At 48.1% G+C, this 70,294-nt stretch overlaps 2 protein-coding genes across 3 annotated transcripts; one reads left to right on the top strand and one right to left on the bottom strand.

The window, feature by feature from the left end:
- Window positions 1-24,715: 24,715 nt before the first annotated feature.
- On the top strand, window positions 24,716-49,410 carry LOC144145011 (dehydrogenase/reductase SDR family member 7-like). The gene is made up of 8 exons (XM_077676512.1): window positions 24,716-25,146; window positions 26,682-26,831; window positions 30,816-30,922; window positions 31,037-31,232; window positions 33,046-33,092; window positions 35,356-35,478; window positions 40,491-40,657; window positions 49,023-49,410. The coding sequence occupies exons 1-8, from the start codon at window positions 25,017-25,019 to the stop codon at window positions 49,081-49,083; spliced, it is 981 nt and encodes a 326-aa protein (XP_077532638.1). The 5' UTR covers window positions 24,716-25,016; the 3' UTR covers window positions 49,084-49,410.
- A 4,051-nt stretch (window positions 49,411-53,461) lies between these two features.
- LOC144147387 (high-affinity choline transporter 1-like) lies at window positions 53,462-63,741 on the bottom strand. 2 transcript variants are annotated; one of them, XM_077679510.1, is made up of 5 exons: window positions 63,271-63,737; window positions 62,242-62,371; window positions 57,894-58,111; window positions 57,584-57,785; window positions 53,462-54,978 (listed from the first exon to the last, which is right to left on the bottom strand). In XM_077679510.1, the coding sequence occupies exons 2-5, from the start codon at window positions 62,321-62,323 to the stop codon at window positions 54,452-54,454; spliced, it is 1,029 nt and encodes a 342-aa protein (XP_077535636.1). In that variant the 5' UTR covers window positions 62,324-62,371; window positions 63,271-63,737; the 3' UTR covers window positions 53,462-54,451. The 2 variants fall into 2 exon arrangements, with proteins under 2 accessions (XP_077535636.1, XP_077535635.1); XM_077679509.1 differs by having other exon boundaries at window positions 57,584-58,111; window positions 63,271-63,741.
- Window positions 63,742-70,294: the final 6,553 nt, after the last annotated feature.

Below are 70,294 nucleotides of genomic sequence, written 5' to 3'. Positions count from 1 at the left end.
TGTAGAGCCTGGTGTACAGTCGTCAGGGGGTCACGCTGAGGCTTCGAAAACAACGCGGTTTAAATAGTCATAACCGTTCGAACCTCGTGGACTGCTGGCGCATGTCATACATTTTCCCGTTGTTTAGCGCAAGAAAAACTGCAGGTACATTTCCGGCAAAATCTGTGTATATAACCGGCAGCCCCCGCGTTCATTTAGTTAAGAACGCTCGTTGAGTTGGTTTTTACGATAGTAAGCGAAAAAAGCGGCCGCGCAAGAAAAAAATTACGCGTTCGAAATGACGCAACACAGCTCCTGCATACGAAATAAAAGCAAACACAAAAAGAACAGAACTCCCGCTGGCGCAGTTTCATGCAGGGGGCGCGCGAGCACTGCGAAGGCGGGAAATTTGAATTGCATATTCATCAAGGGAAGACTGAGACAGGTCGGCGAACAGCGTGATGGGTGGTAGCAGAGAGCGGATAACGGCGCCACCACCCATTATAGCGAATCACTGCTCTGCACTTCGACAGCTTTCACATTGAGTGGAACGGCTTTAATTTTTTGTACCTCATCTAAAAGCACGACTTTTATCACCCTAGCACTACCGCTTTGTCGCAACAAAAACTGGAAAAAGAAGATAGAAGTTGGCATGCAGTGGATCAGCACTGTGATTAACGCGCTGTCCGCCTCTGATAACCCTCGTAGCCATCGGAAAGGGGAAATGGATTATAAGGTGACGGCAATGGACCGCCACAGTATACGGCAACGCCTTGCGGGCGAACAACAGCGGAAAAACGTTGAGTTACGAGCGATTTGTTTACCATCATTATGAGGCCGAGGCGTGGCTTTTGGAACTTGGTGCTCGAGCTCTTCCGAACAAAGCAGTTGCAGCTCTTTGTTTTGTCGCCATTCCAGAAGAACACAACCGCGACAGACGCGTATTAATAGCACTAATTACAAGGACGCGGGTTCGGTTTCCGCCGCGGCGGCCGCTTTTCTGGTGGAGGCGAAATTCAAAAACGCCCGTGTGTACGAGATTTAGGGTACCCGCCGCGGTGGCTCAGTGGCTAAGGCGTTGCGCTGCTGAGCACGAGGTCGCGGGTTCGATTCCCGGCCGCGGCGGCCGCTTTTCTGATGGAGGCGAAAAGCAAAAACGCCCGTGTGTACGAGATTTCGGCGCACGTTAAAGATCCCCAGGTGGTCAAAATTAATCCGGAGCCCTCCACTACGGCGCGCCTCATCGCCTGCGTTGCGTCGGCGCGTTAAACCGTATACAATCAATCAATCAAACGAGATTTAGGGACACGTTAAAGATCCCCAGGTGGTCACAATTAATCCGGAGCCCTCCCCTACGGCGCGCCTCATCGCCTGCGTTGCGTCGGTTCATTAAACCATACAATCGATCAATAAATAGCACTAATTGTGTGCGTGTGTGTGCGTGTGTGTGCATGTACGTGTGGGTGTGTGTGTGCGCCTGAGCAACGCCGCCTGTATAAACAGTGCCTAACGCGTGAGCGAAAAATGGCCAAACAGCCACTCTCCTGTTGCTCTCTCCTACCCTTCCCCGCTCCGTAGCCTTCCAGCGTGCTTTTGTGTCCGCCAGCCAGCGCCGCTTCTCGGAAACTATGAAAAATAGTGGAAAGTTTGTTTAGCGTTCCCGAGGCGGCGCTCCTACGCCTTCTTGTTTTTCACCATGCCTGTCTGTCTTGGTCTGTCACTGATAAAACTTCCTTTGTCACGAAGCAAATCCCTTGCGCTGCCGCAGGCTGATGCCGGCTTTGCGGGCTTATCTACTCGGATCACAGGCCCTGAAATTTTCTGAGTGGGGCATCCCACCTCTATCCCCTCCGCATTTAGATATTATTTTGACCCTGCTGTTCGCACTCCGCGTCGGTACGCACTTCTAAAATTGAGGACTGTACTGTAGAAGCACCCGGACAGCGTGGCGGGATCCCAGCTGCTTATTTTTTTGTTTCCTATAATTTTCTGAAGTTTACAAGCACGTGATTTTATTGGAAAGTAATCGTAGAAGTGAGCGCCTGAACAAAAAAAGTGCACGCAATTTTTTCTTCTCTAAATACTCCAGAAAGAAAAATATCAGTAAAATAATGGCTGCCCCATCCGAAAATATCGTTTGTCTGTTAGCTATATGTCTACCCGACAATCATTATGTTCTTACACTATTTCAGTCCGCCTCCGTCTTTATCTTTGGAAAAATGCAGCAAGTATGAAGCGAGCGACACGTTGAACGAGATCCCCCAGTGCGCCACAGAACTAGCGCCCCGTCGCGGCTAAGATGTAAGCGAAACGGTCCTTGAAGCCCAACAGGCAAGCTGACAGACACACGTCGTAGAAGTGGGTGCAGCGTTCGCGACTCGCGAGCAGTGACGTAAGGCGAGATGTCCGCTGGCACGCGCCACATAGCGGATCAGTGCCTGAACTAAGCGTCCCTACCCTTCCCATTGAAAAGCGCGCGACGCGTCAGGCAATGTTAATACAGGCGGCGTTGGCCTGAGAGATAGAGAGAGTAGAGAGAGAGAGAGAGAGATAGAGAGAGTAGAGAGAGAGAGAGAGAGAGAGAGAGAGAGAGAGAGAGAGAGAGAGAGAGAAAGGGGGGGGGGGGAGGGGGGGGGGGGGGGCAAGTCGCGTAGGGACGCAATGAACGGCCGCATGGGAGCCATCGTCCTGGGAAGATATAACAGTAACGAAGGTGTGAGGCGGCCTATCGGCTAAGACCAAAAAACAAGTAGATTAGATACTGGAGTGTTGACAGCCCGCAATTAAAGAAAAGGTGCAGAGATATGTAAACAACACCACTGATTAGTGCGGAAAGTTAGGCGAGTTGGTACTGGGATAACTGAGGCATGTTTTCTGGCGTAAAAAAGACGCGAACGCCAGAGAAGAATGAGGACGGGTCAGTCGCTAGACATCAACTGAAATTGCAAAACGTTGAACTGTAAACTCGACAGACTCCCAAAAAACCATACGTCTGGACACATCACATTGCTATGCACATTTCTTTAGATAATTCAGTTCTTTTTTTTTTTTTTTTTTGAGAGTGCCGGTGAAGGGGTGCTTGCCCATCTCTCGGCATCATTGTTAATTTAGAATGCCTCGAATAATTCTCTATCTGTTTGCGCACGAAAGCTGTGCAAGACGACTGTATTTTCAAACTTTGGAATACACCTGCAGCGGCGGCAGTGACCGGCTAAAATATCCAGCTTCCGCAACTGATTGTACTGCTGCTCGGTGCTTTCGCAGTATGTCGTTTACGCACCGCCCTGATTGACCGATTTAGCATGTGCCACAAGGAAATGGTACCTTGTATACCACGCCAACCTTGCAGTCGATGAACCGATCCGCGTGCTTGTTCTGATAACCTGCTTCTTTCCTGCCCTTGTTCACGATTTCGTGACAATTTTCCCGGTGCAGAAAAACGACGGTGACACCACACTTCGCAGCCGCCTTCTTGAGGCGGTGCGACAATTGGTGCGCATAAGGGACCTCCCCAGGCCGCGTTGGGCGTGACTCAACTGTCGTGCTGGCCGCAACGCTCGGGCCTCTTTTAAGAAGCCTCCCGCAACGGAAGCCAAGGTGTCTTCCGGGAAACCAACAGCAATCAGACGTTGCACCTGTCGCTGTACATCACAGGAAATCTGGTGCGAGCAGCATTTCTTGATCGCACTCCGCAAGCAGTTCTTAGCTACACATCTTATTACAATTTTTGAATGGACCGAACCATAGTTAAATTGGCCGTAAAGACAGAATGCAAGTTTGTTTCGTTAGAAATATTGCCTTGTTTGAATAAAACTTACACCATCTTTAACACAAACTTCGCTGAAATAAGGTATATAATGAAGGGAAAAAGAGAATGGCCGTGTACCCATAGCTCATTTCCCGCACTAGAACCTATGATCTATGCGCAGCTTTGCGATTGACGGAGGCCGGTAACAGCAAACTCAAGTTAGGCAAGGCTTATAAGCTTGCACAGCGAGCTATTTGCGCTTAAATGTAATGCATATTCCTTTTATAGCAGTAATATCTGAGTGGTAAACAATAAAAGCTACGAACGCACACGTGTACTGCACGCACTATGCTGGTTACAGCTGCACAGCCATCCGGAACGCTGCCGCGGCATAAGCTACCTTGTTTTCTGTAACTCTGTTTGTCGAGCATGTTCAATGTTTCACGAAACAATTGCTATCAACCATAACAAAAATTAGCCAGGTACAAAGGTAAGCGTGTAGGACAGTATGCTCCCCGACGAAATAGTCCCAAGTCAATCCTTCGACTCCGTGAAAAGTGGTCGATATCTGACGCGATTACTTTATAAGTAAGTGATAAATAGCGCAATCTTGCGAATGTTTTAGCATTATTTTTGAAGTTTCAAGCTGTTAAATAAAGCTGCAGCAAGATGGCAAGTAATTCATCGTGCATCTTCTACATGCTTTCCTGCGGTTGTAGGCCTTTTCGTCAAATGACGTTCTGTCATGGGCCGATTTGTGATATTTCATTCGGGCAGTTCGTCACATATGAAACTCGTCATAGAGACGCTAAAAAAATTTCGTTTTTTATTAACAGGAAAGTGTTTTATTCCTGGATACACCAAGATTTCACTGACGTCATATCCGTCACGGTAGTGTAGGAGGGTTTGACGGAAATGACGCCAGTACAACGAAGCAAATGGCCTGTAAAGGGTGCACCCCTGCACACAGCGTCTTCTTGCGGGGAAGCAACCTATAGTACTAAAGAGTACGTTATACTTGGGTTGTTCGTTTTCGGGTTTTGCATTTTAACACGAAAGTGTTTTATGCCGGGATACACCAAGATTTCCCTGACGTAATATCCGTCACGGAAATGACGCCAGTACACCTTTGCCGAAGCGACCCGCCAGCAGGACAGCGCTCACCAAGCACACCGACAAGACAGCCGCCGACCCGCAAATCATGCTCAGCTGCATATTTCGCTGCACATTTCACTTTCGTGTGTTACCGATTCTTATGACAGAGAAGTCTACCACAGTTTTTTTTTTCTCTTTATTTTTATTTTTTAGAAAACACGGTATAGACTAGTGTTCAGTGAGATGAGCCGCGATCTGACGTCACTCGCATTCAGTTACACTCTGCTGGCATGTACTATTGCTGCAGAAAATATTTTGTACTGCTACTGCAGTCTTCTTAATTAATGTGGACACCTCTCATAAATAAATGCGGAATGGCTCGTGATTGCACTTCAGAAAAACGTTTATTAGCCGAAGTTGTTACTTTTGTCTTGGAACATTTCCGTTTGCCTGCTGGCTCAATGCATCGAATATTCGTTAACCATGATACGAGTGTAGGAATGTCCGTTGTACAAAAACACGTAGCATCGGCTGGGTTGGTGGTTATTAATTCGAAGTGAAAATCAAGAGTAAAATCATACGCCAAAGTGACCGCTTTTTTATACAGCGCAAACACCTGCCGGGCTAAAGTAAAGTAAGAATTCCTTCATATGGGCAACAGGGCAATCAGCTGGCTCAATTTGTGGGGAAAGGGGCATGGGGATTATTCTTCACCCCTTTCCAGGGCGTTTACTCTGTGACATCTCCACCCTTTTTTGCAACCTCACCTGCCTCGCTTTCCCCTTCTCTCTCTTGCTTCATATTTCTTCACTCTCCCCTTCACACCAACAGGCCTAAGCCAAAACGCAGGTGACGAACGAGCCATATCCCGGCTAGTGCGGCTAGCAGGAAAAAAATTAAAGCCGTTCCACTCAATGCGAAAGCTTTCGGAAGTGCGAGTGATTCGCCATAATGGGCTGTGGCGACGTTATCCGCTCACTCTTACCACCCATCACGCTCTTCGCCGCCCTGTCTCATTCCTCTCCTGATGAATCCAATGGAGGTTTGTTCAACGCATTTCAAATTTCCCGCCTTCGCAGTGCTCGCGTGACCACTGCCTGAAGCTGCACCACCGGCAGTTCTGTTCTTTTTGTGCTTGCTTTTCGTACCGCACGTGCCGGCATTGCACTGCCACTTGTTTTCGCTTCCTATCGTAAAAACCAACCCAGCGAGCGCTCCTAACTAAATGAACGAGGGCGCTGCCGGTTAATTACCGATATTTTGTCTCAAATATGACTGCAGTTCTCTTTGGGCTAAACAACGGGGAGATGTATGACAAGCGCCAGCGGTTGACGAGTTTCGAACGCTTATGACTCTACAAGCCGCTTGTGAGTACACAAAGCGAGCGACCTACTACGACAAGCCGAGCCCCTAAAGTTCTCTGCACTTAAAAAAAATACAAGGAAATATATCAGTTACCAACTCATACGGGTGAACTGCATATGATTAACCGCGATAATTTGCACCAAAATGCCGTGTGCGCTTCAAGCTGATTAGGGACCATTTCGTCCGGGTTTCCACTTGGGACCATACTGCCCGGGGCCAAAGTGTCCATGACCATATTACCCGGATCCCCAAAGGTATACAAATCCGGCCGAAGACAAAGCGAGTGCGGACAGAGCTCCTGAGCAGTATCGTGGCGTCACCTAAGAGGAGAAAGAACGCTAAACGAGGCAACAAAAACACGTTTGGCCGTTAGATGCAGCCCTAGTGACCATATTTACAATCGTTACAAGCACTTATCCTGGACACGTAATTGCTGACGTCACGGAACACGCAATTTAGTGGGGGAATTAAAATTTTGCCTTAAATTTTTTTTAAATTTCTCAGTGAAAAAAAGCATCGTTTGCTGCCGAACGAACGCTAGTGGCACTATAAAACACGAAATATCTCGAATAACACAAACGTGTATTTTGTCTTCACGGTCCTTTAAGTTTTTTTTTTTTTTTTTTTTTTTTTGAACGAGGATGGTACATCCAGCACACGTGCTCTTTCTGAAAGGACATGTTTACGTTAAGAAATTGCAAGCATCCATTCTCTGGCAACTAAAAAGTAAAGTGTAAACACAATCCGCAGAACAACAGAACACCGCTACTTCATCCTTCGTTTAGAACTGTTCATTCTGCCTTATCAGAATAGCACTAGTAGATCAGAGTGACGCGTCTAAAGCCGTAGTAGGTTAGATGCGTCACTCTTTCTATTATTATTACTATCTATCACGGACTGCACGCGTTCACTTCCTTCAGCAGAAGCAAGAGTTCTTCCGCGTACTCGTGTTATTTCACAGTTGAAGAGTACCTGTAAAACTCCCTTATCAGAGACAATAATAGTCTCCTGTAGCCCACAGCGGAGGAGCACGTGTAAAACTCCCTTATCTGAGACAATATTCGCCTGCGTCACATTCTTCCACACTTTGAGTCAGTGGATGTCAGAACACATTTTATTACCCGCTTTTACTGCTTTCTTGCAATATACGTGGAATGGGAATAATCACGAAAAAAGGCAACTCAGCTAAATTCTGCTCTTCTGACAGCCAACCGTCTGGCAGCTTGATAGCTTTGTTATGTGTCTTTGTTTCCGTGCCGGCCTGGCTGATTAATACCCGTGTCACGCGTACACAAAAAAAATGACATTAAGTGTTTGCCTTAAGTTTTAATGCCATTATACTTGCTCCTACACGCAAGAATCTAATGACATTCGCTCTAATGTCATTTTTGGTTTAATGAGTTCCGCACAACTCATTCGCCTTCATGAACGCCTTAAATCTGCCTACTGTCGAACGCGATGACCACCAAATGAGACCAACGAAACTCTCAGCACCGCAGCGTTCACGCGGAAACGTAGCTGAACTTCGAAATAGGACATTGTTTTGTGCACTCTTGGTGGCAAAGTTCTGAAAAAGGCGAAGTTAACTAAAACAGCGGCAAAAGGCAAAACATTGTCTTACTCGTCGTTTTGAATTTTCCTGTTTTGGCTACCGCTGGCAGGCGACGGCAGCTGCTGAAGCCGCTTTTAGAAACGGCTCACACTATTTTTTAGAAAACACTATTTCTCATAACGTTTTCTTTCACAAAAAACATTTTTAACCTTTGTACGACGTTTTTTTTTTTTCTACGTTAAAAACTAAAATATGAGTGTATTTCTGTTTTTAGTCGTTATCTCCATCATGCCTAACACATTTACTGCCTTCGCATTTTCGCGTGTAGTACGGCCCGCCCAAATAATGTCATTGGGTATCGTAAGGCTTTAAACACCCAAGGGGCCCCATTCTGCACTCGTGTTTGTGTTTTTCCTGGTGAGAGAGGGCAGATCACAGAGGCGCCGGCCGCAGCAATAGTACGTGGTTGGGGACGATCTCCGCGTTTGAGGAATATACATTCCTTCTGTGAAGCCAGTAGAGTGTCTATTGTCTGTTTAACGACGGTTATCACCACCATCGAGAATGCCCGCAACGGGCGGAGATTCGAGCCGTGATGTCAGACGAGTGGTCAGAAGCACGCATTTCAGAAGCTGCGTGCTGCACTGCAGAGGCTACATTGTTGTCAACAATATGCCCACTGAGCACGCCTAACTCACCGTGAATGGGTCCTGGAAAGGACATTTCCTTCTCCCCTCTCGGCAGGTGGAACTGCAAGGCCATGGCGCCTGTTGTCTACGATTGGTTGTTCTTGTGGCTAATGGGTGGTTTATTTTGTGTTGGTTAATTAATAGCACTCCTCGCTGTCGGTTTTGACGTCCGTTTGGGATGTGAGACTTTTGGAATAAAACTCACGCGTTTGGCGTTTTGTGGAGGGAGAAAGGGGTACCCCGCTGGATGCGTCCCTTCCCGACCACTTTTGTGTGACTTGTAAATAGCTCATGTGAAAGATTTGCAGAAATTCAGAGGATTGTCTACTAATGCGTAGCATTGTTATGCCTCTTTTGGCTGTGATTCTCTAGAGCGAAATATGGGCGAAAGAAGTTGGATTATTTTATTCTTTTAATAGCAGAGCTGTTTTTGCGGGCCGTAATGTGCGCGGCGTCATCTAAAATTTCCGAGTAATATAGTTACTCTCGCAGTTTACCGACCACGGGAGCACGCTTTTTACGAAAACCGCCCTGCATCGTGCAGGCTTGCGCATGGCGCTTGAAAAAAAATACAAAGAAAATAGTTCACGTGCGTCCGCGCCTCAAGGGGTGAGCACAAAACAGCTCGCGCTACAGACGCCCAGCTCGGGAAGCGCGTGCTGACGTGCACTTTGGGAAAAATGTGAAAGCCTGCGGACAAAACGAACTCGGCCTGCCAGTCATGCACGAGGAAGACGACGGTATAGATAGATATGACAATGACTACTACTATGAAAAGGATCGAACACGTAAATAAACAATTTCAAACCTAGTGCCATGCGTAGTGGCGTGTCCGATCAGTGCTTACATAGAAAGAAATCCCCCAGCTTCGCTATAGTTCAAGCCTTGCGCGACTTATATAGTGCACGCATCTCCAATTTTTTAAAGTGGCTATCGAATGGGTTCATTGCTGCAACTGAAGGAAAGCCGGCCAATAGCCGCTCCACCGCTGTAATGACGTAATTCCGGCGGTCGAAAAAGAGAAAGAGAGGAAAATCTTTTGAGCAAGTTTCCAAGTTACCTGGTGGGCATAGAGCAGTAATTTTTGTCGGAGGAGCTTTGCGACCCTGTAATCTAAGTATTGGATGTGCTGGTTGGCTACGTTCTGGAAGCATTTAAGATTTCTAAAAAGTTAAAAAAAGGGTTCCAGGGTTTCTTTGAATCGCCCAAATGAGAACATTTGCCCAAAGGAACCTACCATATGAAGTTGTTTTTATACCAACGTTACAGCAAAACGAAAACGCAGCGCTAAAAAAAAATTAAACACAAAAACATTCCTGCTTTTTTCCTCCGAACCCGTTTGAATCCTCTTGAACCGGTTCGAACCGGTTCGAACCGGAAAGGAATGGTGCTCCGGAACCGAACCCGAAACTGAACCAGAAGGGCTTGAACCCGAACCTGAACCGAACCCGAAAAAATTCCGGTTCGACACCCTGACACATATAGTAACCCCCCCCTCCGCGTGTTCTGGTAATTCCCCCTTCCTCTCCCCCCCTTCCCCCCCAAAAGAATGAAATTCTTAATAAACCCCTGTGACGCTGTTCCCGTGCCTATTTTTCCCGGCTGAAGACTTCAACATTGCGTTTCTCAACTTCCTGATGTTAATCTTCACGTTTCTCATATCTTTCCTAGTTGTCTTTGTGCTTCTTTATCTCCTTTGTTACCATTACGTTTTATTGCTTCTCTGAAGGGCTTACTGCCCCTTGGATATCAAGTCGATCCCCCGCGTAGGCATGGGCTTCGAAAGAAAAGAAACACCAACCTCGCAATTGTGTCGGCAGCTTTGTAAATGAACGGGCGTCCTACATGTGCGTAAGAAAAGCCAAATATTTAGCGCCCATCTTACGTGACGCTCGATATTCTCTGTTTGCACTCTACGATGACAACATCCGCTGATGCGTTATCTTCTTGTAGCCAGCCGCTACCTTTTCTTCCGAGATTGGCTCCAGTCAAGCTCCACAAGACCTTTGGACCACTCGTGCACAACCTTTCCTGTGCCGTTAGAAGGATAGCCGAGAAAAAATTGCCTTGCGAAGGAGGCCATTCTGAAAAAAAAAAAAAAGCTGTCAGAGACCAGGCGCCGCACCCCTAGCACCATGCCCCAACGTACGGGCAGCCAGAAAGACGCAAGCGCAAGAACAACTAAGTCAGAGCCGCCTGGCTGGAACGCTTCGTTACCGTGGATATGCCCTCCGCTGTCCAGGAAAACATCTACGTCTGCATGTGCCACGGCAAGCTCCAGCGGACGGTGCTGATCTCTGCCAGCGTCTTGTTCGTTGTGCTTCTGTTCCACGCGTTCGCCTACCGCCTCGTGAGGTCGCGACGCGATGTCGACCTCTGCTACCGGCCGGCCCACGACGTGGTCGTGCTCGGCGTCCAGGACTGGAAGAACGCGGCAATCCCGATCCTTCAGGGCGGCAGTGTCAGCCAGCTCTACGACACCTTAATATTGTTAAGGCCGACGATACCAACGATAACTCTTCTTCACCTTGTTTATCGCAGAAGGAAGACTCAAGTAAAATGGTCATCTTATGACTGTGTTGTATATTTCAACATATTCAGCGGTTTATGCATCAACTTCGAAAGAAAAAGTATTCCAATTTTTCAGTTGGAATAATTATCAACATAAAAATTTAGGTCCCACTGGCCTGTACACATATTGTGATTTGCAATTATTTAATTTATGCAATTTTACTGTTCGCACCTGTCATCCTCTCATCACCTTCACTTGTGTTGAGTCGTGCTCGACGGGCCCGCTGTCATCCAAAAAAAATTCCCCCGCATTTCCCCGAGGGGGAGAATGTGAAAGTGCGAATGCACGGTTGTCGGCCCGCTTACGGCGCTTGCTCTCGGCCCCCGCAGCCCACCGCCTCGCCGCCTTCTCTTCCATCTCTTCCATCGGGTTTGTAGTATCACGTGTACACCACGCAGTTATCAAGCCGCTATTCGCCGCGAGCTCGACATGTAGGTGGCGACAGCGTCGCGCTGCTAGTGTGGATGCTCCGCTGAGCGGCCCGTAAGAATTCACACTCTGGGCGCGCTTCGTGGCTTATTCCCGCCGTATGTGCGCACGAAAGATGCAAACAAGAGTGGTATGCTGTAGTTCGGTTCCTCAACGTTAAATGTATAGCATGAAAGCGGCAGTCAGTTTTCATTACTTCGCCAAAAAAAGCGACGACTCATTGGGAATCTCAGAATGGACAATGAACTTGTACGCTGTGGCTCGTAGCAAGCTCGATCTTTCCAGACTATGGCTTTGAGCCTTCAATAAAAGCATAAATAGAAACAAATCAGGAAGCCTCGATCGCTGAAATTCAGTTTACAACGGCAATCTCAATCGCTTTCACTGGTAGCATGACGCATTCTTGCATTTGTGGGATGCCCTAAAATGGTAACACTACTTAACTGCCCCGAAATTCTTTCTAAGAGCTTACGATATTTTTTGTGTGTTCAAAAGGCAACATAAAATTACTGAATTTTGATCAGCGCAGAAATATCAATGTAACCGCTCTAAAGGGTCTTTTAAATGAAATTTTAACGACTCTAAAGGAAGGTTTGATGAATAACGGTTTCAGATCACTTATTTACGGCTTTCGTCGCAAATGAACTTGCGAATTGAATTGTCAACGCACGCAGTACAATCAACATCTCATGTTTAGCTAGGTTTTCGCAAAGTGACAAGCCGGTTTACAGTGGGCAAACCAAGCTACTGGGACCTCACAGTGAGCACAAATTTTCTGTTACGGCGGCTCTGTTGACCATTTGCGTTCCTTTTAAAATCTAACAGGTGCCTGCAACAGCGAGATGTGTTTGCATTCTTGCGTATAAGGTCGCTTACGAACCCTAAAGATGGCAATAAATGAAGTTGTGCTGTTGCAGATGTAGTAAAACATTTCCTTTTTTATTTCTCGTTGCGAATCAGCGCAACGGGTTCCCGGTAACTACTTTGTTTTGTAAACTGAATATCGCCTTTGTCTTGGCATTTAATTCTTGAGGATTGGTTAAGAAATGAAATTCTGTGCATTTAGTTTTTTTTCGGTAAGAGGGGGGGGGGGGGGGGGGGGGGTCCTGCCAACGTTGCGAGAGCAGCGAGAAGAGAACGCATGTAACGCGAAAAGCCAAACTATGGTTATCAGTATTACTTACAATCGAAACTACACTATGCGTCGTGTTCTGTAGCGGTGAAAAAGCAGTACGTATTTTTAAAACTGATTAACCACCCTTTGGTCCGGGATTGTCCAGGAATTGTGGCTCGCCTTTTTCAAAATTGTATTGAAAGCAAGCATTGGGAAAAAAAAAAAAAAAACGAGTCATGGCACACACCCCTCACATATGTGGGCAACAACGTGCATTATATTACGCGTTTTCTCCTCTTTCTTTAAACATAGGTCCACCTTAAGAGGTTAAGACGTGACCATATTAGTCATTTGGTTATGCTGAGTGCGACACGTTTCTGGACAAGGTGATTCATGTCGGATTTGAAAATTATATATATGAACATGACACACGTAATGCCACATGACAGACGCAAACTCACAACTGCTTAATTTTACCGAAGAATCCCCCTAAATACTCTTGCGCATCCATAGAAACGTATTTTAAATAATACGTAAAATTAGCAACTCGATACCGTTGAATAATTGTTTATTCCTCCTCCTCGGTATAAACAACGACTGTCCAAAAATGGTATTTATTTTAGAAAAGGTACGGGAAGGACACGATCACACAGGCGCTTGCGGGTGTAAAATACGTGTCCGCTAATGTATGAGCGATAGCGCACGGGTCGTGTGCAGTGTAAATGTTTTTGTTTGTTTCTTCTTTCTATAAGGACCTAGCGCAATTTTACAAGGGTGTGAAATTTGCCTGCGTATGCACAGGTCTTGTCGCTTCTTACCCGTTTCGCGTACTAAACTTTTATCCTTTAAATAATCACCACGCCACCTTCAAAAAGCACCCTTCGACGTTCCCGAAACGGCCGACGACTGCACTCAACAATAGGAAAAGTGCAATGTGTGGAAGCAATGTTTATAACACGTTTCCCACTCAAGCGGTGACCAGGGCGAATATGCTTCGTGGAATTAAACCAGCGCATTAACCCGCAACGGCCGCTGATTATTGCGTTTATAGAGGAAATGCGCAAGCAGAGGTATCTATGTCATTGCTTACTGCCAAACGAGCACACATATTGGTTGTTTTGTCGTGTGCAGCACGCGTCTTGCGCCGCACGCAACGTGAAAAAGCAGACGACGCGAGAGTGCCATCCACACTAGGAGCGGTTCGTCCCGCCGCCGCCAGGGGCCGACTGTGTTCGCGCTCGGGGCGAATAACGCCGCTGAGTCGCCAACGCACGCCGCTGACGACGTAGTTTGAATGCGTTAAAGATATAAGGCGCGTCACTAACACTGATATCAGCGTCGCGTCCGTGGCTTGGTCGGTAGAGCGTCGCGCTGCGGCCGCAAAGTCCTCGGATCGAAACCTGGCGCCAGATGCTGTTTCTTTTTTAAATATAGAGGAGCACTGCGGACGCCGCCGCCGCCGCCGCCGCCGGCGGTGGATGGTTTGGGGTCGCTTATAAAGTGCATTCGCACTTAAAATTGACGAGGAAGCTAGGCTGCAAGAGAAACGGTGCTATGTAGAGCACGTTTAACTGACAAAAAGGCGTGTAAGTTGGCCCCCCAGAAAAGCTTATTGCAGGGCCAAACACTCCGATATTGACCGTCGTGAAGAGACTAGGCAATGTTCCCGCATTTCTGGGTGTCCCTGTAACGTACGGCGATACTATGTGAGCTGCAAGTGTTCCTGTCGCTACAAGCATTCCTATTCTCCGCAGAAGGGTAACTGCGTGACTGGTGGTGCCGTGTCAGACCTGAGACTACGACATCCCTGACAAGAAGGACAGAATCATCAGCCACTGGGACCTGGTGTGCGGCCGGCGCTGGCTGCACTCGTTGTCAAGTTCGTTCACATTCTCGACTCGATGTTCTTCGTTGTGGCGGTTCATGTCTGAACGCGTGAAGCGCAAACCAGCCATCATGGCTCGGCCATCATATTGCTCTCGGCGAGCCTGTGCGCAGCCTCGACCGCCTCCTTTGGCCTATTCGTCTGCTTTCGCTTCTTCGTCTCAACAACGGCCAGTGCAGCGTTCCTACTGGCATTCATTTTGCTCCGCAAAGTCACGGACAGAGAGCACAGGGCTAAGTTGGCATTCAATTGGCGAGCAGTTTAGGCCCAACCCTGACGCCTCCCGTTTTGAGCGCCCTGTCGCTGCTCCAGCCGCATTGGCACTTGTCGCAAGACTTCTTCGTTACCACCACAGTGGTAGCTTTCACCTGCTGCTACCACTTGGATGAATCTCCGTCCTGACAGCTAGTCGCATCACAACTGCGCTCAGGTGAACGCAACGTTATGCTGGCGGCCAGGGAAAAAGGCGTCAGTCCGAAGCAAACGAAAGCTAGCTTAGAGGACTGAAGGAACAACTGAAAAAAGACGAGGGCTGCTTTTATTAGAACCTCCAAGGAAAGGATTTCCATGCCGATTCAGTTCGTTTAAGATTTCTATCGGTGCTGGTGCCTTGGTTCGGGCTTGGCTTCACCTTTTATGACTTAGGCCACCGCAAGCCCACGTTGGAAGAGCACTGGGCTTTGACGGAGTTCACGGTGCAAGTTTCGCTTTTACTAGCTGCGTACCACTTCCTGCTCAATTTTGGCCATCGGGTGACATTATCCATCGGGCTGGCGACGCTGAAGTACCTCCAGCACCTGGTTGACAGCGGCAGAGTTGTCGGACCTAAATGCATGCAATGCCGGCTTCGAAAACTTAATTCTTGAGCACTTCGGCAGCGACGTTGAATATCGCCCCTGAAGTCTTCCCTGCGACAGCCAGAAGCATGGAACTCTGCATGCCTTATTCTGCCAACCGTGTGGGGGTGGTTATGGCTACCTTTCTGGACGCCCTTGAGTGTTACCCATCGGCAGCGTTCAACGTTGTCATGACGTTGCTGGCTGTCGCAAGTTTGCTAGCCGGTGCGTTCATTCCCGAGATGCTTTTTGGGAAGGAAGCACCGCCACAGCCGGGCTTGGTCGCCCCGAGTAACGCCGATTAGAACAAGCCAACTGAATCAAAGTCGAGTATTCAATCCCGTCACTATAATTTACACTCGAATGGCATGTATAATGGCACGCTGCCGCACAAACCTTCTGCGGGTACAGTTCCTGCGGTGCTGTATGACGACGATCGGTGACTCCCGAAGACTGTGAGAAGAACACGGTGCCAGACACTCTCTCCGTCAGTCAATCTGTAGTATTAGTTGTATACCAAGCCCCCTTACGTCTATTTGCATGCCTCTTGTTACTTGTACTTGTTGTTGTCAGTGTGCTTGAACGAAATATCGCAGGTGAGTAAAGTTGTTGTTGCAGTCCTTTATTAATCGAGGCCAAAATAGGGGTAGGGAAGGAGGGTAAGGGAGGAGTAGCCCAGTTAAAAAGATGATGCGTCCATGAAGACCGCACAGGGGTTCCCTTCAGACCGCGGAGGACACGCTAAGGTGAAGATCTACCATTAGGGGATTTTCACGACCGGAGTAGGCCCCAGTCAACACTAATCTTGACAGACCACTCTCTACGCCAAACAGCCCAAAGGCTCTGATAAAATTTGGATCTTCAAATGGAGGATCATCTTCTGAGGCATCGGGAGGCATAGCATTGGTGAGGATAGGCCGGTACAGTGAAAGCGCGGAGCAGCGCCAGATTAGGTGGTCAAGAGTGGCGAATACGGTATTTCCGGGAGTGGAGACAGTAAGGAGGTGGAGACCCCGTTGGGTAAATCCATTTTCTAGTGATGTTGGGTGTGAGATCTGCGTTGGCCCTAGCTTTGTTGACGAATACTTCCCCAGAGCAAGGCATCGGGGGAGCCAGAGCCAGGTAGCCAAGAGGGGTAACGGAAGAAAGACGGCACTGCCGTGCCTGGCGTGCGGGATCAAGTTGAAGGCGAGGGCAGGGGGAGGAGGGCGACGCGTTGTCAACCAGGGGAGGTGTACTATCAAGACGCTACCTTGCTGCGTCATGTGCAGCCTGGTTTTCCCCATCCGGATCCGTGTAGCCCGGCACCCATGCCATACGGGTAGTGATTACATTACGCGCCAGAATGGCGGTCATATTGTCACGAAGACAAGGACGACGCAGTTGTCTTGCAGGAGAAACAAGTTTATTGGAGCGAACTTGTGCTCCCCTAACAACTCAAAAGAATACAGAGGCGGCGAAGCAGCGGTCAACAAAGTGACTTGCGTCAGCGAGCGTCGCAGAATCGAATGCCCCGGCGTCCGCACTGCAGGCTTTTTATCTTTCGGCGCGCGTGGTTCTCGAAACGTCGATTCACATCGAGAACATAGTAGATCCAAGAAGATTATTCTGGGCTGTTCACGTTAGATCGGAATGCTCTCCCTATCACGACAGATAACACATGCGGCACAGAAAGAAAGAATGGAACACGCGCTTCCCTTGGCGCAGAGATAACAAGACCGGCGCAGCCGGGCGGTAAAAGCAAAACACAAATAAACAAACCCAATGTATGGTTCGCGGCATTACCCCCCCTCTAAGAGTGCATCGACCCGATGCTAACATAAGCGACAGTCCGAAAAAATGAAAATAAAAGTTCATCATCGTCCGTAGAAAGGTTTTAGGCGAACCACGTGGACGACCTCAGGCCGCCTGCGTCGTCGTGATGTGCCGGAGTCACCATCAGGGACCACTTCGTAGGTAAGTTGGCCAACACGTCGTAGAATCTGGTAGGGTCCGAAATAGCGTCGCAGGAGCTTCTCACTGAGTCCGCGTCGTCGGATGGGAGTCCAAACCCACACACGATCCCCTGGTTGGTACTCGGCGTCTCGGCGTCGGAGGTTGTAGCGGCCCGCATCCACCAGCTGCTGGTCCGTTATACGAACTCGAGCGAGCTGGCGGGCCTCCTCCGCACGTTGAAGATATCCGTGGACGTCGGCGTTGAGGTCGTCGTCTTCTACGTGCGGAAGCATGGCGTCGAGCATCGTAGTTGGCCTTCTACCGTAGACAAGCTCGAACGGCGTCAGCTGCGTCGTCTCCTGGATAGCCGTGTTGTACGCAAACGTGACATACGGGAGCACTTCGTCCCAAGTCTTATGTTCAACGTCAACGTACATTGACAGCATATCTGCGATTGTCTTGTTCAGACGTTCTGTCAGTCCGTTCGTTTGGGGGTGGTACGCCGTCGTTCTTCGGTGATCCGTGTTGCTGTAGCGTAATACTCCTTGCATCAGCTCCGCAGTAAATGCCGTTCCGCGGTCGGTGATTAGGACTTCCGGGGCTCCATGTCGCAGCACAACTTGGCTTATAAAGAACTTTGCCACTTCTTGTGCAGTCCCCCTCGGAAGAGCGGCGGTCTCTGCGTAGCGCGTCATGTAGTCTGTCGCTACGACAATCCACTTGTTCTGTGATCGTGGCGTAGGGAACGGGCCTAAAAGGTCCATTCCAATCTGTTGAAATGGTCTCGATGGGACGGCGATCGGTTGCAGAAGTCCGGTGGGTCTTGTCGGCGGTGTTTTTCGTCGCTGGCAGTCACGGCAGCTCCGGACGTAGTGGGTGACGTCAGAGGTAAGGCCGGGCCAGTAGTACCTCGCCTTGATTTTTCCAATAGTGCGGGCTGTGCCGAGATGTCCGGAAGACGGGTCGTCGTGGCACGCTTCCAAAATTTCGTCACGAAGGTCCGCGGGGATGACGAGAAGGTAATTCGCTCTTGTTCCGGGGCTGAAATTCTTCTTCACGAGGACGGAGTTTCTCAGGCTGAATGCTGGTAAGCTGCGTTTGAAGGTCCTAGGAACGGCAACGTTGCATCCCTCGAGGTACTTGATTATGACGCGTAAGTCGGGGTCGGCACGCTGCTGGGCGGCTAGGTCGCTCTCCGTCACGATCCCGAAGAACGCGCTGTCTTCATCAGAGTCTTCTGGTGGTGGGTCGACGGGGGCGCGGGACAGGCAGTCGGCGTCGGAGTGTTTCCTGCCGGATTTATAAACGACTGTAACGTCGAACTCCTGCAGGCGCAAGCTCCAGCGCCCAAGACGGCCAGAGGGGTCCTTCAAATTGGCGAGCCAACACAGCGCATGGTGGTCTGTTATAACCTTGAATGGCCTTCCATACACGTATGGGCGAAATTTTGAAATCGCCCATATAATAGCCAGGCACTCTTTCTCAGAGGCAGAATAGTTTTTCTCTTCCTTCGACAGACCACGGCTGGCATAGGCGATTACCCTTTCGCAGCCGCTTTGCTTTTGGACAAGGACGGCACCCAAGCCTATATCACTGGCGTCCGTGTGCATTTCCGTTTCGGCATTTTCGTCGAAATGAGCGAGCACGGGCGGGCTTTGCAGGCGTTTTTGCAGCTCGGAGAATGCTTTTTCTTGGTCGTTTTCCCAGCTGAAAGGGGTGCTGTCTTTCGTCAAGCGCGTGAGTGGCTCTGCAATGCGTGCGAAGTTTGCGACGAAGCGCCGGTAGTATGCGCACAGCCCGAGAAATCTTCGCACGCCCTTCTTGTCTTTCGGCCTAGGGAAGTTCGCGATAGCTGAAGTTTTTGCCGGGTCAGGTAGGACTCCCGCGGCGTTGACGACGTGGCCCAAGAACTTGAGTTCCTCGTATGCGAAACGGCACTTTTCAGGCTTCAGCGTCAACCCCGACGTACGAATGGCCTCGAGTACAGACTCCAATCTTGCAAGGTGTTCGTCGAAAGTCCGGGCGAATACCACTACGTCGTCGAGGTATACGAGGCAGGTGTGCCACTTAAGGCCAGCTAGCACAGTGTCCATGACTCTTTGAAACGTCGCTGGTGCTGTGCACAGCCCAAACGGCATCACCTTGAACTCGTATAGGCCGTCTGGGGTTATAAATGCAGTCTTCTCTCGGTCTCTCTCGTCCACTTCAATTTGCCAGTAGCCGGTCTTCAGGTCCATCGATGAGAAGTACTTCGCGTGGCAGAGGTGGTCGAGGGCGTCGTCGATTCGGGGGAGGGGGTACACGTCCTTTTTCGTGATTTTGTTCAGTCGCCGGTAGTCAACACAAAACCTTAATGTGCCGTCTTTTTTCTTTACGAGTACGACGGGCGCAGCCCAGGGGCTTTTCGAGGGCTGTATAATGTCGTCGCTTAGCATGTCGTCGACCTGAGTCCGGATGGCTTCCCGCTCGTGTGAAGAGACGCGGTACGGTGACTGTCGGGTGGGTCGGGCTCCATCTTCGGTTATTATTCGGTGCTTCGCTAGAGGGGTCTGACGTAGTTTTGCGCTCGACGAAAAACATTCACTATAGCGACGCAGCAAAGCCAATAACTTGTTCCGTTGTTCTTGCGGTAGCGCCGGATTCACGTCGAAAGGCTGCGGGAGCTTGAAGGTTTCTACGGGTGTGCGTTCAAAGTCGGCGACCGCGATCACGTCACTTGCTTCTTGCGCTTCTTCGAGGAATGCAATTGCCGCGCCCTTGTTTAAATGCTGGTACTCCTCGGTGAAATTCGTAACCAAAATGTGGGATTGGTGTTCCTTGAAGCGCGCAATGCCTCTTGCGACCGACACACCACGGTTGAGAAGCACCCTTTGATCGGTGTCTACGATAGCGTCGACGTCAGGAGCAGCATCTTCACAGTAGACTGCGACCATCAAGCTTGCGCGGGGTGGCAGGGTGACATGATCATCGGCAATCCTTACAGCAGCACGTCGTTCGGGGTTCGGTTCCGGCGTCATGGAGTGATTGGGGGAAAAAGTTATTGACTTGGTCTGCAGATCGATTATTGCACCGTTGTCCATCAAAAAGTCCATTCCAAGAATTACGTCGCGGGAGCAGTTAGGCAGAATGACGAACGCCGCAGGGTACGTTGTGCCGTCTATGGTGACGCGCGATGTGCACGTTCCACTTGGCGTCACGAGGTGGCCTCCTGCTGTGCGTATGTGCGGACCGTCCCATCTGGTCATAACTTTCTTCAGTTTAGACGCAAATGGTCCGCTCATTACCGAATAGTCAGCTCCCGTGTCTACGAGGGCGACTACGTCAAAGCCGTCGATGGACACCTTGACGTCAGATGCAGTCTTCCTCGAGTTCCGGGTTCGTCGGGGCGTCGTATCTCTGCTTGTACGTGTTGACGGTCGGGCACTGTGCATCGTCGTTGTCGTCGTCTTCTCAACGGACGTCTGGGTCCAATCGGGTGCGCGTCGCGGCGTATAGCTGTCGTCGTGTACGGGAGTCTCGTCAGGTCTGTGTCGGGTCGTCGGGATGAGGGCATGTTGTGAGTCACTGTCTTCCGCGAGTCGTTGCGTCGTTGGAGGGTTTTCATTTTTCCGCGATCGTGCAACTTTACCTCCAGAAGTTGCTGCTTTTAGTTTCCCCCGCGTGGGCTGGGGGACCTTCCACGTGAGAACTCAGCATTGCTACGGCGGTTCGGCGACTGGTATGGGTAGGGTGACGGCGAACGGTTGAAACGGGCTGGTCGACGGCTGGTATTGGACAGGTACTCTTCGATCTCCGATGGGCGCTGGCCAGTTCGGGGGCGGGGTGCGTCGACGGAGAACCCTCGCAAACCGAGCCTCCTGTAGGGGCAGCGACGGTAGACGTGGTCGGCCTCTCCGCAGTGGTAGCACAGCGGACGATTGTCGGACGTTCGCCACACGTCGGTCTTCCTTGGGGCAGGGGGTTGCGCCGCAGGTGGTCGGGCCGGCGAGAGGGGACGACGGTACGGAGCCTCGTGACGATAGGGTGCAGGTGGGCGAGGGCGATGTACAGCAGCCGCGTAGGTCATGGCTTGCGGCTCGCGAGGTGCTACTGGCGTCGTTGAAGTTCCCAGCGCTTGCTGCACTTCTTCTCTAATGACGTCGGTAAGAGAAGCGACTTGTGGTTGCGGCGGCGTCGGGAGCAGTTTCCGCAGCTCCTCCCTCACTATTTCGCGGATAGTGTCGCGTAGTGAGTCGGAGTTGATAGCGCTGGCACCAAGCGTCTCCGAAACCAGCGCATTGATCGGGCGGTCGTACTGCCTCGTTCGGATTTCGAGCGTCTTCTCCATCGCGGCGGCCTCAGACGCGAATTCGGACACGGTCTTGGGGGGGTTGCGAACAAGGCACGCGAAGAGCTCTTGCTTCACACCTCGCATCAGAAACCGTAGTTTCTTTTCTTCTGTCATTCCAGGGTCCGCACGGCGGAAAAGTCGCTTCATTTCCTCGACGAAGATTACGACTCCTTCGTTCGGGTGTTGCGTTCGAGTTTCCAGTAAAATCGCAGCTCGTTCTTTTCTCACCACGGTCGTGAAGGTCTTAAGGAACTCGCTTTTGAATTGCGTCCAGTCGGTCAAGGCACTCTCGTGGTTTTCAAACCAAGTTCGGGCTGCATCCTCCAAGTAAAAGAAAACATGCCGGAAGGTTTCTTCATCGTCCCACCTGTTGAAGATCCGCACGCGCTCCAGCTTCTCCAACCATTCCTCTGGATCTTCAGCGGGGGCTCCCCGGAACGATGGCGGTTCCCGGGGCTGCTGCAGCATGATTGGCGACGTTGTTTCTTGTACCATGGTGTTGGTTGCAGCGTTCCTTCTCTTTGGCCCTTCTGGCATCAAACCGAACTCGGGTGGTAAACCTTGCAGGCGGAGGCTGGCTCTTGTTGGACTGGCTTGGCGGCTTCCCGAGGCTGCAGTGGGCATGAAGGGTGCGTACCCCGCACCTCCACCAGATGTCACGAAGACAAGGACGACGCAGTTGTCTTGCAGGAGAAACAAGTTTATTGGAGCGAACTTGTGCTCCCCTAACAACTCAAAAGAATACAGAGGCGGCGAAGCAGCGGTCAACAAAGTGACTTGCGTCAGCGAGCGTCGCAGAATCGAATGCCCCGGCGTCCGCACTGCAGGCTTTTTATCTTTCGGCGCGCGTGGTTCTCGAAACGTCGATTCACATCGAGAACATAGTAGATCCAAGAAGATTATTCTGGGCTGTTCACGTTAGATCGGAATGCTCTCCCTATCACGACAGATAACACATGCGGCACAGAAAGAAAGAATGGAACACGCGCTTCCCTTGGCGCAGAGATAACAAGACCGGCGCAGCCGGGCGGTAAAAGCAAAACACAAATAAACAAACCCAATGTATGGTTCGCGGCAATATGTTGGATTCAGTGCACTGTTGGATGATCGGTGAAGGGCTTGAGCAGCTCTTGGAGGGCTTGGTGAGAGTCTGCGAGAATGCGGATGCGTGGAGGTGGCGGGTTTGCAATAGTGAAGGCCAAATGATCCAGTGCGCTAAGGATGCTCTGGAGTTCCGCTTCCAGGGGGGGGGGGGGGGGGGGGGGGAGTTAAAAGCCTGACGTGTGAGGGAGCCGTCCAGGTCGGGTCGAGCTGGGCAGCGCCAGGCCAGACCCATATGGGAAGGGGAGAGGCTAGCATCCGTAAAAATATCGACCTCGTCCGGCAATTTCGCTGCGAGGACGCGCTGAAGGGCCTTTCTTTTGCTATGTAGTGGTATTCAGCGTTCAGGATTTTGTTGATACATGGCATGCTGCTGTATTTACTTTCTATTGACGTGGATGGAAAATAAGTTAGCGTGTTTGTTTTTATTGTTGAACATTCACAGTACTGCCAGCTCAGGTAAGAGGTTAAGCTTGACTCACTTGTTCCGTGGTATGTGACATATAATTGCAGGACAACGAACGTAGGAACGAAAATGCACTCGCTTGCGGAGCAATCCTATCTTCTGCGCTGTGTCCGTATTGTTTTCGTTTGCAAATGAGCGGTTCTGGGCACCGCTAAGTATGTTCTTGTCAGCTAATATACAGTTGTTTTAGTGTCCTTTTAGAAGTATACGAGAATTCCTCGGGGCGCCTAACTCTGGCTACGTGCTATGAAGGCGACAACCTGGCGATACGTACTTCTTAGCTGCAACATTGCGTTTGTTTACATCGCTTTATTTGCTTCCGTTTCTTTGTCCTTTGGCACGAATTACTTCAACCACATTCTGTTCTGTTACAACGTGTAGTCATCTGTTTCTTCGCTTTTGTTTGTCTTCCGGCACGAATTCCGTCAGCAAGCAGACTCACACACGACACCGCTTCCCTAGAATTAGGGTTCTGTAGGGATGGTGACCTGTTCTACTCACGTGTCATCACGCTCATGTGCCACGCGGCATGCATTATTCTACAGATTTTGCTTTTCGAATTTATAGTTTTGGGAATTTTGCGAAGTGGGAACATCGCCCCTCAAAGCTGCCTATTCCTGGCCAATCCCCCCAAGTGCGTATGTGCCAGGAGTAAAGGAACAACGACAAGAACTTTTGTACTACGCTGTAATGTGTGGAGATATACACGCTATGTGCGAACGCCACCGTTTCTCGGAATAACGAATTTGTTAATTTGCTATCAAATAATCGACATCGCCACAGACTATACGGACCAATTCCAACAAACACGCCATAGCGAGAGCCTTGCCAATAAAAAGCGAACACTGCCAACCACTTCTTTAAAGGAAGTGAGATGATGGAGACATGAAATAACGGAATTCGGGGGAAAATGTGGACTCGAGCAGCGCAGGAGAGGAGAGGATCAGTTGGAGGTCAATGGGAGAGGGCTTCGCTCTCCAGTGAACCTGAGTTGGATGATGATGATGATGATCTGCCGGCAGAATAATCACATGGTCTGGGCCACCCATTGCATAGAGTTAATGGGAAGGAACAAGGAAGTTTTATACAACCTCCTTGGGAAGGAACCGCCGGCAACTTTTCTCCTGGGCTAATCTGCCGGCAGCCGGCAAAATAGTCACTGCCTTCTTTAAAAGCACGAAAATGCCTCCCTTCACAGATTCAGTGCTGATAACAAACACAAAAAGTACATGATCGAGCCTTCATTTATTCACACACGTGACGTACAACGGATCCGATCTCTAACATCTAGAACAAAAAAGAAAACCGGCGCACAAGCTGTCATATAAATAAATGGGCAAGGCCGAGTCCACCGCTTTTCACTCGTCTAAGCAAACTGGTGCAAACAGTGCAACCATGGTGCAACAGTGCAGTACCTGCACAACGTGCGACAGTTTAGAGGCAAAGAACAAATTGCAGGCGGTGAACCCAACAAATGTAGACAAGTGCGCGCACTTCTGCGTCTGTTCTCGCAGAAGCGGTTCACTTGCCCGGTAAAACCGTACCGCAACGATTCTGTTGTTTGTAACTGCCGCCGGCCAAGCAACGTGGATCGCGCAAAGACGGGAGGGACCATAGCCAACGCCAGCCGAAGCTGGGAAAAATGAGGAAACATGCCCGCTGAACTGTGATCAAATACTGTTAGCACACAGATACCGCAGGTGCGGTTATGACAGACGCCAGTGGTTTGAGTGGAAGCATTGAACCCCTGTTCGCATGCAGCGTCCGGTGTCGGGTATTGTGACGGCATCGGCGTGGCGCGTACGGTTGATTTAGAACGTTAGTTTTCCAGAGGCGGTCTTGCGTCCCACCTGTTGCTCGCGCGGCTTACGTGACCTACCTTCGTCCCTGGCTGCTATTTCCTAAACCTTTCGTTTCGAGATGTCGTGTTGCCTGTTATCGTGGCTGCTTTACTTGGGAATACCATCTCTCATCGCCTTCGCTGCGTGGCTTAAACTCGCCGACGCCGATTTGACTCTGCTGTGGAAATCCAAGTTCGGCCGTTCTATCGGTAAGTAAACACGAATAATTCTGCATGATTGCGTCATAGAAGATGACAGAGATCTCGGGGAGGGAAATCCGGTGTAAAATCAGAAAACAGAATAAGAAAAGTACTACATACCCGCCTCTGTCAAGTATTGTCCGTTTATTTTTAATCCCTTTTTCCCAGTCAAGCTTTCTCTCCAGACATGTGAACAGCTTATGCGAGAAGGTATTTCCCTGTCTTACTCCATTTCGGATCGGGAATTTATCGCTTTGCTTGTGAAGTGTTATCCTGCCCGTGCATTCCTATATATGTTTTCTAGAAGTCATGTAGGTCCCTTCTATAGTCTATTCTGCGGATTTTTCTATCACTTGATTGACGACATGGATGTGAACTATGAATGAGTACCCTTTCCTAAACCCATCCTGTTCTCTGGGTTGTTGGGAATCCAGGCTGCCACGTATGCGGCTAACTACAACTTTGATAAACAGCTTGTAAACAACTGGGAGGTTTGCAGACGACATAGTCTTGCCGAGTGAGACTGCAGAACACCTACAAAAAAATGCTTGAAGAACTACAATAAGAAAGCACGGCCGTGGGGATAAAAATAAATAGGAATAAATCTACAGTAATGAGGAATAGGCATGCGCGAAACGTCCTCTTCACTTCAGGAAACGAAACGCGAGAAGGCGTAAAAAAAAAAAAAAAAAACTACCTCGGACAGGTGGTTAGTGCTGACCCAAATTACCAGGCTGCATTTAGGTATGGGTTGGGGAGCACTCAGCAAGCACTCCCAAATAATGCAAAGTAAGCCACCTCTTTCACTTGAAAGGAAAATTTACAACCAGTGCATACCGCCAGTGATGGCATACAGAGCTGAAAATTGGTGCCTTACAAACTAGAATGCAAACTTAGGTCAGCTCAACGGGCCATGGAACGAATAATGTTAGGAGTAACACTCAAGGACAGGAAATGAGCTACCTGGATCATAGAGCAAACTATAGTAGAAGATATCATCGTTCAAACAAAGAAAAAAGGAATTGACTTGGGCTGGCCGTGTAGCGAGACGAACCGACAACCAGTGGACAATTAAGGTAACAGAGTGGATATCAAGAGTTGGGTCTAGAAGAAGGGAAGGCCATTAACCAGATAGAAAGATGAAAGAAAGAAATTCAAGGGTAACCTGTGGACTCGAGCCGCGCAGGACAGGAGTGGTTGGAGGTCAGTGGGAAGGGCTGTAGTGGACCTGAGTAGGCTGTTGATGATAATATGCTGATTTCAAAATATATACAGTCGTATGTTGCATTTGGTATTTGTCTTAATTGTCGTAAATTAATTTGTCCTGACATCAATTTTCCTGACTTGTAATAGCTAATGCGCGCACTTTACCTGTTCATTAGAAACATTTTTGGAAACCAAACTAGCTGTTGGGACCGACCTTTGGCTTTTGTCGGCAAGATTTTGTTGCCAGCTGTCGTGGCGCATTTCTGTGTATGGTGCAGACCAAAAAGTAGTGTGTGAGGAGTCGCAGCCTGATGCTAGTTTCTGTGTACAACTCGCAGGAACCTTAAAAGGGAAGGTGGTATGGATCACCGGTGCGTCAAGTGGGATTGGCGAAGGCATTGCATACGAGCTGGCAAAAGTAGGCGCCCATCTCGTTCTTTCCGGCACCAATGAGGAAAACCTGGAGCTCGTCAAGAACAATTGCCTTGGTAAGCAATTTTTAACAGACTTTCTTAGCACTTTTTTTTTATCTCTTTCCTTTTGCGTGTGTCATTTTTTACTCTGGGCTGTACCATCTCTTCTTGAAACTCGGTGTCTCTGCAAGATTTGACAGTTTTCAATGCGAAGTTGCATTGTAAAGTTGTAAGCAGCAAAAATTTGCCAGGTTGCCTCTCGCATGGCAGTGACATGCGTGATCAACTATTGTAAGAGGCTCATTGGGACCCTGGGTGTTCTGGCCAGTCTCAAGCAAAGATACTAAATGATGAACCTTTCTGTTGGGAAGTGCATTCATTCGTAATAGGCTTGCCAGATTAGTGGTGCATAACAGTTGTGTCAGTGATCAAACAGTGACATACCCCATTTTAGTTATGTGTGGTTAGTCATGTACGTAATGCATTACAAGGAACGAGTTTCTTCTACCTAGTTGCTGTTTTAGTAACGAGTAATGTATTTAGTTACTTTTATTATAAAAGGAATGGGTAACGTATTTAGATCAAGTAACAAGTAACGGTATCTCGTTACTTCTGAGTAGTAATGTGTACAACACTGTTTAAATGGCCTTATTTTTATTCTAACCTGTGGACACATTGCGTTGATGTTTGCCTTGAAAGCAGCAGCGCCGTTTTCTACATTCTGGTGGTTTGGCCCGTCATTTCATATGTGAATGATGCCACGCTCATCACGGCCTCTTGTCGTAGCATTCGATTTACGCAAGTGTTGGCGCACTGCCCGAGATACCAACAGCTGAGATTTGCATAAGTCGAGTACGGGCGCCCACACAAAGAAGGCATGTGGCTGAGGTCATATCAAAGGCCAAGGCAAACGGATAGTTTAGGAGGCACAGATGAAAAGGCATTAGTTGTTGATATTGAAGCCGGCCAATCAAATTGCAGATAATACAAACGGCAGGAAGGAACCGACGCATTCAGCACGGGCCATGATTTCTGGCCGAGGAAGCGGGGAAACGTAACCGATGAAAACTTCGAGAGGCAGCTACTGATAAAGTGCAGCAACAACTATAAAGAAAACAATGAACCATGAAACAAAACATTTGTGCGTTTGGTCGTCAAAGTAACATAAAAAGTAACTCCTTACCTTTAGGGTAACTCACGTGTTCCTTTTGGGAATCGGTAACGAGCGACGTATTTAGTAGCTGCTTTTTGAGCCAGTAAGGAGTAATGGTATTTAGTTACCGTTGTGGGTAATGTGTACATGTCTGTATGTGGTCTTGCACATGCCTGAGGACGTTGAACTCTTCAGGAGGAAAGGGTGAAAACGATAAAAAAAATGCATCTCTGATGGGAGTAAATGTAGATGAAGCTGTGTATTAGTACATAGAAACACCAAAGGAAAAGAAGAAAATATTGGCAGTGCATTGTTTCGCATGGGTCCAGTGTAGTCAAGTGCAGAAATACATTGTTCCTCATTTTCCACCCTTAGTATATTCTCATTTATACAATGCATTGTGCAGGGTGCTGCAAACGAATGTGTGATGCACCTCTCTTTTATAACCTTCGTTTTTACCAACAAATCAAGCTGAGTGGAGCACAAAAACACAAGCAATCAACACAAAATAAGCATGTGTACAAATAAATCATGGTGGCTACTAATTACAGAAGGATTGACATTTGGGCGAGTTGGTTTTGGTTGAACATCTTCGAACAACAGCGTAAAAACGCAGACATTTTCTTTCATTTACTTCCCCTAGTGTTGGTGTTTTTGCGCTGTTGTTCGAAGAGGCTACTGATTAGTTTGTCGTGGGGCCGGTTCTAGAATCCCCGCTGTGGCTGACAGGTTTGACAACACCACTTTGTGAGGTGAATGGGAATGGCCACTTGCCAGTTTGAACCTCGGACACAGAGCTTATCTGCTACGAAATTATAAGCAAGTATTATGAGTTCTAGATGTAATATACGAAAGGCCAGTAGCCTATCGAATTCTCCTGTGTGAAGGAGCTGGTGAGAAAGCACACCAATTTTGTCATCTAAAGGAATGACTAGTTTTTCAGCTCATGGTGCCTAGATACTGTAAGTAGCTAATCAAAAGTGAGTTTGGTTCTTCTTGGCTTCTAAATTAATGCAGCAAGAGCATTACTCCCTTGTACGCTGTGTGACTGTAATGTCACAGTTTTTGTTTTTGAAGACGATAGTTTTTCTTGGGCTAGTCAACCCTTTCCGGTTCGAACCTTTTACCCACTTTCCGTCTGTCCTTGTCTGAAACTATTTTGCCAGTTTCTGGCACCGCGAAGAAAAACACAAATTGTGGGAGAAAAACTCGGAGGATAGTTATTATTATTTTTTTTTTTTTGCATTCTGCAAGCAACAACTCCTTTACCAATATTTGAGCAGCGTGTGAAGCCACTTGAAGCATTTTCCTGGGTGCTTCAAGCACCTGCTGGGCCAAGATTGTTACTGCAGGTTTGGCAAAAAAAAACAGTTTCCCTTCTGCATCATTTTTTTATCGCTACAAACGGCACAATCCTTGCTGCTTCGACTTGGGAGCTTGTATATGAAATGGCTCCTCCCAGCTAGCCTTTCCTCGCACTCCATATATGCAGACGGGCCCCATTTTTTGGCTTGGGATCCTGGGTGCATGACAGTGAAGGGAAAATGAGTGAAATCAGGCACATTATCTGTGTGCACCCTCTAGTGCGCAGCATTTGGTCGTGCACTGTTCCCTCGTGTGTCAAAACAGGTGCTGTCTCCACCGCCGTCGTGGTCTTCGTCACTCGCTTCTTTTGAGTCACTGTCATCACTATCTCATGGTGGCACATAATTTTCTTCCTCACTAAAGTCACCATTGCTTTCGCTTAATGCACCACCGTAAAACGCATGTAGTGCGAAAGCAGCCATGCTTCTCAGTGAAGAGCGCGTAAGTGAGAGCGCTCTGGGATCCAAAAGGCCCATGCTGAACATTGTGGTGCACGCTACCGCAAAAAAGTAAACATCAACAAACAAAGTTTGTTTCAACAAACAACTTTCATGTTTGTGTAATGAACAAGTTTGCTTCAACAAACGAAGGCATGTGTGTGACTCCGTTACCTTTGCGACTGTTTTGTGTGTGTGATGCGCCTGAAGGGTTCACATTGTCAAGGTTTTGTGTTCCCGTTTCATTAAAACTCCGTTGATAGTGAGCGCTCGTCCTGTGCAGTTCTTTCCTTCGTCTTATGTTATTTTTCGCTTATTTTCCATTGCGTTTCACTTATCCCTCAAGAGATGGCGCATCATACATACAAACTAGTTCTCAAGAGATGGTGCATCATGTAAAGAATGCAAGCGCATCGCAGTGAAACAAACTGCAAAATATAACCTTGGACAGCCTTGTCTGGCAGTGCTTGGCCGCAGTCCGCTATGACTGCGTTGCCCAACAACGAACAACACACACACACACGCACACACTAGGCATGTTTCAGTAAACATCAATGCACGACTGGTGCTCACAGTGTTTCCTTTAATTGAAATGATGTGGGCTTGATATTTGCAACACAAATAAAAATATGTGTTGAAAACAGTATTTTGACCCAGAAATACAAAAAGAGCTACTGCAAGCCTGGACCTCGTGGCTGTGTTCCAAGTTGAACAGTAATAAAAGGTTTCAGTGGATGGCACGAGCACTGGAATGCGGGAAAATTGAATTGACTTTAGCAAACCTGCTTTGTGTTATCGTGGGAGGATCGAAAGGGAGAGAAAAACATGATAGGTGGGCAGGCAAGACAAGAGAAGCATGTACGTACGTAAATGAGGTGGCAGAAGACTATTGGCTTTGCACGACATTTGCAGCCAAGTAAGCAGATACGTGGCCAATTTTTTTCTGTTATTCCACTGTATACTATCACTGTTAAAAATAGTTCTCGTTTGGATGCCAAACCTTGCAGTTTTTAAAAGTTTAAACTTGTTGCCTAGTTATCGAAGTGTTGACTTTATACTCTGCATTTCTCTTGCGCCATTGCTGAAGCTTGTGCCTCCTTTTAGGTTTTGGCAGAGACAAAGGGACGGAAGTGCTTGTTCTCCCATTCAACATTTGTGACTTCTCGTCTCACGGTGAGCAGCTGCAGAAGGTGCTGGAACACTACGGCAAGGTTTGTATTATTCTGTGGCCCGTGTTTTAGCCTACCTGACAGCCTTGGTGTTTCAGAATAGCCGAGGGCGGGGTTCGGCTACAACGTTTACTCGGTTGTGCTCATTTTTGGCAGCTGGACATCTTAGTGAACAATGCCGGGCGTAGCCAGCGTGCCGCCTTTGAGGATATCCCGATCGAAATCGACAAGGAGATGTTTGACTGCAATGTCTTTGGTGCCGTGTCTCTCACGCGGCACGTGGTGAAGCACTTCAAGGAAGCGGGTCAACGGGGCCACATTGCGGTCACTGGCAGCACAGCGGGAAAGCTGGGTAAGCTCCCCTGCCTCTGCTGCCTTGCTTTCTGCTACTGCCGTGTCTGAAAAGGTTATGCCTGTCTCATTAACAGCTGTGCTTGCAGCAGCACTATAACAAAAGGTAGGGAGTGGAGCGGCTGCAGGGGTGGAAATCTGAGTTTTGTCCATTTCATGTCCATTTCAAGATGTCCATTTGGAGCGAGCCCTGATTATCCGAGGGCAGACGACACAAATGTGATGCAAGAAAAGAAGTAGGAGCGTTGGTTTCTGTTGTCCAGTGGAGGTACATCACGTCTTGAAAAAAAAAAAATGCAAAAAGGACACTTGTTAAATGGACATGACTCGGAATTTCACCCCAGGACCCAGCTTATGTGGAGTGTTGCTTTCGAGATTGCCAACACACTTTTGCAAATTTTCTGCTGCCCTCGTAAAAAAAAAAAAATTGAATGGCAGTCTTTTGTGGATGTTGGCAACAGTGCACTGATTTTAACTGCTCTACCAGGAGTTTATAAAAGCGTAGTGAACTATATACTAGGTTAGGGAAGTTGATGTGCTATTGCACTATATTTGGCTCGCAGCACGCGCGTGGCAGCTGGACCTGCTCTTCACACGGCGTTGGCATTGTGCAGCGAGTCACTTGGGAACTAAAAAAAAAGGATGGGGTGTGAGCTTTTTTCAGTAATCACTAACACCCCCTGTGGGTTCCACTCCCTTTGACCAACTGAATTCCCAACGCCCCAATGTGGCCGATGTCGTGCTGGGACGAGTAACTTTGTACAGCGGATCAAGAATTGCGACACATGCTTGCTTGCATGTGTCTGTTTTAAGTTTCCACAATTCTTCCTGCTATACAATCCCTCATTTCTCACTCTATTGCATTACTGATGGCCCACTGCTCAGGTGGTGGTAGCATAGGTTCACTTCAAGGAGTGAAAACACCTGACGGCCGATCAACAGTTCTGTGCGTGATTATAGGGAAAAAACCACCACACATCATCACAATTTTTGAGCCGCTGCACAATGGTGCGCTGAAATTAACTATACGGGTGCATTAGAGTGTTGCGCATTTGGGAAGTCACAGGGAGTAGAACTTATAGGGCTGCTGATGATGGTTATCAAGAGAGTTGGACCTCCTCTCTCTCCAGTTGTCGCCTTTCTCACTTTGCTATGCTACAGTTGTCCAGGGAGCAGCTCCAGCCACTGCTTGCGTGCAAGTAAAATTGAGTGCCATAGCACATCATGTAGATGTTAAGCAGGGTGCATGCTTGGGTACAGCGTACAAAAAGAAATTATAAGCTTTTGTGGGAGGATTTTTGTTTCGTTCTCATAATTGGCAAGGCCAAATACAGTAAAACCTCGTTAGAAGAGGCACTGTTACAAGGGACACATAGTTATAAGAGACATTTGAATGGAGGCGGTTTGTTTGGTTTTTCTGTTTGCCATGTTGGCAACGTTGCGTGCAAGAGACCTTGGTTACAAGAGACGTATTTCTTGGGTCCCTTGAGTGTCTCTTGTAACGAGGTTTTACTGTATAGTGGATGCAAAGAAAAGTAACTGGGTGCGCAAAACTATAGCTGATGCAAATAAAAATTGTCTGGTTGTTTTGTTGGGTGTACTCCCAACAGTGTACTGACAGCATGCTGTTTTGCAATATGTCTTTTTATAGTTGCTGGAGATATCATTCGCTGTACATCTTGTTGCGTCTTATATGCTTGCAAATTTGACACGTTATGACATAGAAATACTAATTTCGGTGTTTTCTTTGCTTTTAAGTGGTTTGCCTAAAAGGGAAAAGTTGTGTGCTGCAAAACTCATCATTTTTTTTCTAGGTGCCCCTTTCTCTGCTACTTACACTGGTGCCAAGCACGCACTGCAGGTGAGTGATGAGGGGTAACTTCGACATTATTCCTTACTTTGCTCCAATGCCGTAATATCCTAGAACCGCGTTGATATGTTTTTTAAGCAACTTCGTAAAAACGTTACAGCTGATAACGCTTGCAGCAGTACCCAGTACTGATACATGAAGTAACTGTGACGCAAAATGCATTTAAGGGCTCGCTTTGAGGGCATTCGGGTCGAAATCAGCTAACTAAATCTCGTAACCACTAACATGGGCATACATGTAATGGTGAACAAGTCCTTTTTCCGAGGGGTTTTTGCTGTGAACTGGCGACCCCATCCGAAATTTTTTTCAAGTGGCGCTTAAGCAAGGCTTTGTATTCCTTTCGGTGAAACTCCTCCCTCCGGATAGCCGATAACGCCCTACAACCCTTCCACGAACCATGTTAAAATTCTACCTGTGCATAGTTGGTATAGGTGGAATGTGTGACAATAACATTTCTTTTTTTTTCATTCACTGACTCTGTCTAGGCCTTCCTCCCTTCCTTCATGGCCAAAACCTTGCCCACTGACAAAAATTTTGCAATTACTTGTCTCGCCCATCTACTTGTCGCCTTCAATGTCCTGATCAGTGCTGGCACTGAGTGCAATGTTCTCTGCAGTTTCAAGGCCACAATGTCATTATTGTAAATAATGTTCAAACGTTCCGCCAAATAGCCAGGTGCTTCTGTCCTGATTGATTGATTCTGCAACAGTAAATAAGAGCACGAAAGACTGACATGCACTTAGCACAAGCTGTGGCTGGGTTTGTGGGTTTATTTGCAACTTTGGCCGAACAGTACGCTCGCTGACATGGATATGTGGTTTTGTGTCTTTTCCCTGGAGTGCCACTTGATGCCGAAGCGTGGTTTGCCCCACACTAATCATGTGACGTGTATTCACAGTAAGATCTGAGCCAAAGCATCCTCAAGCTCTTGCACTTCTGCAGCCTTCTTCAGCAGGCTTCTTCAGCATGGCACTGTGTACGTGCTCACACTTACTCTGAACATTGAAAAGCCACATTTGCCAAAGCAGCACGGCCCAGTGCGAGTACAAACAGTGCGCTGTCACAGTTATTTAACGTCGCAAGTAGGGATCTAATACGCGGGCCCTTATGGGAAGAAGAAGGAAGTAACTTCATTTCCGCAAGCAACCCCTATCCCGGAGCTCCCGAAGCAGTTGGCAGGGCCATTTCGTGCGTTCAGCCAGCCTTCGCTGTACTTCTACGCTGGAGTCACTCAGCCTCCGTTCCCATGAAGTGGGCGTAGGGTTGGATAAGGGGGAATATTGGGGGTCTATGTACACATCTGGGAAAAATGATTAATGCTGGGTTAGTCCCCACAGTTCGAGCACTCGGGTGTTCCCTCTAATTGCTGAATCAGTGTGTGAGGTGTACAGTGGGCAGTGTGTGAAACAATAACCATAACAATACTTTTAACCCAGGAGGGCTGGGGTGTACCGGAAAGGCCAAAGGCCCATGCCGAGGGGCCCAGAGCACACTGGCCTGCTGGGCATGGAAACGAGGGGAGGAGGGAGGGGAGAAAGGCATTGTGCTGCTGAGCACGAGGTTGTGGGTTCTATTCCCGGCTGCGGCAGCCGCTTTTCTAATGGAGGTGAAAAGCAAAAGTGCCCGTGTGTACGAGATTTCGCCGCACATTAAGGATCCCGAGGTGGTCAAAATTCATCCGTAGCCCTCCACTACAGCGCGCCTCATCTCCTTCGTTTCATCGCATTAAACCCTACCACCAATCATCATCATCAACAACAACAAAAAAACAGCTTCATTGCAAAGTTATTATTTTTTCCAAGTTTCTTTCTGCTCCGTACCGTGTTCTCCCTCTCCTTCCCGTTTTTTTTTTTTTTTTTTCCCCCCAGAAATAAGAGGGTGCTTTCAAAAAAGCTAAAGCCTGCATATGCCACTTCCCTGTACTGTTAATACTGCTTACTTTGACCTAGCAAGACCACTAAAATATGATCTAATTGAATTAAAAATGAAATAAATGGAGTAAAAATTGCACAGTATTATGTATTAAGGGACCTCTAATCTTGGTTGAAACAAGTGGTAAGATTGAGTGAACCGAGGTAGAATTTGTAAGAGTTGACCGTATATACGTGCATGAATGCATGCGTGCCTAGATGGAGTTGTCAGTAGAAAAATTAAAGTACTTCTCCCAAGAGCTGTACTGATACTGAAGGCAGTGTGAGCTTGGATATGTTTCTAGATATGTTTGTATATGCCTGTGCGTTGTGTGTGCTTTCAGGGCTATTTCGAGTGCTTGCGGCTGGAAGGGGTGCTTCTCGGAGGTCTGGATGTGACCATCACCTGCCCTGGACCTGTTTTCTCGCGCATCCGTGAGCGTGCCTTCACGGCAACACCGGGCCAGGTGAGAAGATTTTCCTAGCACTCGTAAAGCTCTTAAAACCGCCATAAAGCGTAAGTGCTAAGTCAGTGCATTTCTTTGGTTCACATTGTGCACATGTGCATATCCAGAATGTTCACGCAATCTTTTTCTCTGCCCTGTGTTGCTTCCTTGACATTCTGTTGGCACAGTTTTAATTATGTGCCTTGTCAATTAACTGTCGTCTCTATGCCGATGCTGTTATGCAGTGTGGGTGAATGGAGGTAGTTGACTGAGCATGTCAGAAAGAGGCATTTAAGGTTTGCGGAATAAATCAGTGAAGACGCAACATAAAGCATTCAGCAGTTGTTATCACTTGTTTTTGGATACTAAGAAGGCCAGCAGTTCTCAAGTTTGCCAATAAAGTAAATGCTAATACTGCTTAGCGGGGCACACCTGGTGGGGTAACTACAGTTAAACTACAACTATTTATGAAATCAAGTGTTGGACGGAAGCCCATCTGGTCGGGGAAATGCATGACACAAATTAAAAATTGACACCGACCACGAGTGTTTATAAACACCTGTTTTATGAACACTGATTTATAAACACTCGTTTTATAAACACTCATTTACACTCATTTCATTTTATAAACACTTGTCAGTTTTTAACCCTTTGAGGGTCAAATTTTTTTCGCCAAATGCGACCCCCCAGGGTCGATTTTTTTTGTTGCTGATTTAAATTCTTCGGGTGAATTTATTTAGAGAAAAAATTATCGCAATTTTTTTAGGGTGACCATAAAGTGACAAAAAAATCGTTTGTGTTGTTACATATATATGGTTTATTCATGAGTAACACAAGAAAAATTCTAAATAAAAACGAGAGAGTAGCAAGCCGGCACCTTTTGAGGGAATCAAAATCAGATAGACATCAGTTTCGCGGGTGCAAAAAGCGGGAAGCGCCCGGAGGACGATACCGAAACCAGCCGCTGCGTGCACGGCCGGATGCGGGAGCGATAGACGGCGCACCGCTCATAAAATACAAAAATAAGGGGGAGAAAGAGCCTCATCAGTTTTGCAGGCAACCTTGGTCTGTGGCAGGCGCAAGAAGCGAGAGGCGCCAGGGCGCCCGGTGGGCGATACCCAGTGCGCCCCCTTGTTAGCGGATACGCATGCGATAGCCAGCGCGCCGCTGAAGTCAATCATAAAAAAATAAAAAGAAGAGGCATCGGTGCAAGAAAAAAATTTGACGTATTTCTGAAGTGTGGTAGCACATGCCAAGCAAGAGAAGTTGGCGAAAAAGGCGCGCTTTTTAAAGATACAAGCAATGCCATACATGTACATCATTGACCATTTTGAAAGTGTTTGCTGATGCCGTACATGTATGGCCATGACCCTCAAAGGGTTAATTTGTGTCATACAACTATTTATGCTTTAGTCTAGGCTTTCATGGTCTAAACCAGTGTTTCTCAAATGAGAGTTTGCGAGAGCCTTTCAGGGGTTGCAAACTCTCATTTGAGAGTTTGCGACCCTCCCTGAAACTCTCCAACCCCACGGCTCTCTCGTTCCTCGTTTTTGCCAAACTTTGCTGACAATGCAAGAAGGTGGCTTCGCTGCATGACTTGAATGTTCACTTATTCCATGTGGCACAAATTTTAACATTGGATTTTTGCACGACCACCATCTATGCTGAAAAACGAGACACGCAAAAGGCAGCGTATAGGTGTTTGGATAACTTTTAGCTGCAAGAGCAAATTCTTCCACAATATGTCTCTCTTCAGCATAAAAGTAAAACACAAAAGGCAAGCATTTGATAAGTATGTTGATGACTTGGGCTGAAAGTGGAAATTTTGGCATTGCGACAGGGATGAACATAAATCACTGATTATTGGCATGCTGTCTACATAATTTTTGAAGTTGACAGAATGAATGGCTAGGGGGCTATCTGCATGCATGGTATGGCTCCTTGGGGTGTCATTTGTGATCAGTTGGGTGTTAATGGAAGCGCAGCTCACAGCTGTAGGCACAGAAACGTCAAGGGGGCCCAGAATAATTTCATTCCTTCTGGGTTGTTGCTGGGTAGTTTCAGTTTCATTTTATTAGGGATTCCAAAAAGGTAGTACAGTGATAATATTATACAGAAGAGGATCCCAAGGTTCAAAACAGTAGCGATTTTGTGAAACAGATTAAAGCTCTGAAATGCTTTGTATGTAGAAAGTGTTTGTTGCTATTGGCCTCGAGGACATACCGTGGCGCCACCTACAAGTGACGTCACTTGCAGGACGCCGAATCGTGTTGTCGCCTGCTACAACACATTTCCCATGCGTATGCGGAAGCGTGTTTTTTGTTGTGGCCAGCGTCTCGCCTGCTCCTTGTGGATTTGATGCAAACTACCAAAAAAGTTGTCTGTAAACCAAATAATTCAGGCAAGCAATCAGCGACTCGCTTGTTCCCGGCGACACCGTGACGTTTAGGTAGTTGCTACCATCGCGACCCACAGCTCTTACATACGCAGCCAGCTAACGCCAAGGACGATGCAACTGATGCCGAAAAAAGTACGCTGTAAATTCATTATGAAATACTTGTGTACTTGTGACGGGACATGTGTGTGCAAGCAAAGACCTTGTAACAGCGACGGAAACGTGTCGCTCACTTATGATCTCACCGCGCGAACTGCTCGTATTGCCTGGTAAATGAATGACTACGTGAGAACGGTGATCAGATTGCTTCGCCGCACATGCTTGAAAGTATTGTTATGGTCTGCAGTTTGGCTTAATCAGTGCCTATTTCCCCTACGATGTTTTTATAGTCATGCCCAGATTTGATTAACGATCACTGCCGTAGCCTGTACTCTGCACGGCTGATGTTTACTTTTCACGACTTGTCCGCAATGTATGAACGGTATGAACGCGAGTTTTTAACGCCTTCGAGCGGGTTCGGACAAGGCTATATTTGGTTTTCATTAGGTGCTCGGCGTGGTAATTTATAATTGCAGCGTGTTTTGTATGTTTACAGTAAGCCGGCATTTCTCAAGCATCAGCTTCGAAACTCACGACTGCTCACAGAAGGCGAGGCTGCGTACGAGGCGAAACACGTCATTAATGATTTTGGGTAATGGAGATATTTAGAATAGGAGAGCCAAGCGTTGGGTGCCCCCAAGAAGTTAGAGAAAACCAAACGCAACACGCGCGTGCGCGACGGGAGGGCCTTCGCCAACAGCTCGCAGCCGGCTTAGGATGCACGTAATCGGATGTTGGGAACTTTAGGCTTGGCGTCGCAGCAGATATTTTATCGCCGTTAGAGTTGCGAGTGACAGTCCCTAACAGAACGTTTCACCGCGCTGGGAACTCTGTAGGTGCGGTGATTTCCATTGAAGCGATCGATGATCAAGATACCTGCACGGCCTCGGCCGATTCTTGGGTGCAAGCATAGCCATCCTTCGGCCGCTCGCCGCACCGTGCGTGAACGGGCCGGCGCTGCCGGGACCGACCTCCGCGGCCGGTTGGCGTAAATCGCGGCAGATATTTGAGCATCGCTTTGAAAACCACAGCTGATGACACTACCTATCAGAATTTTTCATCACACTAACATCCACTTTCACCAATCTGGAACTTCTTTTCCATGACTTGTGTGATTTTAAAAAGCGGCGACAAGTTGTTGCTGCCCGCGACCTTCGTCGGTTCGAGCCGCACCGTCGGCTGTGTGGGCAGGCACGGCGGGTGCGTGTGCTTCTGCGAGCAGTTAACGCTTCACGATTTCCTGCTTTATACATTTGTTGCAAACAAGGGAAATCTAGAAACTTCACTCGGCGATCGTCGTAGTCCACATTGTTGATCGGGGAAACAAGCCGCTGCTTACACTTTGGTCGCATGCATAATACACCACCACGCTCATGGTGTTTACAGATAATCTACCACAGCTGATACGGTTATACAGTCACCATTAGGTCAAACTGCGCTTGACGCACTGAGAATTAACTTCAAACGAAGGAAATTAACACAAAAATACTTTTAGAACGCGCTTCCCAAGCGAAGTGTCACGCACTGCAGCAAGATAGGAACGGTGATCCTACAAGTGACGTCAAAACAATCGCAGCGCAGGCCTCTCCAGTGGTGGGCCTCGCGGCCAATAATAATTGCTTTGTCGGAGCAGTGAATACTTGCAAAGCTGGCAGAGGAAGGTGTAAGTGCCAATTCTAGTCTCCCACTTGTCACTGGTACCTGACAAGCGCTGCTGTCTTTGTACTCAAGATTCCCACTTCTTTGTTTCCAAGTTTATGCGCCATCTTGACGGCTCATTCACACGTGCTCTCATCACATTTGATTTTTTTTTGTTCCTCAAGAAGGCAGCACAACTGGCTAGCTATGCACAGCTTTTCTGTTTAGTTATTTCAGTGCAAACAGCAAGTGTTGGGGCCTCTCAAAATGCATGTTTTCTGAAAAAGATTTATAGGGTTTTGTTGAAAGTGAAAGAAGCAAGTGCGAGTTGAAGCGGGGAGGGTGCAAAAACCTGGATTCATGGGTGGACACTGGGAACAGGGGAACTGTTTACAGTGCTGATTATTGTCATGCTGTCTACATAATTTTGGAGGTTGACAGAATGAACGGCAATGAGGCTGTCTTGCATGCATGGTATGGCTTTTTGGGGTGTCATTTGTGATCAGTTTGGTGTTGATGGAAATGCAACTGATAGCTGTAGGGATGGAAACGTCAAGCGGGCACAGAATGTCTTTATTCGTTCTGGAATGTTGCTGGGCATTGCTGGACACCGGCATGAGCTGACCTTTGAAGCCAGGCCTGGTCAGAGCTCTCTTCGAAAGCGCATCAAAAGAATGTAATGGATTAGGCAGGTGTAGTGGGGCTGTGGTTGCAGCCCCTTACCACATAAAAGAGGGTCCCGGGGTTTCTCTTTGTGTAGTTGTGGGTAGGTGAGTTAAAAGGAGTTCAGGAAAACCGTCTTTGGATCTCGTGCGCTGTCACATTTAAAGCTGCATTTGGACTAACAGCAGTGCCGCAAAAATTCTTTTTTTGCTCTCTCTCTCTCTCTGACTACCTGTAGCTGCACAACGTGAGAGACACGCCCAACTTGAAGCTCATGGCCACTGAGCGCTGTGCGTACCTCTCTGCGGTTGCCATTGCCAATAAGTTGGACGAGGCGTGGATGTCACTGAACCCCATCTTGCTCATCATGTACTTTGCCCAGTACACCCCCAGCGTATTTAGAAAGTAAGTTCTTCCTCTTCACCCAACTCGATTCCTAGTGTGACCGCACTGGACACGAGGCGAGAACATTAGCTACACAACCTGTTTACGTGTTGTGGCGAAGGGTTTTTATGGTTCGTACTCTCTGAACAAAGGAGAAGCGTGCAGCGATGAAGGAGAAGGTGTGACAAAGCAACTGAGACACTATGTTTTTGTTGGAAAGTAAGAAGTACCATGCATGTATTGTCGTCCTTGTTTTTGTTATAAGTGCAAGAACTAACATTCCTGGAATTGCAGTTCACTTTATGCGGGCTAATGAGCTGTTGATTCTCAATCTCTGGCACCAAGGTGCAAAAAAACGGTGGTGTTATGGGACAGGAACAACGCTATCTGTGATACGTTACAACAGGGGTCAGAAACCTTTTGAGGTGGAGGGCCGATCTGCATGAAGCTGACACAGCAAGGGCCGGACGCAAATCGGGGTGAAGAGAAAGGGAGGGGGGGGGGGGGAGTGAGGGGAGTTTTTCTTGGATGGGCGCAAAGTAAGGAAGTGAAGACAATATCTGGCAAAGCGTGAAGACGGCGGCAATGCCGACTGGAAGTGATCTTGCTTTGTTCCTTTTTAAACCCATCTGAGGTTAAAAGTGCTATATCAGCCTTCAAATAGAAAGTGATGAGGGGAGGGGGTTTCTGACGTTTCGAGGGCCACATAATACTTCCCCATGGGCCGCATGTGGCCCACGGGCCGCAGGTTTCCAACGCCTGCATTACAAGGACAATTTCAGCTGTAATTGTAGAGTCCTCTGTTTTCAGGCCAGCCATAATAATGAGCAGTGCAATCCATTTACAAACTACATAAAAAATGGCACTCAAGGCCACTAGGTGGGCCATGTTGCTCGTAAGCAGTAAAGTGGATGAGTGCAAAAAAACGGAAGGAATTGTGCAGTTCAGGTTTTTCATGACTTTGTGATGAAACACAATAGGGACTATTGTGAGCAAGTTAAACATGACAGCCAAACTGATTTGTGGCAGAAGTGTAAAGTTCAGCCACATGAAAACGCACAAGCGTCTTAGATACTCCTAACATAGGTTCCACTGTCTTGTAGATTGTCTCATAGTTAAAAATGTTGCATTGCTGACCAGAGGTTGAAATCGAAGGTTTGACCAAATTTTGTCTGGTCGGATAGTAGATTGATAGTTATAAATGTAGTTCTCTGAATTGGCATGTTTATGAAAGAGTGTCTATTTGCTTTCTGTGGCAACACCAGGGAACGTTCAACCTGTTACAGCCTTCTCGAAGAGGAAAGTGTGTTTTTAAGTTTTCTTTTTTGGGGAGGGGGGGGAGAATGTTTGGCTGGAGATGCGCTATCCCAGCTACTCGCGGTCACCACCGGGCAGAAAGCATGCCTTTGAGGGTGCCACTTTTCTTTTAGCAAAAATAAAGGCTACGGTAACAAAATAAGCCACTGTTAAAAACTTAAAAATGTGGCTTTCTGTTGTAAAAGGCTGACTGTTCCCTAGTGTTGGTGCAGAGTGTGAACAGGCACTCTTTTATAAGCACGCTAAGTCAGAGAAGGAGCTGCATTAACATAGTGCACGGCATGGAGATGTGCTCGAATGCATGAGCTCAGCGGTTACAGCTTTAGCATGAACGGAATAATGGAACACGTTGTTCTGCAGTGTTATTCTCCTGCTTGTAGAGTATTGTTTGCCCAATTTTAAAGAAAACCGAGAGCGGTCTTTTTTGTTTTTATTTATAAATTTACGCATTTTGGAAAAACCACAGCAGTTAGTCTTTTTTCTTCTATATTTTGAGATTTCTTTGATAAGCCATATTTAACAGAAGTATTTAGAAGTGCCTGGGCAGTAGTACAACATAGATCTCTGACATGTTGGTCACTAGTGCAGATACAAAGATAGGGCTACAAAGGGAGCAACAATCTAGCACCTGGTCCAATTTTACGATTTCTAAAAAAAAAAAAAAAGTTTTGTGTACTGCAGAATACAAGGTTTGCTTTGTGCTCACTGTTATTTTATTCTGGTGTATTGTTTGGCTTAAGAAAAATTTTAATCGTTACTCTTGCACGATGGCATGTGGAAAGCCACAAAGCCAAAACAAAAAAAAAATACGGCAGGCGCCGGAAACAGAACGTCATTCATAACACGTTTACCTTCTTTTTTTCTTGCAAAGTATGCATGGAGTTCACTTTTGGGCTATTGCCTGTCTTGTGCATAACTCGTAATAATATAAAGAAAAATGCAAAAACCGCGTGTTTACACATGTTCGATTTGTCATGGAATCAGCCTTTAGCATAAAGTAGCTTCAGTGTGGTTGTGGCATTCACAAAGTAAAGTTTTGTTCTTAAGTGAATGTACATAATACAGCTTTGGAACTCCTTAACAAATGATAGTTCAGCATGGTACGTTATGCTGAGGAGTCCGATATTGTCGTCTTGGATGCAGGACCTCGTAACTTCCAAATTGTCCTGTGACAGTGGTCTTTCCCGTCACTGACGACCATATTTCTGGCCTAACAACCGACCCCGCCACCGTCGCCGCCCCTGGGCACATTCCCGCTTCTCCCTCTGCAGCGGGCTTTACGCGGAAGAACGACCCCAATCTTTCTCCTACATAGGCAGCCAAGCTTCGAGAACTTTTGTAGTCTTACAATGACATCTTTGACTTTGATGGCTGCCCTTTGGGCTAGACTTCTACTGTGACGCACCACATAAACACTGGCACGCCAGTCCCATTCGTAGGCGTCCGTACTGGGTTCTACAGACGGAATGTGGGATAATAGAGAGTGAGGTGAACAAGATGCCCGACAGGAACATTGTCGAACTGTCTTGTATCCCATGCATCCCCCGTCGTGTTATTCCGAAAGAAAGACGGGTCGTGGCGGTTCTGCGTAGACTGCCGCCATCTAAATAACAACGAAAGAGGATGCTTACCTACTTCCTCGCATCGACGGCGCCCTCGACTGCTTCCACAGTGCCAGATATTTCTCCTCCATTGACCCCCTACTGGCAAATTCCTGTGGACCCCAAGGACAGGGAGAAGACCACGTTTATAACTCATGATGGGCTGTTCCAGTTCAAAGTCATGCCTTCTGGGCTTTGCAATGCCCCCACAACATTTGAAAGGGCGATGGACTCACTCCTGAATGGTCTTGAGTGGTTGATTTGTTTGTGTTATCTCGATGACGTCATTGAGTTTTCGCCCACCTTTGACACGCACATTTGTCAACTTTCAGCTGTTTTTGGAGTTTTTCGGCATGCTAAGCTTTAGCTTAATTCCGCCAAGTATCAGTTTGGTCCGCGGTTGTGCAGCCTGACCCTGGAAATATTTGCGTTAAGAACTTCCCAGTCCCAAACACACAGCTTTGTAGGTTTTGCTCCTGCCTTTGTTGCTTCGTTCATAACTTTGCCAACATCGCCCGTCCCCTCACAGACCTTCCCAAAGTGACGCCATGTTTGCCTGGGGCTCCGAACAAGCTCACGCATTTTTGACGCTCATCACGCATCTGACAAATGCCTCAATTCTGGCTCAGTTTGGTCCGCCTGCTCCTACTGGAGTCTGCACTGATGCGAGTGGCCATGGTATAGGCATTGTTTTGGCCTAACAACAATGCGTCCACAGCGAAGTGATTGCGTATGCCAGTCACCTGGTGACCCAAGCATAGCGCAAGTACTCCATTGTGGAGCAACCGTTTTGGCTGTTACCAAGTTTAGACCCTACCTATATGAATGTCTGTTCACCCTTCTTACTGACCGCCACGCTGTATGCTGGCTGTCGTGGTTGAAAGACCCCATGGGTCGACTTGGCCGCTGGGTACTACATCTTGAGGAGTTCTCTTTTACCGTCATCTATCGGTCTGGTCGCCTGCAGTCTGTTGTTTGCCTGTTTGTTTGTCTGTCTGTTTGTCGCGTTACCTCGTCGACCCCCAGGAATGTGCAAACGATGACCCTGACCAGTGCGTGCTTGCCGTCTCAGACCTTACCAACATACAACACGAACAGCGCTGGGACGCTTCTTTGCATTTGATAATTGACAGCATTCTTTCTGGACCAGGGAACCCACCCACGCGTGGTTTCCTGCTTTGAAATGGCGATTTGTACCACCTCAATTTCCATCCCGATAGGCTTGGAAAAGTTGTAGTTGTTTTGGGACATCTTCACTCGGATATACCACACCAACTTCATGACTCACCACTGGCTGGTCATCTCGGCGTGGCCTGCACCTACGGCCGCATTGACCGACGTTTCTACTGGCTCCACCTTTGCAGATTTGTCCAATGCTACGTTGATTACTAGAGGATATCTATAATGGGTCTACAGCTACCATCATCCTCCATAAGGAGAGCAGTAAAATACCTATAAGGAAGGGTGTCAGACAAGGAGACACAATCTCTCCAATGTTATTCACAGCATGCTTACAAGAAGTATTCAGAACGTTGGATTGGGAACAGGTGGGAGTAAGGGTTAATGGAAAATACCTCAGTAACCTCAGATTTGCTGATGACGTTGCCTTGCTAAGTAACTCGGGGGACGAATTGCAAAGCATGCTTTCCGCACTGGACGAACAGAGTAGAACCGTGGGCCTGAAAATTAATATGCAGAAAACTAAAGTAATGATCAATAACCTCGGGACAGCACAGCAGTTTGAGATAGATGGCGAGGCAGTGGAAGTGGTAAGCGAATATATATACTTAGGCCAAGTTGTGACCCCAGATCCCAACCATGAGGCAGAGATAATTAGAAGGATCAGAATGGGGTGGGGTGCATATGGCAGACATTATCAGATAATGAATAGCAGCCTACCATTGTCGTTGAAGAAGAAAGTGTATGACAGCTGCATCTTACCGGTACTCACCTACGGGGCAGAAACTTGGAGGCTCACTAAGAGGGTTCAACTTAAATTGAGAACGACTCAGCGGGCAATGGAGCGGAAAATGATAGATGTAACATTAAGGGACAAGAAGAGAGCGGAGTGGGTGAGGGAGCAAACTGGTGTTAAAGACATATTAGTAGAAATTAAGAAGAAGAAATGGACTTGGGCAGGGCATGTAATGCGAAGGCAAGATAACCGCTGGTCATTAAGGGTAACAGAGTGGATCCCTAGAGAAGGCAAGCGCTGCAGGGGGCGGCAGAAAGTTAGATGGGCAGATGAGATCAAGAAGTTTGCGGGGATAAATTGGTCACAGTTGGCACAGGACCGAGGTAATTGGAGAATAATGGGAGAGGCCTTTGCCCTGCAGTGGGCGTAGACAGGCTGGTGATGATGATGATGATGACGTTGATTCCTGTGACTGCTTCCAATGTAGAAAAATTCCTGCCGTGCTCCAAGCAGGCCCCTTACAATCAATAGATGTTCCTGCTGACCCGTTCTTTGAACCAGGTTGGATCTCCTGGGTCCTTTTCCCTTGTCCATATCCGGAAATAAGTGGATTGCCGTCGCGACTGACTATGCGACTCGCTACGCCATCACTCGTGCACTTCTAACCAGCTGCGCCACGGACGTCGCTGACCTCTTGTTGAAAGACATGCATTTCCTAGTCAGTACAGCCAGCCGTCACCTGAGCTTGCTTATGGGGGTTATATCACAGCATAAACGTACCTAAAGCATACAAAACCACCCAAACTTAAATAAATAACAGCAAAAACGAACCTGAAATGGTTGAAAACCACGTTGTTGAAAACCACGGTTGAAATGGTTGAAAACCACGATTCTACAGAAATAGCCAAAACCGACCTAAAAGGGAAAACCTGCAAAAACGTACAAGAAGCAGTAGCTGAATCTGACTAAAAGGCAACGAAAATACTCGAAATCCCGTTTATAAGGCATAAAGATGTCATAAATAGATTATATGCGTGATAACAAATGTTAATATCCAGATATGACAAACCCTTGAAAACGAAAAAAAAAAAGTGCTAACGGGATTTGAGCCCGCATTAGGCTGTTCGCTTCGCAGGAACGGAACTACTACACTACGAGACCAAGCGGTTCTGAGCGATTAAATTGAGGGCCACAAGTACGTGGACATAGCTTCAAACATGCCCCTAGATGGCGCCATGTGTCGCTTGGCTGGGCTAACTAGGAAAATCATATAGGTACGCCATACTACATCATGGTGCTCCCTGCCAGCTCAACTGACTGCGGTCACTGCTTCTTGACTAAGGCCGTTGAGGACATCCTTCACTCCTGCTCCATTCAACACCAACTGACTACGGCCTACCACCCACAAACCAATGGCCTTACCGAGCAATTCAACAAAACGCCCACTGATATGCTTTCCATGTGTGTTTCCGCCGATTATCGCGATTGGGACGTTACTCTGCCATACTTCACCTCTCGCCATGACACTGCTGGTTACCCTCCATTTTATCTTCTATTCGGCCGACAGCCCCCCTTGCCTTTGGACGCTATTCTACCTGCCACAAGTATACCGATGTCCGAGTATGCTTGTGACCCCCTAGCTCAAGCCGATCTGGCCTGCCGACTTTCTCGTGCCAAGCTCTCCGCTTCACAGGTGGCGCAGAAGAATCGCTATGACCAGAGCCATCGCATGGAGATCTTTTCGCCGGGTTCCTTAGTCCTCGTCTGGTTTCCTTTCTGTCATGTTGGCCTGTCTGAAAAGCTTCTGCCGCGGTGCGCCAGCCCATACCGCATAGTCCGCCGAGTTGCCCCTGTCACGTTTGAAGTTGCTCCACTTGACCCCTCTACCTCGGCTTCTACCCCGCACAATGACCTTGTCGATGTCAACTGTACGAAGCTCTACAAGTAAAGTACCCACTAGCTCCCAGCAGTGACCAAGTCGCTCGCCAGTAAGCACCAGAACAGCGCCTCTCCAGCCTGGGGGGTCATGTCACAGGGCAACTTGGAAGTTACGGGGGGTTGCATCCGAGACGACACCAGACGAGAAAGTGCGTAGAAAAACTGGCACGAATGACAGCTGGAAAAACAGGAAGAGGACGACGATTCCTGCTCCAGCTTGCGAGCAACGCAATTTGGACTCTCTCTCTCTCTCTCTCTGTTTGTGCGTCGCTACCACCAATGTAAATGTACTGTAATAATACTGTATATCTACAGTTGAACATTATCCTACCATGTAACAAAATTTTCATTATAATCAGAGTAAAAAAAAGGGGAGAGTTTTATTAAAATCTGAACTAACTTTTCTTGCGAATCTCGCTAAGCAGTTGTGGAACCTTGGTTAGGTGGCTGTTGTAGTACCCCACAGTAACGTATTGCCGTGAACCATGTACGGGTTTGTTTATTTATTGTTTGTTTTTAATGCCCGGCCGTGCCCGGCTCTGTTATCTGTGTCCCATGCGACGCGCGTGTTCCATTCTTTATTTTTATGCCGCACGGGCTATCTCATTCAGATAAGCAGAGTGTTTCGCCCTAACGCCGCTAGCCCAGAATAATCTTCTGTGATCTACAATGTTCTGGATGCGAATCGACGGTTCCAGAAACTCTCGCGCCGAAAGATAAAAGCCTGCACAGCAGACGCCGCGGCATTCGATTCTGCGACGCTCGCCGACGCACGTACGTCACTTTGTTGACCGCTGCTTCGCCGCCTCTGTATTCTTTTCAGTTGTTAGGGGAGCACAAGTTCACTCCAATAAACTTGTTTCTTTTCTAAACAACTGCGTCGTCCTTGGCTTCGTGGCAATATTGTTATCTGGCTTGTGATCTGAACAAAGTGAAATACAGCTGTAGCACCTAGTGTCACGTGACACGGTTGCATGGAACTTCTGAGCTCTGTGCTAGTACTCTGTTGGATTCAGTTGAGGGGGGAGAGGGAGGGAGGGATATAAACAAATGCTATACACATATAAATTGCAGTTAAGAAATCATGCGCAGAGGTGTGAAAAATATCATTTGTGGCCCTTGAACATGTTAAAAATTCTTTAGCACCTCATACACACAAAGCACTGGCTGTTATAAATGTTACTGAGCACCTGCATGTATGGAGAAAGTTTAAGAATGAGAGCTAGCCTGCGCTTGTAACTGAGCGGGAGTAGAGGTGGAGTGGCAGTGTGGAGTTGCGTGCTAAGCGCTGAAACAGAATGCAGAGGTGGCAGATCATGTGATGGCAAAATTCCGCTGCAGGACTGCCGGTCCAATTTACTGCCAGTCAACTGTTTTCAGTGGACCGTTGTATTAACTGGGATGCATGTTAGCTGGCATTCTGTAATCGAAGCTTTTAATACACTGGTTCTACAAAGAGTTTTCCGCTACCATGCTGATTCTTTGTAATAACTGGATTTTGAATATCCAGATTTTTACTGCATCAGGCAGAAAGCCTGGTATTGAAGCAGTCGTGTTAATGTACAAGCTCAAATGAAGACAAATCATTGCTTTGCTTCCCTTTTTTTCTTTACAGTTACATTGTAAAGCTGCTGTTTACGAAAGAAAGAGTGATGAAAATGAGGGAGGGCAACTGAAGGTGTTCAGCCCGAAGTGTGATGGAGCCGTAGTCTGAGCAGCTGTGATTTTCTTCGTCATTGTTTATGGCGCCACAATCCCCACCGATGCCAACGATGTGTATCCAAGTTCCAGGTGCCTTCTAGTTGTGATGGGCTTCACTGAGTGGTCACTTGCTTCGCTGAGTGGTCACTTGCACTTGCACTTGGACAGTGGTCACTTGCACTGTTTGCGTATCCAATGCAGTGGAGTTAGGGTTGTGGTACAACAGGTGTGGCCCTGGTGGCCCCCCTTTTTTTAAGCAGGCAGCTAAAACAGGTAGAAATTTAAAAGTTGTCTTTCTGGAATAATAAAAAAAAAAAACTTTATCCCTGGCTTTCGTGTCCTTGCTTCAAAACTAGACTTAGGGATATCTGAGATTGAGCTTTAAGCCAACAGGTGGGAAGGGGCATGGGTCACCTAGTGGTCACAGCAGTGCATTGCTGAGGCATTTTAAGTATTGCTGAGAAAGTGTGGCAAGCGTTTATTTAATACTTATTCTCACTCAAGGGAGAGCCACAGGCCCCCTTCCACTAGTTGTGCAGTTGCTGCACTCTTTTTCAAGCTTCAAGTGCTGTTGGGACCCTTCCGTATGTCAAAAATTGCAGCATAATATGAAAGTAATGGTTGGTTGTGCTATGCAGAGAAAAAGATACCAAGGGAAATACAGGGAAGCAGAATTACTTTTCCATGTTGTTATTGTGTTCCTGTGCTGGTAATGCATCCGCTTTTTTTCTTGCATGCTGAGAACAAAATCTAATTAATGCATGAGCAATTGATGGGGAATCTCGGCAAAATCTTCGCGTTACTCCACAAAGCCGCATCGATCTGTCCCCAGAGTTATCAAAAGAACACAAAATGACTGTGGAGAGAGCTGCCGTCGAGAAAGGAAAGAGTTGCCTTGGTGAAGGTGCCGACATTGCCAGGATGACGCCAAGTCGAAGGGCAGTGCGCTGCCAGCCTCTGCACTGCTTGACAAGTGCCGCCACTGCAACCACCGCTTGCACCCATTGTAGGATGGTGCGTGGCCGGTGCAGGGTAAGCTGGAGTAATGGCATGCATATCGCGCCGAGCGTCAAGTTCGCGCGTGAAAGGGATGAGATAAAATGGACCTTCGAAGTATCTTTGTGTGGCGGTGTAACAGGCCATTTAAAGCTCTGCATTATCAATTTTCCAGCCAGCAGTATGCAGATCACTAAGGAAGTAAAGCGTTTATCAGTTGCCCTGTTCTAGCAGCATGCACTACCTTTAGTTTTGTGAGTAGAGCCCAATTATAAGCATTAAGTGTATCTCTCCCGCCATGGTGCCATGTTTCTGCTAAAAGAATGGTCTAGCAGAAAAATGCAAAAAACAGCAGCAGTACATCAACTGTCCTTGGCATTAGCTGTGCCTTCTAAGGATTCAAGTGCCCTTTAGAAGCGGAACAAATAGGACACAAGCACTCGTGCTATTATTGTGTATTCTCTTCTTTTTGTCTTTTCTTTGTGCTTATGTGCAGCAGCCTTCCCTATTACCTATATTAACTTTAGAAACTTTTGTTTTGCCCTTATATTGACAATGGGATTTTGTATAAGTGTACCAGTTGCACACACATGTGCAGCTTAGAACTCCCGTGAAGCGAAGCCAGCAAACTTTCGTAACATCAATATATAGATCGCAAATGCGCTAGTGTGGAGTTGTCTTGACTCCATAGACTTTACTGAGCTGAATGCACCCTCCAAACACTCCACTACCAAAAATACACTCTCTGCTAACAAGACGGGCTACTTTGTTCAGTGTGCAAAATCTTTTCGGGTCTCAGTTTTCACGTCGCGATCGGATAATGATGGCCAATCGGTGGTTTGACAAGCTGTGCAGTCAGTCAGTCAAGTCAATCCAGAATTGTGCGAGCCATAGGAAACGTCTCGGGAAATCGGCAAGGAGGATGCAGAGGGAAGAACAGCACTTTCGGATTGATTTTTCTACTAAATAAATTGGCATAGATGCACCGAGAGTAGTTCAAATGTGGCCTAGGAACTCACAATCTCACAATATTTACAGATCACTTCATTGTCCCTTTAATGTGCGCTACATCGTGCCAGTGTAACCATTGCCTTCAACAGGTACCTTGTATGTTGGTGTTGAACACCCACGATGGGTGGCATAATACTTTCTCACCCCATTCTGGGACCAAGGAAGAGGCATAAGGTGCTAGTTTGGCACGTGTCTAAATTCCTCCTCCGTATCGCACCTCCCCCCACCTATGGATTGCCAACATTTAATCTTCCCCTCCCTGCTGCAGGCAGTCCTAGCCCAAAGACTATGAGAAATGAAGTACAATACAAGTTTCGGGGCTTCGCCATCATTTGTTCCATTCCTACCCCTTTCTTTGTTTGTTTGTTTTTTTTCGCAATAGAAACATCGACGAAGGTGACAAGCCTAAATACATGACATTTTTCAGCTAGTGCCGGCTGCTATGTGCTTCTGTGAGCTTCATTCCATGTTCTCATATTAACTGTTCCAGAGTACGGCCAATGCTTTTGTCCTGTTAAAATTAAGACATCACACTTACTTGCGTAATCGAGGCACTTTTATTTTACCCAGAAAGGTAAGCCAGAATTTGCGAGGCATACGCATTTGTTGTGATAAGACTTAGCGCAGCTTTATTGTTATATAGTTTAAACACCTACGTTTTATTAGAGGACGTAACAGTGGGGAGGATAGTGTGCGAAGCCATACAACCATTTTCAGTGAAAGCTCGTTAATCCGGATCTCTAGGGAGTAAAGAAAATGTTCAATTTATCGGAATGTCAAATTATCAAATGAACGACAAAAACAACTCATTTAAGTTATTTCATGCGTACCTTTATTTTGCGAAGAAGTCGTGCTAGTTTGTCTTTTGGTGGATACTGAGAGGAAAGAACAAGTTTTGGGACGTGCAACAATCCGTGCAGCGCAAGGGTACTGCATGGAGCATCGTAGTAGAAATACCCCTGAACAGCGAGAGCATCCGCACTTTGTGCAGTACGACCCGCCGCGGCTGTTTACAGTAGCGCTGTTTTCTGGCCGCCATGTACGCTGGCATCCTCCCTACTGCAAGGGGGAGAGAGTGGGTGAGCGAAGGACTGCGCGTTACGGCTCGCATTTTGAGAGGGCGCTGGTCCGAATTAAGCGGTGTGGTTGTAAATTTGTGTGGAAATAACGAAGGTCCATAGACGTAGGGCAACGTAGGTACATTTGAGGAGTTTTTTTTTTTTTTTTTCGAAATGAGAACCAGGTCCTGAAACTGAAACTAAAAAGGTGGCAATAAAATAGTTGAGGTATTGCCATGAAAATGTTTCGCAGATCGTAGTTTGTATCGAATATGGGCCAGATCCTGCTGTTTCATGGATCAAAGTGGGCCAAATCCATTTGCCCAACGGGTGTTTGCTTTTGGCTTCACTGTTCAGACTGTTTTGTTGGTGTTTTCGGGAGTCTTTCTTTTTTTTTTTTTTTTTGCTTTTCGGAGCTGGCTTATTATGAATTCAGACGGTAATTAGCAAATCGGCAAAAGATCTGTCCCCAGATGTCAACGACGAAGTGTACGGAAGAAGTAAACGAAACAAAACTCAGATATGCCACAAACAATGATTTCATTTCGTCTCGCCCATCCCTACGGAATAACTATGGTTATATATATATTTTTTACTCCCATATTTACCATTTTAGTACTTAAACAGCTGCCGCTTACAAGCCCTCGCAAATCTACACGCCCCTCCCCCTCTGAGAGTGCAAATCACTTCATTAAGGTGAAGAAGATATGAGCAGCCTTCTTTGGAAATTCTATTCATGGCAAAGCAATGACGAGCTTGCTTACTTGTGAGTGCCTTCAGGTGTGCCCAAGAAAATTATCGTAGGGAAGAATTCGAAACGAGCTGCTAACGGTGCCAAGAGGACTCACCTGCTCTCCATTTATAGCTCTACTGTTCTTAAAGCCCTATTTCACATTTTGAATGCCTTTGCCACCAAAGCTAAATTGCACCATGCTGGAAAGTGAATCAAAAAATGTTTTTATAAGAATGCCGCATCAACTTGAGTTTTACATTTCAGTATGAGCCAAATCCAAACTTACCTCCCATATTGCTCAAATTCTTAGCATAATTTTTAATTGTGGCCGGAAACTTTCCCTAGCTGACACGTAAAATATACCATGCAACAGCTTTGACGGCGTTGCATTTAGGTCCGGTAACAAACTTCCGCTTGTTTCTCAAATTCTCGTTCGGTAAAAACTCATTTTTGAAAGGAGGGAGTAGAAATGCCAAATTATCCAAATTTCCAAATTAACGGGGGCTGAATCAACCAGGTTTTGCTGTATTATATATGTCAGAAAAGCACTGAAATGTACACGTAAGAAGCGTGCACTCACAAGAATACAGACTGGGTACAAAAATGTAGGACATAGGTATGGGGGAAAAAAAGACCAGCTGGGTGTTTATTATGACAGATATGGCTATCATTCAGTGACACGAAAAAATCTGGCTTGACAAAATTATTTCAAAGGTTACGAATAAATGCCCTGTGAAAAGTGGCTTGAACAATGTGACCTGCAAGATTATGCAAGTCCTTAGCTCGAAATGAAAGATGTTTATTCTCTCTCTCTCCTTAGTGGTGCGGGAAAAAGAATTTTTCTTGTCTTGCATGTTTTGATTATATTAATGCTGAGTGTGTGGCTGAGGCATTATGAGATGACGGCGAATGCAGGTTAGCGTGCTCATTGATAGCAGTACAGTTAAATAAGCCATCACGAAAGTATTTATGTGCGAGAAAGTGCAATCTAAAGGTAAGGTACAACAGCTTAAACTCGTTAATTCCTGTGATGCTACTGTCTAGTGTGCATGTTTTTTAAACAAAGCAGGCTGCACAGCTTACCTTCTCTTCAAGCTATTCGGTAGATTGTTTCTGAGTATGTTTGAAATTTCTGATATGCTTGAGGACACGGCCTGTTTTCGAAGTTTTTATGTCAGCTTACCTATTCCATGTTGCTCTTTTCCACAAATCAGTTTTATTTTTAGGAAGTATTATGTAAAGTGTCATTCATGCATTCGTCAGCAGCAACAAAAAATTAAGGATAAAGGAAAACAGAGAGAGGAAGCCCCTCAGTCAAACTGACGCTGCATGATTCATAGCAGGCACAGAATGTTCCCGATACAAATGCGATACGTAGAGAAAATGAACGTGTCCGTGACATTTGGCGCAAAAGAAAAAGGGAAATAAATGCGACTCCGAATTCACTTAAAAATACAACACAATTCTGTCTAATAGCACGTGGATATCTCAAAAAAGGGCGATATCGTGAATAAAGCTCATTTCGTTGCGCCGAAGGCGTTCGTTCTACTTCTTGTTACATGCCGTGTCTGAAGCATCTTGGGCATCCTTACTAGCCTTTTTAGCGGACTTCCTTCTGGACATTTTCTGCGTCGTTTTGTCTAACTGTGACGGAGTAGGAGAAGCTGCGTCTTTTGACGGCCGGTTCTGCGATGGTGGTGCCCCAATGGATTGCGCGACAGAGGGCTTCCTGAGAGTTGCTCCAGTTCCCGTCATGTGACTAATCGCCGCTTCAGGGCTCATCTTGGCATCGCTGACATGTCGATCTTCCGCCTTCTTGGGGCCTTCGTCCTCGGGGTGTGGCCCAAAGCAGTGCCACACATCCTTCGATGTTGCCAGCACCCCCGTCGCGAAGAGATTCTTGGCTATCGCGGAGACGCAGAGCATGGTCACCAGGCTGATGGCCATGCAGACTGTGCGGAACGGGAACTGCTGGCCCCTCTTGTCGTCGTACAGGGGCAGTCGGACAATGACCGGAACATGTACCAGAGGCTCGCCACAAAGCCCCCTCAGGATGAAGCCGATCATGAAGCCTGCATGAACACAAAGAAATTCATGGAAGGTTCGCTGGTGGATCTTTAAGAGTTCCCGAGAACCTGTTCCCACTCTTTGCGAACGCAAGGCTAGGCCCGATGTGCACGTCTTGCTCCAGCTTTAGAAGCCTACAATGCGGCATTTCTTGCACGTCTATCACATACCGTGCCAACCGCGCTTTGCGTTCTAACCGTCTCAGTGGCCACGTCTCCTTGCTTTTGCGCCATTGGCTGCGTGTTGCTGCATTTGTGGTCCACCACTATTGGCTTTAGTGCCCGTCATTGCCATTGCATCCTGTTTTGCCGCTTACTCGGCCCCACACTTGCGTCGCGCTCGATTTTACGGCGCGCCGAAGTGGTGACGGGACGCATCGAGAAGCCGGACGAAGGGTGTGAGGGCAGAAACCAATAGCAGAAGCATTGAAGGACTCTGCCAATAGTCTGAATTCAGCGCCACTGCAGCCAACGACGCCGGTGGCTGGGGCTCAGCTTTATGTTCTCTCCACACTTGCTCTGTCATTCCGTGTTCTGTCGCTCCGTGTCCATGGAGCGATCGCGCACATTTATTAAGGATTTGATGATCTGCAATTGGTGGGGCCCTATATATTAGGCAAGCCTTGGTTTGGACAAGCTTACTTATTTTATAGGTTTTCTTTGGGGGCATTGGGCAAAGTTTGGCCGACACGGTGTCCACTGTTGCACAGCTAGGTACCGACAGACATTCTGATCGGAAGGGCCACAACATTGTGTTTTACCCACAATGCGTCACGCCTCAAGCGCTCGAAAAACATCTGTGATTAGAAGGCGCAAAACGAAAGTTTGACGAAGGCGTATAGTCATAGTCAGGCCAGTGTTGTCCTCAGTCAGTGCACTGGAACTTCCACAGCGCTGTTAAGAACGGCAGAAATGGGGAAGGGGGGAGGGGGAAAGCTCGCGCGTAATACTTGTTGCGTTAATAAAATTCTTGTGGGAGGACATTGTTCAGGCTGTGTTGGGCAGGTAGGTATATGTGCTTTTAAAGGGGTTATGAAGACAAAATGCAGGTTCGGTTCTTTCGAATGATTGCCTCGTTGTAATAACACTGACACCACATTTAATGCAAACTTCACTCAAATAAGCTATGTAATTAGGAAAAGAGCCAATGACCATGCGACGTACTGTCTAGCTCATTTAACGCACTAGAACCTATGATGCTTTCTGCCCAGTTAAACTGAACTGTGGCTGTCTTTTTTTTCTCTCTCTCTCTCTCTCTCTCTCTCTCTGTGTGTGCGTGTGTGTGTGCGTGCGTGCGTGCGTGCGCGCGTGTTCCGGTGTCCACTCTTAGGTGAGACAAACTACGCCTGCTGGTGGTTTTCCTTTCGTTGTTAACAATAAATTCATTCATTCATTCATTGGCTGAGGCCGGAAAAAGCGCAAACGCAAACAACCACTTCATCATCATCAGCTAGGCAGGGCTTATAAGCTTGCAGAATGAGCTGTGTTGTCCTGGCGTGGCGATCTTTCCAGTTAACCGTAATTCTTTTTGTTTATGTTCCTTTTAAGAGCGAAAAATAGGCCTAATGTTACGCCAGAAGTGACAGCATGTCCTGCAAGATCACATGCCGTCATATACATACACTCTTAACAAAAAAGCTCGTAAAATGGTAGTAACGGCTGTATTTACTAACTTCTTAGGGAATTTACTACCCCCCAGAACGGTAGGTACGTCCTACCACTAAGTGTGGAACCGAGACCGTGCACTTAGTGACTGCTGCTGGTTTGATACTAACATTCGCTGAAGTAACAAATTCTATAAATTATTGAACATAATAACTACAGCTCTTTTTCTACACCAAATCACGATTAAAAAGTTTATGCAAATCCACATGCTGCCTTGTATATGCTCACATTAAAATGCATAATTCTAAAATTATCGCTACAATATTTGATTTCTACGGCAAGCCCACCAACTCTCTCAGGGGACATTCCGCTGCTAGCTATAAAAGCAAGAAGAGCAGATCTATTTCTAAGGTCACTAAGTAATACTCGCTCTCCTCGCGCATCCCGTTGGTTTTCTTGCTCAATCATTTGTTGATTGTCCACGTGTGATATGTGCGTAATGAATGTGTCTGTCGCGCTGCGCACTCAGCAGATCCACGTTGTTATGCGTAACTTTTTACTAGGTCATGCATGACCAGTTAGTAAAAGCAACTAAGTACCTAGCCAATACTGGGACAAGTAACTGGTTAGTGTTCTGTTAGTAAGTGCGCCGGCCTTTTTTTTTAAGAGTAGGTATCACTTGCAGATTTTTTTATGGTCCAAGCATCGACCAACTCTCAAAGATCCTAGAAACCTGGAGCCCACCACACTTCTGTGGAGTGACTGCCTCGGAGCCCCTGATGCACCACCATGAAGGTACACTTCACGCGAAAAAAAGTTCAAGCAGAAAAACTCCGTATGGCTCCAGTTTTTCGCTGGAGCCATGCGTGCGTTACATTCTGCTATGAAACTGTGGCTATCAGCTTGCCTAATGTGCGCACTCGTCTCAGGGACACAGATAGCCGTTTCCCGCGCGTCGTCTTGAATTCCCTAACAACATCTGTGGCACACGTACATGCAGCCTTACCGACGAAGGACCCGTAGGCGTTGCTCTGGTCCGCGAAATAGAAGAGCGCGACGAATTGAGGGAAGAGCAGCACGTAGACGAGGTCCGAGGACAGCGTCCACAGGGCAAACACGGACTTCACGCTCAGCGCCATGAACGTGGACGCGCTCCCGATAACCACCACCATCAGGCGCAGGACCATGGATATCTGTAGGTCGGTTGCCTGAAGGGAGGAGGCATGGGACGCGTTCGTAGACCTGAGCAGAGGAAGTTCTAACACTGAAACACAAGACTGTCTAAGATAGCACGGCAATTGATATCGAGGGCGTACGTCAGGCCTGAAGATGGAGTGGTATATGTTCCTCGTGACGAGAGAAGAGGCACTGAGCATGGACGAATCCACGGAGGACATGATGGCCGCCGTGATGGCGATCAGACCTAGGGTGGACGTGTAGCTGGGAGTCAGGTAATGCATGACCAAGGGGAGCACCCTGCCACGGTCGTCCTCGGTCAGGTTGAAAGGGCCGGGATAGCCAGCCTCCGTGAAGTCTGCGCAGCAAGGCACACATTCACGCTTGGTGGATGGTGATTTTACATGCAAACGCGCTTGCGCTTTAGTGTATATGCCCTAGGGAAACTCTTCACGGGTGTGTGTGTATGTCGCGGATGTATGAGGCGTGCTTGAACCACATGATGGCACGCGCCGAGCGTTGCTTGGCAATGTCCTTCTGTCAGAGTGTGGAGCCTCTCAGTCAAGTTCATAGAGGGAAAGAATGCCGCGCGAGCACGCAAACGAGTTTCCAGGCAACACCCTGTATAGTGGGTGTGCGGCGACGCAGGCAAGAGCTTTCGAATGGCATCGTTCGTCACGGGTGTGTATGTCGCGGATGTATGAAGCGTGCTGGAACCACATGATGGCACGCGCCGAGCGTTGCTTGGAAACGTCCTTCTGTTGGAGTGTCAAGCCTCTCAGTCATGGTCATAGAGGGAAAGAATGGCGCGCGAGCACGAAAACGAGTTTCCAGGCAACACCCTGTATAGTGGGTGTGCGGCGTGCGGCGATGCAAGCAAGAGCTTTCGAATGGCATCGTTCGTTACGGGTGTGTATGTCGTGGATGTATGAAGCGCGCTTGAACCACATGATGGCACGCGCCGAGCGTTGCTTGGCAACGTCCTTCTGTTGGAGTGTTGAAAAAAACTAGAAAAGCTGTTTTTTTATCCCACTAGTTAAATAATAGACGTCTGTTAACCAAACCCCGTGACGTACGCTTTTCATTACACCTGAGAGGCGCTGCTTTCTATTCAATCTAAGAAAAAAACAAATTTAGAGAAATTCATTTTTTACCATGAAAGGTCCGTATTCAGTTTTTTTTTTTTTAATTTCTCGCCATTTTTCAACGTATAAGGACATTTTCGAACTTGTTACCAGGGCCAGTGACGAAATTTGAGTTCTTTAAACAATGTTTAGGTAGTACACGAATTATGCAGCACTTATAAATCAGGCACCGATTGTACGCTCCCGATTTATTAAAACGCCAGGATTAGCTTCCGTAGGGCTTCGCCTCGCCAAATTGCCCATTTTAAATGTACATGCTGAAAGAGCTTCTGCAATGATTACGGTTGTAAACAAAGAACGGCATCGAATCAATGAAGAAAGTAAATTATATGTGTGTTTACTGCACTTAGTTCAAGTCAAAGGCGGCCTCAGTCGAAGTAATTTTGGGTGAGTGCTTGTCGATATATGCTTTGCTCGTACCTCCTCACGGGCTTGTTCTTGCTGTGTACCAGTGAAAATCGATACCGAAAAAGGTTCATACAAGGACTGACAAGAGTGAAATTTGGGGATTCAAGGGGGGGGTGTCCAGAAAAACTAGGGGGGTCTACACACCCCCTAGGGGGAGTGTAGGGAAATCACTGCATGACACGGCTCTTGCGTCCACAATCGCAACTATCGGTGCGCACTGCGTTGTCTTCTACAAGCGTCCGAAACTGACACATGGCAGTATTACATCTGTGTCCGTAACCTTCATGTCTCTGGTGCATGAACTGCTTCTAACCCACATGTTTCTGCCCGCGCGTCTCCTGCTCGCATCACTGAAACCCTTGTCCTCGCATCTGTAACCGACATGGCTTTGCTTCGTCACCGAAGTGTCCGTCTGTGTATCTATGACTGAAGTGGTATTTTGTGGTAACTGTCTTTGGCCTGTGTGCGCTTCTGTAAGTAGCATGTTCCTGTCCGCAAGTAGATGACCGATGTGACCCTGCCCACTCACCCGTACATCACATGTTCCCGTGTATTTGTAACTGCATTTCGCTGACTTTAGCAGCCTGTCACTTAGTTACAAAATGTTATAGAAATTTTATGAGATACATTTTCCTTGAAGTAGTTTTGAAGTCACGTATATGTGCCATTGATCGATGATCGATCGATCGATCAATGGCACATATACGTGACTTCAAAACTACTTCGAGGAAATTCGATTGATCGATTGATTGATTGATTGATTAATCGATCGATTGATTGATTGGTTGGTTGATTGATTGGTTGGTTGATGGGTTGGTTGATTGATTGATCGATCGATCAAGTGATTGATTGATTGATTGATTGATTGATTGATTGATTGATTGATTGATTGATTGATTGATTGATTGATTGATTGATTGATTGTATATAGGGTTTGACGTGCCGACGCAACGCAGGCGATGACGCGCGCCGTAGTGGAGGGCTGTGGATCAATGTTGACCACCTGGGGATCTTTAACGTGCGCCGAAATCTCGTACACACGGGCGTTTTTCCTTTTCGCCTCTATCAGAAAAACGGCCGCCGCGGCCGGGAATCGAACCCGCGACCTCGTGCTCATCAGCGCAACGCCTTAGCCATGGAGTCACCGCGGCGGGTTGTACGTATATGTGCCAGCAGTTGCGCATGAACATGCGTTCCTTCGTACTAGCAGCTGTATACCTCAGTGCCTGAGGGGTTGCGCTGCTGCGCTGAGCGCACAGCCGCAGACTTGATTCCTGGCTGCAGCAGTTGCTGCTTTAGTAGAGGTGAAAAGCAAACAAGAAACAGCCCTTGTGTGCCGATATTGTGCAACATAAAAATCCCAATCCGGTCTGAATTAGCGCGAGTTCAAGTGACCCTTCGTGCATCAAACACCGATTTAATTTGCCTAACTCGAAGTAGTTGTCGGCAGAGTGGTGAGTGCCTGCAAGGGTTGAAGCTTGGCGTGAGTGGTCTCAGGCTGCGGTATCGGCCCCTTCCTTACCCTCTAAGGACTCGTGTCCTGGTGTCCAAATGATATATATGTCAGATGGAGTTTTTCGTGCTATCCAAGGCTATACTATCCAAGGTTTTTAAAGCCTTGGATAGTATAGCAAGTGCCATCGCTGATATGCGACCCTTTTGAGAGTTACGGCTGGCCGCTTTCGAGTCGCTGATGACGGTCACCCGTTGTTGGGTATCTGGTGTCGTGGTGGTGGCAAGCGCAACCGCATGCAGTCTCCCCGCTCCTTTCTTGCTTTTCCACGGGAGCAATGAACGTTTATTCCTCCTTTTGCTTCTCGAAGTAATTTTGTGTTGGCGACACTCTTAAGCTACTATTTACGACGCCGATGACAGCGGTGCACTGCGATCATAATGACACAAGATCTGGCTATTTTTATGTACTGAGGGCGACATCATTCGTAAGTCATTTTTTACTGGTTTTTACTAGTTTTACTAGTTTTTACTAGTTTACTAGTGTATTATTAAACATCACTGTTTTATAATACAATGTTGTTTACCCACTCAGGATTTCTTGCTCTTCTTCTGCAGACTTATATGTGCGCTTTCTGTAGAAGTCCTGTATTAATTTTTTGATACAATGCATACGTAATTGTTCAGGTCGCTTTCTCCCTGCAGCCTTCGTAGTAGCCAAATCCGTCCCGCAAAACGTTTTAAGTAATGGTTCCAGGTGGCATAGCATCGAAACAGCGCTCGTGATGTCAGCCGCTGAAGCAAGCTTTGAAGCGGCACATTCGGTGGCCCATTCGTCCCCCACGCATGATACCTTGTGTTCATGCGTGGGGGACCCCACCACAGACTGATTTATAGACTGCAGCGGTATTTTCTTCGCACAGCCATGGGTGCCGAAAACCCCGTGACTAGCAGAAACCGGACGACCAGCATGCACGTGTAGAAATTTCTCCCATTACAATATCAAAGCACCTTAGCTAAGAGAAAGATGGCTAAAACACGAAGTCCAAAACCAAAGCACTTCGACCGTGTCGCAGGAGGGCGCAATCAGTTCTTCGGTAGCTCCCCTCTGTTTTTTTTAGGGAAGCTGCAGGGACATTCACGAAAAAAAAAAAAAAAAAAAAACCGGTGCAATCGGATAGACATCGACTTCTTAATGCGAGGGACCCAGGTTCGATTCCGAACACTGGAAGCATTTTTTTTTTAGGCATTTGGCGCGCTTTTTTCGAAACACATTGTTTCGAAAAAAAAGCAAGTTTGTTTTGGATTTGGATTTGGATTTTCCACCAGAGAAAGCTTCGCGTTTCAAGCGTCTTTCACTTCACCCACGATCATCATCATCGTCGTCAGAGAAAGTTGGCTTTCCTGCACTACGTTTTGGGGCAATGTTGCCATCAGTGAGGCACTGTAGCTTTGCTTTGCAAAATAGATGAGATCTTCTTACTCGTGCTTTTGGCCACGGCTCCTGCAATGGCAGGTGGAACAGCCAGGAAGAAACAGCCAAACGCGGACAGGTACGAAAGCATCTTGGCGGTGAACGGGTCTTGCGCACCGAGGACCCGTTGGAAGTAGACCTGCGATTAGTGCAAGCAGTTAGCGCCTAGGTTTTTTTTTCGACTTTGATATCTTCATCCCTGCACCCCCCCCCCCCCCCCCCCCCCCCAATAACAATTACCTTATTCTGGGCTACAAAGCACCTTCTAGCCGAATAGCATTGTCAATAAGGACTGCATATCTGATGGTGTTTTTACAGAATTCCTCGTCCCATATATTTCTGTTCTGTATACACACACACGCACAAACACACGCACGCACACACACGCACACAGATATATATATATAAGGGTTGGCAGTCAAGAAAACCTCGGAAAGCAAAGGGGAGGATGTGGTAGGTCATTGAAACAGATGAAGAATTTGGAAAGAAAGAAAGAAAGTGGAAAAAAAATGCCCGCCAGGTGGGATCCAAACCCACGACCTCCAGAATACCGGTCTGGTGCGATAACCACTACACTACCGACGGGGCGATTTTCCCCTCCACTTTTTGGGGTATTTATGTCAATGTAATTTTTTCCTGTGCTTGGAGGTGGTAGCCAGCGCCACTCCGATTTCTCGGGGTGAAGGGGACCTTCTTTTTAACCCCCGGGCCGTGACTCGAGTGTCTACGACATGTCGAGAGTGGTCGACCAGCGTTGAGAGAGAGAAAGTGTTTATTAATATGAAAATATTTACAGGGCGAAGTTTTGCCTCTCGGTAGAGGGCACAGGTCTCGCCGGGGGAAGGAGTGAGGGAATTGTTAATTAATTATGATAACAAGCTATGTACAGACTATGTATAAAAGGCTATGTACAGACTATATACATACGCTCTCAGGTTACCTACAGCCTATTTACACACACGCGCGCTCACACATACACAGCCACGCACACAAGAGGGCTAACAGGGGGGTGGATGGCCGGTGGGATCTGGTTTTTACAGTTCATGGGCGGGTGTTGAGGCCTGACTCGTCGAGGTACGAGAGGAGCAGCCTGAAGGCCTCCCGGTGCAGCATGAAGGGCCCCCTAGGACGCAGGATGTCCTCTGCGGTGCTTGATGGTAGCCGCAGCCGCCGGTACCCAGACACCAGTTTGTTCCGGGCACCAGCGTACGCAGGGCAGGAGCAGAGGATGTGATCCAGTGTCTCGGGGTCGGGGCAGTGGGCACAGGTGGGTGTGGCCTTGCGGCCCTGCCTGTGGAGGCGTGCTGCTGTGTTGTAGCAGCCGGTGCGGAGCCGGAGGAGGAGGGACCGCTCAGTCTGGGTTATCCCTCTGGTGGGAAGGAGCCGCGGGGCCTCGCCAGTGGCCACTCGTTTGCAGGGGTGGCGGGCGGCCACCTCACGCCTGATGACGTCCCTGGCAACATCATAGCGCACCAGGGACGCGGAAAGTGGGGCCGTTGGGGAGTGGTGGGCTGTTTTGGCTAAATCGTCTGCAGCCTCGTTCCCCGGTATACCGACATGGGCAGGAAGCCACTGCAGTCGGGGGGTTGCAGCCTTGTCCCTGCAGGTCGCGCAGCTTGGCAACCAGGGACATCTCGGGGTGGCCACCTCGCCCCCGTGGTGCAGATGCCTCCCTCAGGCGAAGTAGCGCCGGCCGGGAGTCGCAGAAGATGGTGGCCGCTGGCGGTGGGTCTTCTCGCAGCATGTCCGCGGCCAAGTGTAGGCCTGCCAGCTCGGCCGCTGTGGAGCTGGTGGGGAATGGCAGCCGGCATTGCCGATGAGCTCCCCTGGCCGGGGCAGTGCAGGCAGCAGCACCTCGGCCCTCACTTGGAAGGACCGAGCCATCTGTGTACACCAGCAGTTGTCCCGGCGGTTCCAGGTCTATGAGGGCAGCCGCTTCCTGACGAACCCCGACCTCCGGCAGTCTCGCCCGGGACCTAACTCCTGGCAGCGTTGTCGTTATGTCTAGGGGTGCGGCTGCCGGCGGCGGTGGGGGCAGAAGGCACGCCCTCTGAGGGACTTCGACATAGTCCTCGAATAGAGCGGCCATGCTGCCCATGCGGGATTGGCCTCTCGAGCGGAGCCTGGCGAGGAGGTGGTCACCTCCAGGTGCTCGGTGCAGGCGATCCACATGTCGCAGCGCTGTCTGCGTGGCGAGCAGCTGGATGGGCCAGCTTCCAGTTTCCGTCAGGGTGCTGGCCACTGGGGAGTCTTTTGGGAGGCCGACGCAGCGCCGAAGCGCCTTTCGATGGGCCAGCTCCAGGGTCTTCCATTGGGCGTCCCTGAGGTTCACCAGGGGGAGTGCGTAAAGAACGCGCGAGACAGCGCAGGCTCTGTAGATCCGGAGTGCCCACTGGTGCGAGCACCCTCTACCCTGTGCCACGAGCTGGTTGATGCCCCTAACGGCGCGGCTCCCTATGGCACCAAGACTGTGCCCCTCATTTCCTATTCTGATTCGCTACATGCATAGCGAGGGCCTCTGTTCTGGCAGTCTTGGTGCCATAGGGAGCTAAAGAGGGTTCAACGCTGGTCGACCACTCTCGACATGTCGTAGACACTCGAGTCACGGCCCGGGGAGCGTGAGCGCGAGTTAGTGTGAGTAGTAAGGGCGGAGTGGCGAGCGTGAGTGCGAATGAGTGCGCGTCGTGAGGGCGGAGCGGCGAGTGCGAGTGAGTGCGTTAGGATAAATATTTTTTTTTTTGAGTGAGTGTGAGTGAGTGGCATCCAGTTTTGCCGAGGTATGCTGCAATGAGTTGAAACGGCGTGTTCGTTATCCATTGCGCACGTGTTTGAACAGCGTTAAAAGTGTTTGAACTGCGTCAAAAAGATGGGGAGGTGGGAAATCAAGCAGTATGAGTGGAGACACAGGGAGAGAGAGAGATAGAAAAAAAAACCTTTATTTGAGCCCCATGTGGCTAGTCTGGGTGGCGGGTGACCGGCGGTGGTAACCGGCCGGTGACCATTGCAGCTCGCTGGATGACCTTAGCCTGGACCTCACGGTCCGAGCTGCACAACGCCTTCGCCCAGCGCTCTCCGTCTGTGAAAGGGGGAATGGGTTTTGGGGGCACTACCACATGCAGTGGTCTGGGGTATCGAGGGACCCGCAGTCGGGGCACACAGGGGTGGGGTGCAAGGAAGGGTGGATTAGGCGAAGTCGATATCGGCAGGGGAGTGCGTGTGTCTGGGTGAGTCGCCATAGGCGCTCCTCTTCATTGGAGAAGGTCGGAGCGGCTGGGGGTAGTTGGCGGCGGGAGAGGCGGTATGCGCTAATCAGTTTGGGAAGAATAGGCAGGAAAATTTGGCTGTCGCTTAACTGAGTTATGCCTGGGCGTGCGTAGCGAGATTTACGGTTAATGTTGTTGTTAGGTTGGTTCCCCGTACGGTTACGACGCTTCTGGAGGCGTGCAGCTCGTTCTTCCTCCGTCTCCTCGGCTCGCTGCCTCCTCTTGGTTTCGTTCCGACGACGTAGCCTGACGACGAATTCCACCAAACCGCCCCTTCAATATATACGATTTTTTATATTTTTAATTTTTATGCTTTCTATCTTTATTTTTTCAAATTTGATTTCATTTTTACTTTTTATCATTTTTCTTTCTTCTTTTACTTTTTTTTTTCGCGGTGGCCGCTCACCGCGAAAAAAAAAATCTGTCTTTGTCTTCTCACCGCCGCAGGTTCCCTAGGAACCGCTGTCACCTAGGGAACCGAGGTGCGGCCACCGGTCACAGCGAAACGGCGAGAATACGGCCATTGTAGCTCTCGCTGCAAAAATACAAGAACAAGGCCCTTTCTCGAAATCCAACCATTCACGTAGCCCCGCGATGAAGGACAGCGCCTTACGTAGCATACGTGCAACCGCGCCGTTTAGAAGGACAGGGCTGACACAGTTTTGATGGGATGACATTTATCGCGGAGCTGGGGTGGAACATGTAATAACAGAACGGTAAACGCAACGCGTCTCGATGTATTGAGGGGCCACAGGTGGTGCAGTTTCGTGGACGCGCCCACCTGCCACGGGATTCCTCCGAATACGGTCATGAGGCCGAGGTCGAAGATTTGGCTGACGTCCATCCATTGGATCCTGCCTATCCAGTCGTGGTGAGGTGCACCGATCTTGCCCGCTGCGCTGTGCTTCCAGAAGTACGGAACGGCCGCCCACTGCAGGGTAGAGCGGAGGGCTTTAAAAATATGTATGTACTCGTTTTCTTTCAGGCATGCTCGCGACTGCACCGCACCACGGCTAGCACCGCAGGAAACGTTCCGATAAATACAAATATGAGTTTACGGGCTGGCCACAAGTCGCAACGAACTTCCGGTTCACATAAAGAAACACTTGTGCTTGTGGACCGCTATGGCCACCGCTCATTGGTACAAAGACGAGAAGTGCAGTTGGCTGGCTTTACAGGCAATTCTGGTTAAAGCTAAAGATGACAAATGCTCGCCTTTTGGTACGGGAAAAGTTATAGGTTCTCAGCACCTGTCGGGCCTGCAGGAACTGCACCTAAAAATTAATCTGGAGGGGTTGCTCGACCATGTCAGCACCCCAAGCAGATTATTCCCAATCGCCCGTGATTGTATACTTTCTCGTCCAATCGCTGCGGCTGCTTTCGTGAGGTTTCTTAGAACCCTGCCAAGCATACGACCGTTCTCTGCTTCTTTTTGTCTCTATACGGCCGACGCATGGTTTATTAGTAATGCACCATCTACTGCTTCACAGCCTATACGCGGCACTAAAGTCGGGTATGACGTCATAAGTACAACGCCTTTTGTCCCTCTAGTTTCAGTCTACACCGCACGTCGAACAGTCACCAGGAAGTACTAACGGTTGACCATAATGACGCCGAAGGTTTTAAAGTAATTTGTATATACATTCCACATAGCGTACTTCCGTAGATAAGTTTGGCTGAATTCGCTCGAAAACCGTTGGTCGACGTATATGTTATTTCTATAGGTTAAGCTCCCGCAGAGGGAGTGGCAGTGCGCTGCATGCAAGAGGCGCGCTCACCAAGCCGATGGCGGTGGTGGTCATCTGAAAGGCGTCCGTGTACACGACAGAGTAGAAGCCTCCCAGCGCTGTGTAGAAGAGTATGACGGCCGCCGACACTACGATGGACACGGAGGAATTGAAGTTGACGATGGTTTGCATCGTGTCACCTGTGGTCAATCGCGCGGCGTACATTTTAAACGAGTTGTCTTCCTACACCAGGCATCGCCGATCACGGCAAGTCGAGATAAGTATACAATGGGGTCATCGTAATTACGGAAGTACGAACTGGTTGTATGCCTTTCTTTCGAGGAACGGGGGTTGCCTACTTGATATTACTTGCCCAGCGGTCTTCAGACCATAATTCTTCCGCGTGTACGTATGTACTACTATAAAAGCAGTTTCCTGAAAATTCGGAGAAACACCACAAAACGCTGATTGATTGATTGAAGGGTTTAACGCGCCGACGCAACGCAGGCGATGAGGCGCGCCGTGGTGGAGGGCTCCGGATTAATTTTGACCACCTGGGGATCTTTATCGTGCGCCGAAATCTCGTACACACGGGCGTTTTTGCTTTTCGCCTCCATCAGAAAAGCGGCCGCCGCGGCCGGGAATCGAACCCGCGACCTCGTGCTCAGCAGCGCAACGCCTTAGCCACTGAGCCACCGCGGCGGGTAAACACCACAAAACGCGTACCCATTCACGTATAAAGGCCACTTACGGCAAACTTCAAAATTCGCCGCCATATTAGGCTGCCTACGACATCTGAAAATTCTCTTGTTTACTGTTTAATTCAGCGTTCACGACAAACGCTACGAAATGGTTCCTTCAATGGCTGAGGCTAAAGGGGTTGAAGAAACGTTGGAAACACCGGTTAGCGGTGACCACATCCCAAATGAAGGGCCATCGCCGCGGCGCAGTTCCGACAGGACTTGCAGGGTATGCTGAGGAGAGCTGAAGATCAGGAGGGCGCGGCAGAGGGGGGTCCTGTGCTGCACGGGCATTTCGAAGACCTTCGAATGCACTGTCTATCTAGTGAACTGCGTATTACACTGTCTGCACGGGTCATAGGAACGGCCGCCGAGCGAACTGCACTCCATCAAGAGTTTCAAGGGCTGTCGACTCCACTGCCAATTGCAAGTCTCTTTGTAGCACAAGAGAGGCAGGGCAACGATGCGGCCAGTGGTCCTCACCGAGTGCAGCCAGTATCGACGCCGTCCAGAAGATCTCTCCGCAGATGGCAGGCAGGCAGAGCATGAGTGCAATCCAAGGCCCGTAGTGACGCTGGAAAGGGTCCAGCATGGTCAGGCTCTTGGTGAGGCGCATCTTCCCGGCGAATAGCCAACCGCCTGCGTGACAGTTGAGTTTGTTGAGAGTACGTTGGTATGCATTGTTACAGCGCTCTCATATAAGTGTACGTTAATCAAGCGCTACAGGCTGTGTGGCTGACCATTCAATGCTAAGTGACATTGCAAATTGTCCCAAAAGGTAAGCTGGAAAGGGCTGCTATTGTGTGTGTGCGTGTGTGCATTCATGCATCTTTAACGATTGAATCGTCAGGGAAAGCCGTGAGCTTTAAAATCCTGTCAGTGAGCCACTCACTGTGGTTAGAGCTTGGACAGGTAAATTTCTCTGGCACCTCCTTGTCAAGATAGTAACTTAGCAACGGTTGCGGCGCAGCGCGTGAGCTCATCGTACCGTATGGCTTGCTTGCACCGATGCTCGCCTATTACAGAGTACACCGCGCGTACCGTGGTCGCCACTGGCGAGTCTATGAGTAAGCTGAAAGTAGCTGGATAATTTTACTTCACCTGGTACCGACAAGCTTAATATCCACAGATACCGAACGCAAATCTCACCGGCCAAAAACACGACGTTTCCAGTGGCTGATTCTTTCGCCCTCGTCGACTAATATTCCAAGTGAAGGTTTAGAAGCCGTTTCACGCCGGACTCCGGCTTTTCGCTCAACGATTCATCTAAAGGTTTCGCATCGATAATTAGTGCTTGTCACGTTTTAAAACGGGGCCCCCACCACCAAGACTGCTTTGGAAGATTTTCCGTAAAGGAGATCTTGCACTATGCGCGTGAACACGTAGCGTGGTTGTGTGACTTACCGAGGAGGAGGCTGAGCGCGTAACCAACCGGAGCGTGACACCAGACGATGCCGAAAATGAAGACCGCCTCCGCGGTGCCGTTGAGGTAGCCGCCCCCGACCCATGTAGCTGCCACGAAAGCATTGTACCTATGAGATTACGTACAATACGAAGGTTGCATGCAGGCTTAACTCTATAGCCCGTATTCAATAGCGAGGCACGCATGCAGGCAACCATGTGAGTGCGCCGTCACTGTTTGCGTCGGGTTCCGCGGGATGGCGGTACTTGTCCCTGCTAAGCGCATGATATTGGTTGGACATTCTAAGCTCTAGCCCGCCGAACGCAAAGTAATGCCTCGACTCCAATGTGACTGCGATTAATAACATCTTTGTTGACACCACCCTCAATAATTGAGTTGAAACGGAGCAGACGACGCACGCCGGTGTTATATTTTTCTTCGGCGTGCGTCCGCAGTGGCACAAACAGCGCCATGTCCGTGGCGCTTCGGCCATGTTCGTGGCCATTTCAGTGTTGCCAAACGAAGAAATTGACAGCAAAACTCTTCAGTGAATACCGGCTATACACCCAAAAGGTTACCCCTGTACCTTTCCTTCCTGAATAAACGAGTCGTAGGAAAAATTGAAATGAACACTACTGTTATATTTATTAGTACCTCAGTTCTCGCCTCCTTTGCAACCCATTTTGATTTTGTGGTTGATGTCGCACTCCTTGCCCGCTGGCTCAGTAGGTGCGTCAACTGTTATATTTGCTGGGTTGGTCGTCTCACGGGTGTGCACATGTGTCGAGTTATTGGAAACGAGAGAAAGTTCGGGTGGAGTCGGGTTAACTGACCAAACAACGACACTGGTCGTTTTTCGATGCGGACGAGAAATCCAAGCAAAAGCAGAAATGTTCCATACTATTAAAGATAACTTTGGACTTCGTGCGC

Source organism: Haemaphysalis longicornis, unplaced genomic scaffold (assembly GCF_048455015.1).
Source record: "Haemaphysalis longicornis isolate Haplotype H1 unplaced genomic scaffold, Haemaphysalis longicornis Haplotype H1 scaffold_7, whole genome shotgun sequence".
Taxonomy (NCBI): domain Eukaryota; kingdom Metazoa; phylum Arthropoda; class Arachnida; order Ixodida; family Ixodidae; genus Haemaphysalis; species Haemaphysalis longicornis.
Note: the sequence above shows the minus strand (reverse complement) of the source record. Positions and strands in the feature narration are given on the sequence as shown.

What these genes read in the sequence shown, in the direction of transcription:
- LOC144147387 (XM_077679509.1), bottom strand. Translation starts at nt 62,323, where the DNA reads ATGCTTTCGTACCTGTCCGCGTTTGGCTGTTTCTTCCTGGCTGTTCCA. An exon ending in AGCCGTGGCCAAAAGCACGA is followed by an intron (nt 58,112 to 62,241) that starts GTAAGAAGATCT and finishes CTTGCTGCGCAG; the next exon opens with ACTTCACGGAGGCTGGCTAT. An exon ending in CGCCTACGGGTCCTTCGTCG is followed by an intron (nt 54,979 to 57,583) that starts GTAAGGCTGCAT and finishes GTGTTCATGCAG; the next exon opens with GCTTCATGATCGGCTTCATC.
- LOC144145011 (XM_077676512.1), top strand. Translation starts at nt 25,017, where the DNA reads ATGTCGTGTTGCCTGTTATCGTGGCTGCTTTACTTGGGAATACCATCT. An exon ending in CAGCACAGCGGGAAAGCTGG is followed by an intron (nt 31,233 to 33,045) that starts GTAAGCTCCCCT and finishes TTTTTTTTCTAG; the next exon opens with GTGCCCCTTTCTCTGCTACT. An exon ending in GTGCCAAGCACGCACTGCAG is followed by an intron (nt 33,093 to 35,355) that starts GTGAGTGATGAG and finishes GTGTGCTTTCAG; the next exon opens with GGCTATTTCGAGTGCTTGCG.